Source organism: Symsagittifera roscoffensis, chromosome 4, assembly GCF_963678635.1.
Source record: "Symsagittifera roscoffensis chromosome 4, txSymRosc1.1, whole genome shotgun sequence".
NCBI lineage: Eukaryota > Metazoa > Xenacoelomorpha > Acoela > Convolutidae > Symsagittifera > Symsagittifera roscoffensis.
This window is the reverse complement of record NC_087065.1, coordinates 68,039,359-68,111,447: the sequence shown is the minus strand read 5'-3', so window position 1 is coordinate 68,111,447 and position 72,089 is coordinate 68,039,359. Positions and strand designations below refer to the sequence as shown.

The window sequence follows — 72,089 nt, the reverse complement described above, 5'->3', positions numbered from 1 at the left end:
TGTATTAAGGAAACTAATACACACAATTCCATTCAATTTATATAAAACTTTAAAAAAATTTGCGATTTGCATACCTGGTTTGGGATGGTCTGCACATTTAACTGATTTGGTTCCATTCACTGTAGCGTTGTTCTGAAACCAACAGGAATCAAACTTTGTAGTAGTTAGAACATAGTTGAAAGATGCCCGAGGGAAAAAGAGATCGACCTGATGGCACGAAGTGCCCGAGTGCGGCTCTTTTGCCCGAGGCCATATTCAACTATGTTCTAACTGTTGAAGAGCATGTTTTTGCTCTTTCTGAGGGAAAGATGCCGGAAAATTGTGAAAGAGCCCGGAAAATTGCGCGAAACTATGCAAATGATTTCTTTTTGATTCATGCGATCTTATATTTCATTTTTCATTCATGCCTTGTCGTGAAATAACATGTGTGAAAGAGCAAAAACATACTCTTCGCACCAAAAATCCACACAGAAGTGAAGCTGCAACTTCGCAAAATGAGCGAGAAAGCGGCAAAGATACGGGAGCTTTTAAATACACAAAAATTCAAACTTTCATGTAATGATACATGTAATAGTTCATGTAATAAACAAAAGGCAATCACACTAACTTTGCACTAAATTAGATTGTAATAAACCGAATTGCGTATAAATTATGCATTTTCAAAATCCCGCGAAATATAACGAGTTGGAAAATTTCTGAAATGAGATTTTAATTTATGAATCAACTGTGTTAACTTATTTCTAATCAAATGTCAAAGCACAAGTAAATATAATGCTAATGCAGCCTATGTATTCAAAAACGCCACCAATAGTAGCACTTTTATTTTCGACTTAGGTTGGAAAAAAGTTTCATCGAACAATCGCACTACACTACGCTGGCGTAAACATAATCACTTATTAATGCAACCGTTAAAAATATCTTTCGCTACGTCAGCGGAAAAACCCTTGTGAAATTACGAGTCGCTTTCAGCATCATATCATTAATTGTTTCGGATTTTTCGAATGAGCCAGAAATTGGTTTTCGTGAATTCGACTGCAACAGTCAGCGAATTGAGATCAAATCGGGACCGAAGTTTTGTTCACTTTTTTTGTAGGGAAAGGTTTATTGTCACTTACCCATGTCTGTGTTCCGTATGAGTAGTAACCGGGTGCGATGCTGAAGAAAAGGACATTGACAGCCAGGATGGAGAAGATAAGGATGTACACAAGGAACAGCAGTGCTTCCGGCTTAGTCTTTCTCGGTCTAATCTTGTACAACTAAAATGAATGCTAGAAAATTCAAAACAAGAATGACACATGATGTTTCGACTACTGTAACGTGGCTAAAACATTTAAAAATGAAAAAATATATATATTAATTTTTCGAAATATTTTGACATTTTTGGTGTAACGTTACTGAGGTATCAGTGAAATTAGTATTCAGTTTCCAAAATAAGTTAAAACTATCCTCAATAAGGTAACAACAATAACAAAATCAGAGACCAACACGGATTCTATTTTACCAAAAATCTTTAGTTCCACAGACTTTGAGAAAATCTTCAAAAGGTTTTGACTGAATTGTTCTTGCCATGTCACACAATGAGATCATATTGGCGCCATAGTTTTAGGCACCATAATGAAACGAAAAAAATATGAATAAAATTATATGGGGTACAAGTGTCATAGAGGGGTCCCAAGAAACTAACCGGGTCCCTAATGAAAATAAACCGTCTCAAAATTATTCAATTTAGCGCTTTGATGATGTCAATTAAAAAATCGAATAAGTTTGCGCGAATGAGGTGGTTTATTATGTTTGAGAAAAAGTTTTATAATGACCGACCTGTGTGTTTTGAGCTATTTATTTGCGGTATTTGCCCGAAATTAATGTAAATTGGGACCCCTCTATTACACTTGTATCTTAGATGGCTCTCCCCCCAGCAAAACAGGACGGAGTAAACGTTACTTACACTGACGCAGCAGATTCTGATTCCACTGTGGACGATGCCTGCCACCACACACATTACGATATACACCAACAGACACACCAGAACTATATAGTCAATAGGGAAAGCCTGAAACAACTTCGGGTCATTACTATGGCAATTAGTTCAGTTTATACAGGCACAAACAGGCCATAAAAAGACATAATTCCAGAAATATTTGGTTATAAGTTTTTTTAGGGGAGCGGTGGTGAAGTGGTTACGTCACCGCCTCTCAATCGAAAGGTCGGATGTTCGAGGCCCACCATGATCCGTGCTCGTTGCAGCCCAGAAAAATAACCAAAAAGATTGCATGTAGTTCTTAAAAGAGGGGCACAACAGCGGTTCGCCGTGATGAGCTGTACAGATCTTGTGTTGGTCCTTTCCGTCGTGGATAAATGGTCTTAAAAGGGTATAAATCGCACTCACGAAAAAATCGCAGATTTTTTAGCGTGCAATTTTCAACTTCAAATTCAAGTCCGCAACTTCACGAGAACTAAACTATCAACTAAACAAAAGGCGGTACCTCCGAAGTTGGAAATACTAACATCGAAAAGGGAATGGAAAAAATTGGAGGACATACGTAGCTGGCGTACAGCTGAAACAAAATTAGCAGTCGAAAACACGATTTTTTGTTGTAGCAAAAAAAGGAGACTTCAGGGCCAAAAAAAATCGACCAAAAACTTTGATAAAAAAAACCAGTTCCATTATTTTAAAGGGAGGCGAAGCAGAGCAGAAACAAATGAAAAAAAAAAAAGATGACACGTTTTTTGAATTCCAAATCACGGTAATTAAAAGATCCCCGAAAAAAAAAAACACAAATTCTAGCAAAATGAACTTTCAATGCAAACTTATAATATAGCCAACTGCCAATGAACGCAATTAACCGAAAAAAAAGTATATGCTCTTAAAGCTCTTTGAATTTGTAAAACAACTTCTGAGTGGCATTTTTTCGATAAAATTGACCAAATTTGAGAAAACTGGATCAATACGTATTTTTTTTATTTCGCTGGGAAAACTTAAAAATTAAATTCCACTTTCGAAAATAGAAGTCGATCACGTTTTTCGTAACCTTGACACTTTCGCCGTTCAATAGTGGATTTTGCCTACCTTAAGAAACGAAAAGAACTGATTTTGAAAAGAAATCGAAAGAAATCAGACCACGAAAATAAAAGTAAAACTTGAGCCTGAACAAATTTAAAAAATAATCGCCACCTATACAAGACTCTGAACTACGATCATTGACTCTTAAAAAGAAATATAAAGTAACAGCAGGACCAAAATCAATTCAGTCCAAAGTCCCAAAAAAAAGCACATCACGATTATCGCTACTGAACAGTCATTTATTCAAACTCGCTCATAATTTTTCACAAAAAGCAAGAAAGCAAATAAACAGCACGTACAATTTGAATGAGCTGAATACTTTTGTGCAATGGAAAATCTGGAAAAAAAGCGAAATTAAAAAAATACGTCTATTAATTGGACTCATCTGAAGTTCAGGAATACTTTTTGATACTATACCCTAGTCCCAACTCATCTGAAAGCGCCTCGCACTCAGAACTAGCATGCCGAACAAAAAAGTCTAAAATGGACATTTTGTTTGAAATTTGATACATTTCTCATTTGAAATTTAATTTTCCAGTCATAAGGCATGATAGCATACTGCACAATCAACAAGATGACAAAATAGTAAAACTTTTTGAGGAATTTTTGCTAAATCAAAATGATATGGAAGAGAGGCTAAGATCGCAAGAATGATACTCATGCAAGGACAGTCTCAATTTTGCTAACCCACCCTTTGATGCCAGAACAGTAAATGACGTAACCATCGAGACAGAAATTTCCAAAAACAATTTGGGAATTGAAATTTAAATAGAAGAAACAAAGGCGTGTCATATTCTGCTTGCGGATTACAATGACTTTTGCCGATTCTCATCTGCAAGTTTGTGTACTTTGATGATAAGTCGGTAATACGGAACAGCACGCGAATTTTACGCAAAAATTTAAAGCACCAAATGAACAAGGGATTTACTTAAACGAGCCGCTGCCCAAAGCAGATACAGAAATGATTGCAGCTGCAAAGCAGATGGGTCTCGAAGACCACCATGAACAACTGCGTGGTTTTGGTTTTTCGGTTGCAGTGAGGACGGGAAAAATTCAAAAAAAGATGTCAAAGTTAACGGTCGATAAACTGAAAAAGCTTGAGAAAGCTTCAAGTTGCAAGAGAGGATGCAACTGCTCACAAAAAGTCTCCACCAGTAAAAAACATAACGCTGCCCAAAATAGGCAATCAAAGCGTCTGCTACTTTACTACAAGGAGGAACTGAAGCTTAAAACTTAGAGTTATTAATGACGAGCTGTGCAAGACTCTCGTTAAAAGTTTGTTTCATGAATTAAACATTTCAAGTATATTTCCTTGTACTTGTAATTCAGAGAGAAAAGGGAGTTTTCTCATATTTTTTTCCCTTTTTTTGGGCAGTCTAAATTAGTTTTCTCTCTTCAGTTGACTTCATGAATTTTCTCGGTACTTTTTTCGATTTTTGCTAAATTGACAGTGAAATAAACTTATTTCAAATCAGTGCTCGGTTAAAGTATCGGAGAGTCCTTTGTTGGCCCTGCTTGTGATAACGCAAGCAGATCTGACTGGTTTTTGATTACGCAACCAATAAATCAGTTAAGGGGTCCTTCAGTTAAGGGGTCCTACTTTTTTTCCGGTGCAATACCAACTATAAAAATTTTAACAGCTCTGTGATTACGCGGAATTTTTTTGATCTAATCCAGTTTCTTTCCTTTTAATAGTTTAGTAGCACTCATCAAAACTCAATGTAAATCAACCGAGAGAATGCAAAAAAAGCATTTGTTTCAAGGATCAACAAAGATTCATAGGGGTCATTAAAGTATGTATTCAAGCAACTAAATTTTACTACAAACCATAAGATTGCTTCCGAAAAACCTTTCCGAATTTGAAGTTTTAGTTGCTCAACTAAATTCAAAGCCAATAATGATAGGTATAACAAAAACATGGTTGAAGGAAAATCAATTAACCAACTTAATTAAATATTTGGGGTATCAGTTTTTAATTGACTGCTCAAGAAAAAAAGAGGTGGAGTAGGTATACATGTCAGAGAAATTATCATTTTTGAGGCACTCCAAAAATTAAATGATAACAAAATCCAAATTCCGAGCATTCGAATTGTGACAAAACATTGCAATAGCATCATATTTTCGTGTATTTATATACCACCCAGCGCAAATAATTCGCAAACATTAGACAAGCTTCGTAAAATTTCAGATAGTCTTATGATTGAACCCCAGGCAAAACATGCAGTATTTAATGATTTCAACATTAATGAATTGAACGAAAACAAGAAAAAATGAATTCATAGTAGTACTAGATATTTGAGAACTGAAACTTGCCAACAGCAAGCAAGCGGCCAGAGAAAGTAGTAGGAACAAATAGTGTATCAATCTCTTTAACCAAATATGTCAAACCAAAACAATTCGAACATCAGTAAGCGATCATAACACTGTAACATTGTAACCCAAAATCAGAGAATCCCATTCAAAAACATCTAACTAGACCGTGATATAACCTGCATTCTAATAAATTAGTTGAAGATCTCAGGGCCAGTCTTAGACCTGACATCGACTAACTTAACGATCATCTCTTTAATAGATTCTAATGAATCTTTTTCAAGACTGCACAAAAATTTGATAGATAAATTAGATATGATTTTTCCCGAATAAGTATCCAAAAAGGGATAAAAAGTTTGGAATAATGATGAAATAGAAAAGGCGGCCACAAAAACATCGATTACTAAACCAGTTCTAAAAGACTCGGTGCATCACCAAATGACTCGGTGCATCAGCGTGGCGGAAAAAATATGAAATCCAATCAGCTTTTGTGAAAAAATTAATAGCGTTCTATCAAGAAAAGGAAAGCGTTCTATCAAGAAAATTTGAAGCAAATATTCACAACAAAGAATTTTTCAGAACGAATGAATTAACAGGTTGAAAACAGAAAAAATATTAAACTTGTTTAGATTAACGCTTTCCTTTTACTAGCTATTAATTTTTTCACAAAGGCTGATTGGATTTGATATTTTTTGCGCCATGCTGATGCACCGAGTCTTTTGGTGATGCACCAAGTCTTTCAGAACTGGTTTAGTAATCGATGGTTTTTGTGCCCGCCTTTTTTATTTCATGTTTAATCCAAACTTTTTATCGCTTTTTGGATACATTTTTTGGGAACAATCAAATGTAATTTATCTATCAAATTTTCGTGCAGTCTTGAAAAAGATTCATTAGAATCTATTAAAGAGAAATTTTAACACTTTCTATTTTTGGGTTTATTGGTTTCAAATAAAAAGATTTGATTGGAGCAAAAATTTCCATCGCCTGGCCGAAAAAAGTTGGGTTATGAGTAATTTTTTTACCATAGGAAAAAACCTCGCAGCAAAATTTTTTTCGGCCAGGCGACAACGTTTCGCTCCAATCGAATCTTTTTATTTGAAACTAGTAAGCAACAAAAATAGAAACTGTTTGAAAACATGAAACCGAAATACAGCCATGACCCATACAACATTAAATATTTTGTTCTAAAAAAACATCAGCCTGTACTTTTGGAGTTGCTTACAGCGCTTTTTTCAAAAATGCTTCTGCCAGATTTTTCCGAAAATCCTAAAAATTGCTGAAGTAATTTTTATACACAAAGACGGTAACAAAAAAGATCCTGCTGATTTCAGACCATTTTCTTTTATACCGGTTTTCGGCAAATTTTTCGAGAAGCTCACTTTCAATAATATTGACCAATTTTTTTGACAAAAGAAATATGTTCAATCAAAATCAGTTTTGATTTAGCTGAAAACGCGGCACTATAGTTGCTATTGTATCCCTGATTGAGAAAAACAATTTCATTGGAAACATCAAACCATCTTAGCCCAATGCTTATTCATAGACCTGAAAAACTTATGACACTGTCGAACATACTATTCTGCTGGGTAAACACGAGTCATGTGGACTTACAGGGCATGTTTTTCACTTATTGAAATCGTATTAGGCTAACAGAAAACAATCTGTGTACGTTCAATGAAAATCAGTTTCGATTTAGTTCACAACGTGGCACTGCAGATGCTATTGTATCCCTGATTGAGGAAAATAGATTTCACTGGAATGATGAAACCATCTTAGCCCAATGCTTATTCATAGACCTGAAAAAGCCTTTCACACTGTCAAACATACTATTCTGCTGGATAAACACCAGTTATGTGGACTTAGGGGCCCTATTTTTAATTTATTAAAATCGTATTTAGCAAACAGAATACAATCTGTGTACATTGAGACAAAAAACAAAAGTTCAAGGAATAAAGTTTGGTGTCCCACAACAATCCTAAATGATATAGGAAAAAAAAGCAACAACCCTCAACAAGTTAGTAACGTGTTACCCTATCCGTATGATACAGTCATACAAACAACCTCTTCATTAAATAGTCTGAAAGCAGATCCCCAAAAAGTCTTAAACGAAACTAATGTTTGGTTAGCAAGCAATAAACTAACACTTAACAGAGAAAAAAAACTATGCTTTTCGGCAAAAGTTAGCTCTGAAACATTCTACAGATACAAAAACTAATAGCGAAAATTTTTTTTAAAGCAAGTTTCAAATATCTTCGAAATACTTAAGATTATAATTTAATGTTCGAAAACCACGTTAATTAATTTAAACAAAAAGTACGCCAATACTGTGGGCTTTTTTACAGACAGAAAAATGTTGACAAAAAAGCAGCTTCTTTGAACCTATAAAACTTTTGTTGAGCCAATTTTACAATATGGTATTCTCGTTTATGCATCAACTGAAAGAATAAAATTCGAACAAAATGCTCCCGAAACGTCTGCTACAAAACCATGTTATAAAAAAAATCGAATCAATTACATACGTCAAACAATATGATAAAAAATTTTCTTCTGATAAAAAACATTCTGACGAATTGCTAAAAGTTTAGTGCAAAGTAATACGGAGTAAACGCCAATCTAAGAATTTCCAAAAAGTAATGTGAAGAAATGTGACAAATCGAAGACTGGAAAAAAGTAATGAACGCGAGTAAACATTAAAAAACAATGAATTTCTTTAAAAAATCTCATCTTTCACAATTCAAAGAAAAAAGTAGATGCCTTATAAGCATTTTGAATTTCTAGAACAATTTATGATTGGCAGTTTTTTTATAAAATTAACCCAACTTGAGAAAACTGGATCAATAGTTTAAGTTTTTATTCCGCTGAAGATCTAAAAATTAAATTCCATTTTCGAAATTAGAAATCATTCACGTTGATGAATTTAAATTGAACTCTAAAAATGCATTTATACTTAAAAGCAATCATTAATGCATCAAAATGTATGAATGCATATCTGTCGTTATTAGACTCTTAAGACGTTTCCTGAAAAAAAAAACAGGAAAAAATCAAGATCTATATAAGAATCTTTACTACGTTCATCACTCTCAAATTAGCGAGAGCTGTCGCCGCATACTCAAAGTTTGCACCAAAGCACTCGATTGCTGCCAGAACGAGCACTTTTCACGATTTTGCTCTTTTTGTTGCCTAATTTACAAAAAGGATGAAAAATTTTAATAACCAGGAACTAAACAACTTTAACCATCAATTTTGAAATAACTATATTCAAGCTAATAGTTATCTGATTAATAAGCTGTTTTGTAGTTACACTAAAACAAATCTGTATTTGCCTTCTTCCTTGTTTTTCGACATTTAAAAATTTTTTTATTATGATTATGATTCTTATGATTACGATTTTTATTATTATTATTACTATTCTGGTAAACCTGCAATTTCTATCAAACGGTAAAACTTTCATCCTTTTGTGATCAAGCTGTGCTCTCATCCCAAGATTTTCTTCCCCCTAACTTCAAGAGTACCAAGAAAAACAATTTTGATTCTCGCTCTGAGACGCCTGAAAACAAGCTTAATTTAGTCAGTCTAACCGCGCTCTCTCAAGTGATGTTTTTTTCATTTGTAATTCTGTACGTCTAATGATTTCATTCGGAATTTGTAATGATTATATATAATAAAATGCTCACAACTTGAAAGTTTAAGAACATATATCAAAATCAACTCTTAATATTCAGAGATAATTCATATTCAAACGCAGAGGCGAAGCTGCTCTTCGCAAACACTAGCGCGAACGACAAAAAAGCAGCTCTACAAAGTAAAATAAATAAAAAGTAAGAATAGCCTAAAAAATTAAATTTTTTAATATGCCGGATTCGATCCTACAACCAGTAGATATAGAACCGCCTGTCCTCGCAACTGCGTCACATACCCTAGGCAATTTACTAGCTCTACGTTCATCGACTCCTAAAAAATTCTGATGATTTATTTAGTCAACACTTACCACCTGCAGCTGAGTAAGGACATAATCAATAGGATTGACCCAGGCAGTTCCATTGATGACGTAGCCATATCTGTAGCCCTCTCCATTCAGGATTCGATCAAGACTAAAAAGATAATCATGCTAGTCTCTTTAATGTTTTTGATGCAAACACCAAGATTCGCGAACTCAATAAAGCGCGGAATTTTTCAAGCTCGAATCAAAAACAAGATCTAGTAGACCTTTGAACAAAAACAATCTGTAATTTCTGTAATTTACAAATGAAAATTACCGAATAATAAATCAAGATTAATTAGATCAGGGTGAAACAAAAAAAATAAGTTTACTTGGTGGTGACGATAACTCCGACGACAAAGAGAGAGATTGCGAAGAAGATGAGCCCTGCGAGGAACTGGAAAGGGCGACAGAGGAGGAAGCACTTGGCACAGCACCACTTCGCCTCCATCTGTTCCAGAATACCCAGCTGCCTCCTTACATCTTCTAATTCACCCTCCATCCGGGCCACTTCCTTAATTCTCCCATTCTAAAAACAGTTCAAATTCATTCGAACACATGCGAAGCACAGATGCTATTGAATTGCCAAAGCTATCCAGCAAAGGTGCAATTAAATGAAAAGCCTTCTTTGCGAGTTGGGTTAGAAAAAAGCAAATTCTTAATATAAGAAACACTTCGCTCGCTAGCTAGTTGGTGTAAAAACCAAATTTCAAAACACCGAACTCGAAACGCTGTTATTAAAGACATCTGAAAACGGATCTCTAATGCTAAGCAGCAAACATATTAGTCGAACTTTCGTTCAATTAAATTCTTGTTTTGCAGCTGCATGAAACAATTTATTGTCAATTTTATTATTTCGTCAAACTGAATCTAATTAACAAGCCATTTTTTCACTTGTGGTTGTATTTAAATGGTCAATTGACAAATACATTATTTCTACACAGAGGCGAAGCGGAGCTTCGCGCCACTTATATGCAACACAATCATGACAAAAAAACAAGTCGGAAAAAAAATGGAAAATGTTGAAAAAAAACTAGGTGAACCAAAATGAAGGGCACCTAGGGCCCCAGCTAAAGCTGGAGGTATGTGATTGCTACTTTTTGGATTTGTTATACTGATGCGGGACGAAATGCGAAGTTCAAAAATTAGACTTTGCCTAAAACCTTAGTTGTTTCCCTACTAAAATAAGAGAGAGGAGGGAAAATTTTCAGGATTTGGAATGTTTCCAAAGACATAACGTTTCTCTTACAAAACATTGCCAACCGACAGTTAGAAAAGAGTAATGAACGCAATGAAACTGAAACGAAACTGTTTTTTTTTTTCAAAAATCTTCAACTTTTGAATTTCGAAGAAAAAAATAGATGGCCTTTAAACTCTTTGAATTTGTAGAAAAATTATGATGGACACTTGTTTGTTAAAATCAAACTAATTTGAGAAAACTGGATCAATAGGTAAAACTTTTATTTCGCTGGGAAATCTGATAATTAATTTCCATTTTCGAAATTAGAAGTCGATCACGTTTTTCGTGACCTCTATAAATTTGCTGTTCCATAGTGGAATTCGCCTTCCTTTTAACAATAAAAATGCACTGAACTTGAGAGAGAGAGGGGACACTTTATTGTTTCAATATACTTATGCAGTTGCAGAACTGATTGTATAAGAATCTAGTGTACAATATTACGCAATGGTTATATAACATAACAAGAAAAAACATAATTTTCTACGAGGACGAATCAAATAATTGATTTAACAAAATAAATGTCCTTGGATGCGGAAAGACTCCTTATTGGGTAACAGGGTGTCATCTTTTCTTATGATGAAATTTTTTATCAGAGTTTTTGTCAATGTGTACGGTAGTTTTCGATTAAACAAGGTTCGGAATATTGTGTTAAGGTTTCTGATTGATGTAAATAAGAAAGACTTACGAAGGAAATCAGTTTTACATGTTAAAGGGAACAGTAATGTTCCAGTTCGATGGTTATAGCGGAATTCAGAATTTGGGAATCTTATATGCATGAAAGCTGGGGCATCGTTTCGGCATAACCTGTGAAGGTAGTGTGCTGATCGGTACTCGATTATATTCCGAGCAGTAGGAATTTTGTGCTGTTTCCTTAGAAGTGTAACGGAATCTCGTTTGCTTATATTTATTATTATCCTGATTCCCCATTTTATTTGTTTTTCGAGTTTCTCAATATTATCTTGCGTAAAACCTGTTTAAGAGCATGCATGGATAGTGCAAATGGCTCAGTACAAGAGTATTTAACAGGAGAATTCTAGTATGCAGAGGGATTTCCTCCCGGATGCATTTTATCGTTTGGATTGCTGTAGCCATTTTTTGTAAAATTTTGTTGATTTCTTTGTCGAATGTTAAGCTTATGTCAATATTGACGCCGAGAAATTTAACTGTCTCTGTTAAATTAACTTGATAGTTTCCAACTTTCAATGAAAGATTTTCAGTTAGTTTCTTTTTCGACGGTGCCGAAAATACAATGAACTGGCTTTTGTCTACATTAATCATTAATCGATTTAAATGAAAATACAAGAGAATTTTATTGAAATTGTTTTAAATGCTCTTTGTTGCTGTTTCGGGATCTGAATGAAAACTAAGCAGAGTCGTGTCGTCGGCCTATTGTACTAACGCACATGATTTGTCTATTGTTTGTGGCAAGTCATTTACATACAAGTTGAACAGCAGTGGTCCTAGTACAGTACCTTGGGGAACACCTTGCTCTAATTTAAGCCAATCGGAGTGTTCGCCGTTTACTATTGTCAATTGCTGTCTGTTTTCTAAAAATGACTTAATAAGAGTTGTTGCTGACTGTTCAAAGCCAATGTGACTTAGTTTCCTTTCAAGGACTGAATGAGAGAGTGAATCAAATGCTTTAGATAAATCAAGAAATGCAGCCGCTGCTGTTATTTTTATCGAGATGGAATCTGATTTTTTCTGTTGTGTATAAAAGAGCATCATTAGTTGAATAACCTGGACGAAAGCCAAATTGTTATGGATTTAGAATATTGGAATTTGCTAAGAATTCGTGAATTTGGGATGAAAAAATTTTTCAAACAACTTCGATAGAGTGGGTGTAATAGAAATTGGACGATAATTTACTGGATCTGTCGAGTCGCCTTTTTTGAATATGGGGAAAAACGTGTGCCTTTTTTAAGGTATATGGGAATACGGATTTCGAGATGCATTCATTGATAATCATCGTAAGAATTGGGTTTGCAGTATTAATGCTGTCTTTTAGAGCCCAAGCAGGGATTTTGCTTGGTCCTAATGGCTTGTTTAAGGGAAGTAATAAAATTGCATCTTTCATTTCTTTGTGAGTTATGAACCTGAATTGAAAGTGCCTATTTGTTTTGCTGTGTAAACTGTACTCAGTTGGTACATCTATGGGAGGATCTGCGTTTTTGTATTCTACTAATGTTGAGAACCTGTAGTTAAGGAAATTTGCTTTCTTCTTATTTTCAATTATAGTGTCGCCAAACGAATTCCGTAGATCACCTATTTGCGTTGACTGTTTCATGGTGTTCCTGATAGAGTTTATGAAATTCCATTGTTTTTTGGACAGTCAAGCATTTTGAATTGGGCTGTTTTCTCTTTCTTGTATAAATGTTTTAGATGATTGTTGTATTTATTTCTTATTCGTTTATAGTTTTCAAAATTGGCATCTGTTCTTGATAATTGATATGCCTTTAGAAGATTTTCTGTTTCCTGTTTTAAAGGTCTATTGACTGAGTTAAGTACTTTAACAGACAGCTGTAGCTGCGGTTTATTTCGGATATACTTCTGCTCTAGTGGTGCGTGAGCGTTTAGGGCATGCGAGAAATTATCTTCAAATTTTATTAACATTTTAGAGACATCGTTTTCTTGGTAGACGAGAAACCATGGACTCTGTTTAAGTTCCTCGCAGAACCTATTTTTACAATAATTGGTTTTGTTGAAGCGAAAAGTTCGAATTGAAATGGCTTTTTCGAATCGTTTTAGTTTGCTAATACACATTGTTATTAAATGGTCCGTGTTTATAGGTGGTTCTACAATAGTTTCTTTACAAAGAGATTTGGTTGTTATAATGTTATCTAAAATGGATTGGCTGTTTTTAGAGTTGTATGTCGGTATCGACTTATTGGTTATTGACAAATTGTATGGTTTAATAGAATCGCTGAGAAATTTAGCTTCATGTTTATTCAAGTAGTTAATATTGAAATCACCCAAAATCGTAACATCTCGCGCTTCAGACGCAGCGTAATCGATACCCTTTAGTGTATCTTCTATAAAAATTTCCTTGAATTGTTTGTGTGGATTGTAGGCAATAGCAATTATCTGTCTTTTTGATTTTTGTGAGATGATTGGCTATATTCCACAAAAAGTCCTTCAAAATGGGAGGGACGCAGATAATTTAAATCTTCTCGAATCTTAGGGTTAAATATTTTCGGAATAAGAAGAAGAGTACCACCACCTGCGTGTTGACCAGTGCATTTTTTGCTACGGTCGCATCTAAAAATTTCATGGGTTCTTTTGCAGAATGAATAAGTTTTATGATCGCATGTTTCGTCAAGCCAGGTTTCCGTAAGACCGATAATTGTGTTTGAGTCAACTATTTCTGACAAGAAACGTATTTCCACGTGTTTGTTCTTTATGCTTCTACAATTTAGAGTTATATATTTGAGGAAGTTGTGGTGTTCCTTTGCTTTGTTTGCCAGGATTTCATATGAAAGTGCAGGACCTGGATTGACTTCGATGTCCCCACATTGAAGAAGCAGGATTTCCAACATTCCAATCTGAAAGGTTAGTAACACAACTGCGCATTAGATGCCAGCTGTGAATCTAAAGTGGCGGTTAGACGTCATGTTTCTAGTTTTGAGTAGTGCGGTGCTGTTGGGTACATTGTAATTAATGGGAATGCTAGTTAAAAGGGAGAAAATAAGGAGAGTCTTTAAAAGCCATTGGCTAAACATAAATTTGATAGATCCAGATCATTGGGTAATAGACTACTAAAACAACATTAGTATGGATAGTATCTATTATGGCGTAAGTCATAAATACTACGATTGGTATTCATATAATTGTAGGTTTGATTGTTGCTGAAATCATGGCTCGCAAGATTCTTTGGGTGCTCGGGGCCCCACGAGACTTGGCTTGAACCAGGTTTCATACGATTCCTCTGAGGGTGCGCTGGGCCCCTAGAGTTGGAAGTATTCGGAGAAACAACTCGAGGTGATAAGCTGGATAATGGTAGCACCTTTTCCATGATTGCATTTTTTAAAGTACTAACAGAACGCATCAAATGTACTTCATCAAAGAAGATTGACTGATAGTCGTTTATGCTGAACAATTTGATACTTTTTTTTCTTAAATTTATGAGCAATAAGGCTGTTGAATTCAGTTATACGTTTACCACTTACAGAATCGTGTGAAGCCAGGAAAATGCCAGGAATAATGGTGCTGTTGGTGTCAAGGATAATATGCTGAAGTTAGTAGTCAGTGCCCAAAGAATGGCAACTAGTGTTTCATCACTCTCTGAAACTATTTAATAAGTTTATCACAACAATTAGGCTAACAATTAGAAATCACTAAAAAGAAATCACTAATCAAACCGCGAAAAATCAAAATTGAGCTTGAACAGATTAAAAGTTGAGGAGTAACCTAGAAAAAATTGAGCGTAGCAAATAGTTAAGGTACGCTACCAACAACCTGTTGTGTCGATTAAACCTATGATATCAGATTTGGCAGGTTAGTTAGAGAAAAGTCCAAAAAACGGTCAACAAATCAGAAATTCCGAGAATCATAGCTTTTCGTTTTAAAGTATTTGGAAGAAGCTGCTTATCCAGAGGAGATTAACATAACCAGCAATTCCGATTGAGTTCAAAAGCCCAGGTTTGGCAGGGTAGTTTTCGAGAATGGCCAAAAAAAGAAAATTTTGACTTTTCTGAGGGCCATAATGTTTTGTGTCAAAACAATTGATGTGTCGGGTATGCAAAGGAACTCTTCAGGTTTTTCTTTAGATTTTACCTAAAATCTAGGATATGTGAGGGAATTTTTTTGGTAAAATTCGTAAAATTTAGATAAAACACGCTAAAAAAAAAAGACTTTTCCGAGGACGATAACTTTTTGTGGAAAAATTGTGGCCACTAATACAGGGGAGCTTCAAACTACCCGTTATCTCCACTGAACCCACAAACTCTGATTTCTCTCAAAAACTAACCGGTCAAGCCTGAGGTTGTGGGTTCCGTGGATATAACGGGTAGTGTGAAGCTCCCCTGAAAAAAACGGCCAAAAAAGTCAAAAATTTTACTATTCCGAGGGCCAAAATTTTATATGTAAAAAATTTGGGTGGGGTGAAAATGAGGGAGCTTTCACCTTCGTTCTATTCACTGCAGCCAAGATTTCAGATTTGGAAGGTTAGTTTTTGAGAAACCAAAAAGATGAAAATATTCGTCAAATATTCCCCCCACAGACTTTTTCGAAGGTAGTAGATAAAGGGGTAAAGCAAAAAGAGACTAGAGGAGTATGCAGGCACAAAATAATCTAAACAATCTTTCTATGGACCCTCCTTTTTTCAAAATCGGTAGAAAGGTTTTTGAAACTTAACTTTTTGCAAAAAGTGATAAAATTTTCCAAAGCATCTCAAAAAATAAAAAAAGAAAACATTCCCGTACATTTTCATAACACCCGTTTTTATCAAACAGGAATTTTAGGCAAAAATGTCAAGCAAGGCATTTGAAATTTAAATTGGCAAATGAACAAAATTTAACAAGCGGAAACACGGCCGGGAATCTGGAGCAGACGCCAGTTGAGACGAAAAAAAATTTTGTAAAAAACTTTAAAAAGTTTCAAGTCCCCCCTGAAACTATCATGTAGTAACTAGTACCCACCCATTAGTTAAAACTGAATCCCACCCATTAGTTAAAACTGAATTTTAATGAAATGCGCATGTCAGCTGCATAGTGATTTATAAGTGCTTAATAGTGATTCAATTGATTTTTTTAAACTGGTTGTAAGACTTAATTCCGATTTGATAACGCTTGCTAATCGCTAGCGTAAAAAATATTGCAATTCTCGAGCGTGAAACTTCAAATTCAATACAGGAAATTGATTGGTTTTAGCTAAGCGCGAAATAATGGAAATACAGCAGCCAGCTATCATGCTTAAATCATATAAACCTACATTTATTTGTACTTTTATCTCAAAATTGAGCTAAGCTCAAGTTCTATGTTTTTGACTTTTTTTAAAATATTCGGTACTTACATATATTTCATAATGATAATGAAATCTTCGCCTGGCTAATTTGGTAGAGTAAAGGGAAATTTGAAAACATGCAAGATACTAGTCGGTGAGACGGCCCTAGTGTCAGATTGGTTTTCCTTGGTGTTTCAGTGTAGTTAGTATTCAATGCGAGTTGTTTATTGTTCCTACTTTCGCAAAAAGCGAAATATTTATCCTCGGTGTGGTTTTTTTATTCAGCCCTCTGATTATTTTTTGTAAAGTTCTGAGGGTTTGAAAATTGCCAAATTGGCCATTTTCTGGACTAAATTATGCGCTCTTTGAAGAATTTATTCATATTGCTGAGAGCGTAACGCGAATTATTTATGCCTAGCGAATTATCCCGCACATCAAAATCGATCCAAATTGAATTGAGGCAAGCTAATCGGATCGGTCGTATTAATTTTGTACGACTCAACATTTACACTTTGATATTGTACAAAGTTAATAGGTTTTCAAAATTTTTCTTTTCCCAAAAACTAATCGATATGAATTAAGGGACAGTCGTAACATTCAGGGCTTTGCCCTGATATACGAGCCGTCTTGTTCAAGAGTTAAAATGGGACAAGTGCAAAGCGATACTTCGCAAATAAGAAAGCAAGAGGGAGCCACAAAAACTTTTTTAAAGCAAAACTGCTTTTTGCAAACACAGCAAAAAGCGCCAAGTAACGTTACAAGGTTTAAAAAAAAATTAAAAAAAGCAGGAAAATTAAAATAGTAATGAGTTTTGAAAAGCAAATTGACCTATACAAGAGTCAAACCTCAGTCCTCTGATATCCAAGTTTTCAAGTCGACCGCCCTACTGTGCAGCTTACAGAATCCAAAAACTAGCACTGAAAAATTGCAGAATACATCCTTTTGAGCTACCAATACAATACACCAAAATGATCACTTTTCTTTACGAGTTGGGTTGGAAAAAAATGCGTAATATGACACTACTCTGGCTAGTGTAAATAAATAAGCTTTGTAAAGCAAAAAGAACTCGGCTGATACGGGATTCAAGCCGCAGAATTTCGCATAATCAAGCATTCGCCTTCCTGAGTTGGAGATTAAACATCTCTGATAGTATTTTCTAACGGCCCTTACCAATGCAGGGTAGTCGTTCCTAACTCGAAGAGGCCGATGATATTGGAAAACCGGCAACCAAGTGGGATTAAAACCGTCTACCTTCGTGTTAAGAGTTATGCGCTTTACTACTCATCCAATGCCGCTCAACGACAGCCAGACAGTGAATACCAAGCAAGCTAACAACTTGGATAAAATACTTCCAAAAACTCGCCCACCAATGAAATTGATCACAAACGTTGAGCACAATCGTGGGCGAGTTAAGATGGGAAAAAGTTAACGCATTTTATAATAAGCGTTTACTTGTGTAAAAGTCCGAAGTTCAAAACTGAAACAGAGGCAAATCTGCACCTCGCAAACACAAGTGAGAAATTGACAAAAGGAGTCTCTAAAAAGTGAAATAACAGAAGGTAAGAAACAAGCCCTAAAAAACAAAAATTTTCGGGAATATGAGACTCTCGTATTGCATCTGCTCCACGGGCCCTTGACAGTTAGCTAACACTAGCCACCAATGAAGCAGCTACAGATGCTAATCAATTGCCAATGCTATGCAGCAAAAATGACACCAAATATAAACACGGCGGCGAACTCGCAAACACTAGCCAGAACTTGACAAAAAAGTAGCTCTATAAAGTGAAATAAGAAAAAGTAGAAATAAGCAGGGAATTAGTTTCAAAAACTTTGCAGCTTAGAGGCGAAGCTGCGACCTAGAGATCAAGAATTGCACTACTTAACCTCTCAGCCACGGCAAATACTAGCAGAAAACAGTTGCTATGAAATTATCCAGTACTACATATCGTGATTATCGCAAAATTGCCACAAAACAGCACTTCTAATCGCAACTTAGGATAAAAAAAGATATTCATACTATACACTACGCTCGTTAGTGTAAACAAAAAGAAGTAACGATGATTCAATAAATGACTTACCCTTTTCTTGGCCGACTCGATGCGGACTTTAAGAGCCTGTTCTGAAGTGACCAGATCGTCACGTGTGCTCTCCAGAGACAGCCGACCGAAGATCCAACTGACGGGCATCGCAGCCATCCCATAGGCCTGCAATGGAAAACCACCAAAGAGATCAAAATTAAGCAAATTGCATAAAAATTAGCAACAATTCTATCAATGAATAATGCATCTGTACTGATTTTTTAACATGTTCGTTTGTGAATGAATTTTTTCCCATTATAGTTCCCAGCGTAGTATCAACAAAACTATGACACCCCCCACATACGCTGTGATTTTACTATCATGGTAAACAACCAATTTAAGGGGGCGGTTCTAGGATTTTCAAGGGAAGGCGGATTTCAAAAATATTTCAAAAACTTTGTCGATAGGAAAACTTTTGATGATAAACAGATCAGATATGCCGTTTGTGGGAACTTTTCGGACGTACTCCCCTTCAAAATTTGTACATATTGGCGCTAAAGGAAAAGTTTAGGGCAAAAATAGATGTCAGAAATATTACCAAAGGGGAGCCCTTTGGTTGATGAGGGGATCGAATCCACCCCTGCCAAACTTGAAAAAACCTTCAAAATTCTAAGTCTATCAGATCAAATTATGTAGCGCTAGTCTGGAAAAGCAAGGCCCAATTCTTGTTGCCTACTCAGCTTTAATACCATGAGTAAAATTTCTGTTTAATTAGAAGCAAGAGTTGATTCGTAAATAATAATTATTAAATAGACAGTACCCCGTAGAAGCAGAGGAAGAATACTCCGAGCGTGGTGAAGATGTTCACGACCAGCGCCAGACTGTTCTCGCCACCTGCTCACAAAAAATACTCACTCAAGCCATCGCAAAATCAACAACTAGGCACATATTTGACTAAATTTGAGCCACAAAAAAATGTTGAAATATTATGATCTTCACATTTTATCATCTTCAAAAATATAGTCAAAAATTCACATATCCAAAAATTGGTATTCCTTTTGCTACGGGAAAAATCTGCCAGGATTAACGTTGATTTATTTAGCTGGATAATAAATCAATTGTAGTTTTAGCTTACGGTCATTTCCCAATTTCGGAATGATCCACTCCAGATCTGAGATAGATGAATTGGATCCAGGAGTCTCACGCAACGGAATCAGAGCCCTGAAGTTGACAACGTCGATAAGTTATTTGAATCGAGGAATCATTAGTGTAGAACTCCAAACTTTTTCATGGTAGCAGGGGCGGATCTAGGATTGTTTCAAGGAGGGGGAAGAATGGTAGAATGGATTTTTAAAAAAGTGTTTTCGACGTCGAAGAAGAGAAGAATTAATTTGTCGATGTTAATTATTTTTAAATCAGACGTCTCTTATCTACCAAATTTCTTTTCCGAGCTCTTTGAAAACACTATATTATAACGTATAACTTATCACGATATTAAATTGTATTGATTTTTTGCATTGAAATGCTGGCCCGAATTCCACCTTATAACGACTCAGTGCGTTAAGTAGCAAAATCTGGATACTTTTTAAATGGAATTCGTGCAATTGAGAGACGTATATCATGCTAGAAGGACCAAAATTTGAAGTCATTAGCCAATCAGAATTCAGTTTCAGAATGAAAAAAAAATAAAAAGGGCGGCTTATTGATCAGTACGTTTCGGACAGTTCAATTAATGTTAACTGGTTAAAAATTTTCGCGCATTCCGTCCTTCTGTAATGATAATAGCCCCGCCCCCATTGTTGTACTATTTGTATAATAGAACCAAATAAGCAATCCCCCCACTAAATAAGTTTACAAAGGGTATCGCTCACTTGGCTGGTTTAGGGGGAAGGTTTTCCTATGTTTCTTTGCATAGATTTGATCTACTAACCCCAAAGTGAGGAGGAGTGCTGCAAATAAGACGAATGCGGTGGTCCACTTGAGAGCAGAGACACATCTGGAAGAGAGGTGGTTGTCCTCATCTGCCTCGTCTCTACTCTGGTTGTAGAAGAAGGCGAAGGGCAGAATTCCAAACACGAACAGCATGTCCAGTCCATAGAGACCTGAACAAAGACAGCAAAAAACTTCAAATCAGATCAGTGTCGAGATTAATATTCTTAAACTCTTACTCAGTATTTGATCTATATTCGTAGATTTAATTTGATGATTCCTAATTTATGGGTTGTTAACAGATAAACTAAGACCAGAGGAACAAAAGAAAAAACGCAATGAAACTTCAAGAAACAAATGAAACTTTCTCAAGAAAAAGTTTCAAGATGATTGCATTTGATCCATATTCGCAACTTTACTTTGATTATTCCTCATTTATAGTTTCTTACGAGATAAACAGTAACAATTATTCTCTAAATGAAAACGGATGTTCGATTTACATAAATCGTATCCTTCACAATTATTGAGGTTTAAAAAATGCCATATTTATTACCGTAATAGGCATATTGCATCAACTCGTTCATCTCATTTCGGCTCTCTTTTGAAGCAGCCCATTCCTAAAACAAATGATCGAACCTAAATCATGATCTGCATGAATTTCATACAATGCTACAGTGCTGATTTAAAGTATCCGAGCAAAAAGCAAAAAAAAACTTAAAACGCGTTTTTCTCAAATTGGGTTGACTTTAGGTAAAAAATGATGGCATCAAATGTTTTGGCAGTAATTGACCCGGTAGTAGTAGCGTAACTTGTGATTGACAAAAAAAGCCAAAAATGATCCATTTTTGATATATAATATTGGGCCCGAATTTCGCAACAAACTACACGATATTATTGCTGCTGAAATTTTACGCAAGGTCTGTTTTCATCATTTTTCACCTAATGTTAACCCAACTTGATAAAAAACGCTTTAAATTGCAAGTTCTATACGTTTCGTGCGGATAATTCAAAACAGCATGAAATTCTTCATTAAAAAATAAAGTTAAAATATAGCCAAAAGTCAATTGTAAATAGTCAATGAACGCATGGAAACAGAAAAAAACTAATTTATTTCTGAAAAACTTCGGCTTTCGAATGTACATATAAAAGAAATTCGGCTTTAACTCTCTTTGAATTTCAATACAAATTAAGGATTGACATTTGTTTCATACAATTAACTCAATTTGAGAAAACTTTTTGGGACCAGAAGGTGAAGTTTTTATTCCGCTGGGAATCTAACATTAAGTTTCACTTTCGAAATCTAAAACTTAATTTCACTTTTGAAAAGTAAATTTGTTGATCACATTGTCCGATTGTTTTGAAAATTGACATGCAGACTAATTAGGTCATGACAAACATATATGTAGTCAACCAACCTTGTAAAACCACTCATTACTAAAAACTGATGCTCGTGTGAGATTGTAGCGAGGAAAAAGAGCCGTAACCAAAGCTTAATTTTTCAAGGCTGATTCTATAAAAAGTTTGCATTTAGTTGTACCTTGAATTGTCCATTTTCCTTTGCGAATGAGACTAGGAATATGTCAACAGGAAGGAGAGATGAGCTCAAAAGGGCCACTAGCAGTCCCAAGATACACACTAAAAATGAGCCACACTCCCTTCGCTTACGACTGGCGAAGTACTGCACAAACACCACGCACAGAACTAGCTCAACCTGAACAATAGAAAGGCTAAAAGCTTATCATTCAACTAATTTTTTCACACCAAATTAACATCCGCCCCATTTTAGGGGGAAGAATGTTAACTTGATTGTAAGTTAAAAATAAAGCAATTTGAAACTAATTTCAAAAAATGGTCGAGTCTTCTTTTGAACCTTTTCAGCGAAAACCTTTTAACTAAGGATTCAGCTGCTTAAACCGCAGAAACAGTGTTCAGCCCGAAAATCGAGACCATTAATCCAAAAGGCTTTAACCCTACCCTTAAAGCCTTAGGTAAATATTTTTAGGCAAATGATGAAACATTAGTTAATTGTGTAACGAGACTTACCAAAAGGACAACCGAGAAAGGTATCCATGTTGCTGCCAACACACTACTGGGAATAATCATTTCATTTAATCTGAAGCACCAGATAGAAACTTTAGTTAACTATGATCATTATCCACAATCAGTTGATTTGTCTTTGAAGACAGCAAAGCAAAAATGAGGCTTCTAAAAACTGCTCAACAAAAATATCTGTGTACTGCTAATTCATAAATCCCACCTGAAAAATAACCAGACTGCTGTTACTCATACAAAGTATAAAACTAACATTAAAACTGTTTTAATTCAAATTCTATAGGACAATTTAAATGCATGCATGCTATCCGCTTTATTGATGGCTGGTTTGTGGTGGACAGATATTGCACATGTGCAAAGACATGAAAGTCCAACTCTGGAATCCGGCGCTTTGAAACTCATTGGTAAAAATTCGTTTGCTTATTTTTTGGAAAACTTATTTACTTATTATCGATTTTCTAGAAAAATTCAAATTAATTTTCTCCATTTTTATATTAGGAGCAGATCCGGAACTTTTCGAAGTGTCTGATTTTTGGCTGCCCATATTGACTTTAAAAATACCAAGCTTTGTCTACAGCTTGTAATCAATACATAGTCTTTTAACTATTTTAATAGAGCTTAGAACTTCAATTTGTTCGGCCTAAACTCAGAATCTTCAAAAAATTTGAGATTTGCCTGTACTATGAAAATGGAACCTTAAAATTGCTAGAAACACAACAATAAGTTAACAATCTTCGAAAAAAAATCAATCTTTCTCCGCGGGATTTGAACCCCCGACCTCTTGAATTAAAGTTTTATGTTTTTACTACTCTGCCATACCGGTTTTCAAAAAACAAGCCACCCATAAAGCGGATAACACACGCGGTTACGTAGCAGTATTCATAGTCGTCAGTAAGCAGACAAATACTGTATTAACCAATCAGAATCGAGACAAGGAAGAAAAGAAAAATTAATTATTATTTATTTCGTAAATTTGCTTTCTCCTCTCAACTCTGATTGGTTAATATGGTATTTGTCTGCTTACTGACGAGTATCAATACGCGGTTGTCTAAATACAGACCGCACTGCCACAAACGCATAGCAATAAATTGTCGTATAGAATTTGCATTAAAGCAGTACACAGATATTGAAGTTGAAAACTTTGTTGAGCACTAATTTATGCGAGTTAGGGGTGGCGTCCCTCATGCTTGAAGGACCGAATGCTTGCAATTAATTTAGCTTACTTTCAGCCAATCAGAATTAGGTATTCAAAATCTCAAAGTAAATCGCAAAAATCTCAAAGTAATAAAATAAATCCAGGCCATTAGTGTTAATATTGACCGATTAGATTATGAGCAGATGAGTTTTCAAGAGTGAAAAATTTGCTCATTTTACCTCATTAATTTTGATGATTATTTGAATAGTATTGCGGCTGTAACCCGCAATTTGTAATATTTTTGATTATTTTCCACTGATTTAACACATTTTCTGTTAATATTGACTTAGATTTTGTGAGAAAGGCATTTAGCCAATGGAAACGCTTCGCAATTTTGATGGGTTGAAATTTTTCAAGCATTCGGTTCCTCAAGCATGAGAACCCTCCCCCGAGTTAGGTAGGAAAAGTTAACTCGAAGGTTTACAATAACACAAAGGTTTGTTTGTGTCAACAAAAGAAAACGATGTGAGCTCCATTATTTTTCGCTTCTGATAAGGTTCTTTCAAAAAAGAACTGATAAAAAAGTATAAGATCCCTAATCAAATTAACAAGTTTTATATAACTTGAATATTTTTGAATTAAATAGCTCTTCAACCGAAGGTTGGTTTTTGTTCGATCTAAGAAATGGCTTGAGAGGTTTTAGATTGTTTGAAAACAGACATGGAACAATTTTTGAGACATCACGAGGCATAATTGAAAATGCGTTTGAAAGATTAAGAACCTGTTTTTATTGGTGAAATAAGAAACTACCTTTTTTGAGGTAGTTTTTGGGAAAAATCAAAGTTTCCAACAAACTGTCAGGAACAAAAACAAATTTGATTTTTTTCAAAAACTATAATCGTTAAATACAAAATTAAGTCTTAACCGTTTAGGATGGTAAAAGCTTCACATCATGTTATTTCGATTGAATCATTAACCTCAGAATTGACAGAGAAGTTTTTGAGAAAAGTCAAAATTCCAAAAAAAACGGTCAAAATTCAAAAAATTGATTTTTACGAAAAACAAAACCTTTTGTTCGAAAAGTGTTCGGGCATAGCCACTTATTCACCGAGGATACCCGCAACAGGGTTTCCCAATTGAAAGCTCAATCTATAAATTTACCGGTTAATTTTCGAGAAAAGTCGAAAAGTGTACAAAAACGGTGAAAATTTCAAAAATCGGACAACTTCTGAAGCTTAGTTTTGTCTTAAAAAAAGTAGGACAGTGTACAAAAACGGTGAAAAATTCAAAAATCGGACAACTTCTGAAGCTTAGTTTTGTCTTAAAAAAGTAGGACACCTGAAAATTTTTATAACTTGTTCCTTCGATAGAATACTTAATCTTAAATTTGGCTAGGGAAATTTAAGATGTCAAAATAATTCCAAAAAACACGCTCACAAAAATCGAAAAATTTGATTTTTCCAATAATAATGGAACGTTATTTGACTTTTTCTACAAAAGTTAGGTCGCACCCGTGTAGACAGCGAAAAAATTCATAGCTTGTTATAGACCTTCAAAGCCTAGGTCAAAGCGATACAAAGAAAGAACAACTTGAAAGAACAGAAATCATCTTTTTTCCAATTTTAGTTTTAAAAAACAACAAAATTGCCAGAAAAACTAAGCTTCTAACGAAAAAACACTTTGCCAAATCATACAAACACATATAAAGTATTGGCAAGTCAAAAACTAAATCGAACAACTTTTATATCAAACCATTAACAATCGTCGCTTTACAGTTACTATCTTCGAAATAACCCCGCGCTTCTTCAAGAATCACAAAAACCACAATTGTTCAGTTCACAGCGTCAAAAAACGCCATTCAGTTGGACTAATATGTATCTTTGACCATACTTAATTCATAGGTCGTGTCTTGGATTATCCAAATATAGTGACCAAAGTAATATTAGGGAATACAAGCTTCACTGAGAACTAAGAGTAACGAAATTACCTCGATTTTTCCAGAATTATTTTTGTTATAACCGTTCTTATTTTCATCCTCACAAATTATACTTAGCCATTCATAAACAATGAGGGGGTGCTTCATACTCAACAAGATGCCACATATGTGAATTTTTTGCTGAACATGTACGCAACTTAAAAGAAATAAAAGAACAAAGTATTTAAAAAAAAATCAACTCAGAAACCTTTTCATATTCAAATACTTAAAAAAAAACTCAAAATTCTTCCTTAACCGTTAGTGGCTTATTTTGATTCTAAAAAAACATACTGATAACTGCATAAAAAAATAACTTGGGAAAAATACTGACATTCAGGTTAAAAATTGAAAAAACACTGGTTTTGATTTGTATCTAACTTCATTACATTTTGAAACCTCGCAGACATCATAAAAAGTGTTAATGTTGTTCATAAAGAAAAATAAATTAGGCTAAAACAAGATCTAAGAAATCAAATTAAGAAACAAACATTGAACTATTTTAAGGCGAAGTTGATGACGAAAAGAACTTTCAATAACAGATAGACTAAAATATTCATAAATCAGTTATTTTCAACTGAATATACTCATAAGGCTCTTTTTAAAACACCGCACTTTAAAAAAGGCACCATTAAAAGTTTTTACAGAGCAGCTAAAAGTATTCCATTGAGCTTTACACTATTATGTTAGTTCACAACTATGGAAATAAAACCATGAATTGAAACATAACAACATCGGAAAACGACACACGGCAACGAAGCACACAGATCTTCACCATTGGCAAGTCGAAAAATAAAAACTTGATCCCAAAAAGATAAAAAGTTTGATCCCAAAAAGTAAACGGGGACAACTTTCAATAAAAAATTCCTAGCTCCTATTTATGTCATAGCATAAGCAACGCAGACTTTTTCTCATTTCTTTCACCTCACAGGATAACGAGTGACTTTAGACGGTTGAGAATGAAAACTAAATATGTTTGCCATGGCATAGTTAGTCCACATGCCAATATTCATACACAGAGGTGAAGCTGTGCTTCGCAAACACTTGCGAGAACGCGATCAAAAAGCAGCTCTATCAAGTGAAATAAAAAAAAACTAGAAATAAGTCTCGAATTTGCAAAAACTCGAGGCTTAGCAAAAACTCGAATGAGCAAAAATTTGCGACCTAGCACATTTGAGCCTCACGCACTAACCATTCAGCCACGGATGCTTAAAATCCCCAAAAACTAGCCACCAATAATGCAACTACATATGCTAATAAGTTGCCAATTCGATGCAGCAAAAGTAGCATCAAAAACAAAAAGATACAACTTTGCATGTAAAAAACTCCATAAAACCACATTATGTAATAGTTATGCATTTCAAAAATTTACTGCATTTCAGAGATATATTGAGTTAGAAAATTTCTGAAATCAAGATTTTATTATTGTTGATGTTTGAAACAAATAGCTTTCTTCGGTTCACTTGATGAAATTAAAATGCATCAACTGAGTAAACTTATAACAATTGGAATATCAAAACACATGTTATCAATAAGCTGTTAAGAGCAACTAAATATCAAAGGTGCAACAAAAAATCAAAATATTTTATTGCCTATTCGATACAGCAAATTCGACACAGCAAATATTGTTGTTTAAGTTGCTATTTGCAACTTAGGTTGGAAAAAAATAAAGTTCGAACTATAACACATTGCTTCGCAAGTTTAAATAATAGCGTTTACTTGTGTAAAAGTCCAAAGTTCAAAATTGAAACAGAGGCAAATCTGCACGTTGCAAAACGACAAAAGGAAGCTTGAACTGAGAGGCGAAGCGATACAAAACAACCCAACTAAATCGAAAAAAAATTCACACCAAGACAATAGAAGGTAAAAATAGAATCAGAAGCAAACTTGCAGGTAGGGAACACCCACACGAACTCAAATAAATAAGTTTAAATCAATCATAAAAAGTTTGCCATCTGCCAGAATGACCCACCGACCTATAGATTATAAGTCTAGCGTAGTCCCACCTCCCTCGTGTAAGCTTCAAATAGGTAAACACTAGCCACCAATAAAGCATATCGAACACATGTTGTAAAACAGCCAATGCTATGCTGCAAAAGTGCCACTAAAATGAGAAGTACTAAAGCGTGAGTTGGGTCAGAAGAAAATATGGATATGTTATGTAGCATTAACCTCGCTTGTAAAAAAAAATTAAAGAATTTAAAATATGAATTTAGGATACTTATAATATTTACAATTCGTATTTTCATGAATATAATTCTCTTCTTAACTTGTTAAATAGTCTAACACGAGAAAAGCATCAAAGTGTGAGGTGGTAGAGGCACTATATACTTTTGGAATGAGGAAGATCCCCGAGCTCATGGATTCGATAACTGGCCCTGAAGTCAAATCAACCTTCTCTCTGACGACCCACCTCCCTCTTCCATCCTGGTTAAGAATAACAGAGAGATTCGACTCCTTGCTCCAGAGCAGCATGCATAAATGGCCTGATAAAGAATATGCGTACGATATACAATCCACTGCGTTCAATCCGTGGACAGAAAAGGGTATAAATTCTACATCAAGACTTCTGCTCCTTCTTAAGATGGCTATTATTTTCTTCGTATCGAGATCAAAGTACCCAAAACTCACCGAAAAAAAACTACGAAGAAGGTTATTCGGTTTTGTTTGGCATTTAACTTGTGATATATCACAAGTAGATAACAAAGCTTTGGGTGAAGCGTCCCAAAAAATCCACTCAACTTTTCCTCCACTATGAAATGGTGTAAGAAACTCAGACATCGCAGGATAGGGAACATCAATTCCTTTCACTTTTTTCCCATCAGAACACGAAAAAAGAAGAGTTGACTTGTCCTCGAATAGAAGTAAAATATAAACTTCGTCAATATAATAGACGAAATTGACTTTAGAATCCAATTCAAATCCGCGAACAATGTTCCGCTGATTACAAAGATGAGCGTTGGCGTCCACAGAAAACTCACAAATGCTTAAATTTGGATGCGTTTTTACCTCGATGACACTCTGTCTGTGGCAAGAATAAAAATATGATGGATCTTGATTTTCAACTATGCCTGAATCTGGAACGCCAAGCAGACCAACATCCAAGCGAACTTCTTTCCCCTCAGATGCCTTATCGAGTTGTTGTTTGATCTGAAAAACAGCTGTTTCAAAAAAATCATCCAAACACCCAACTTCTGCTATTTTGTTTTTGTCATCAAAGCTCATGTTTTCAATTTTTTTCTGCAGTTCCAGCTGATTTTTCACAGCTATCGAAATTTGGGGAAATTTTTCCACCATTGCTCCTTCTGAGAGTTGAAGCAAACTTCTGAAGTCTTGCTGGACATTCCCAACCTTCACAATGTGATCTTCAATTTCCTTCTCGGAAAACTCTAACCCAGTCAAATAGCTTCGGATTTCGCGAACAACATTTACTTTCAATTCGTCAACTTTCTTTTCGACATAGTCAATCAACTTTTCAACTCCCTCTTTTTGATTTCTCATCATTTCAGACACCAACTCTTTTTTCGCACGCGCCGGTTTTTCATACAATTCCCACTCTGTGACAGCTTCAAACACTTTCGATCTTATTTCCGACGCCTTTTCCTTCAAAGGCTCAAATTTATGCTCGCTGTGGTTTCGGAGACACTTTGTGCAGCAAACTTTTTCACATGATTTACAGAATTCACTACACAGATGCTTGTGTTCTTTGCAGACTGAGGGTTCGAACCCCCTGTTATCGTCAACTTTGTGATTTTTCTTGATATGGGATATAACACAGCCATCGCAGAGAGTTACCAGTGGTTGGTCCGGATCATCGTGTAATTTATCTGAACAAGTGACACATTTGAAGATGTTCTCGAAAGGAATGCCATCTTCGCAATTCGTACACGTTGACTCTGCGACTTTACTGGCCATTTTGCTGAACAATTTTCATAAACATCTGAAATCACAATCATTTCAGTAATTAAACTTCTATTCAATTACTGAGTTAAGCAAATTACTATCAGGTTCTGTTTCATCTTGCCAAAAACAAAACTAAGTTAAAGTTGCGCTTCGCTTTGCTGAACTTTGAAAAACAAAACTTTGTAGATGCTCGGACCAGAACCCTGCAACTTGGCTCCAAAACCTCAAGTTTTCTTGGATAGCTACTGGTAATAGCTATTTTTGATATCTAAACTGGTAAATGAATTTTAATCCGAAAAGATGATACGACATTTTCTCTGCTATCCATAACTTCAACAATAGCTCACAGAATATATTTTTGTTTCAAATCAATCACACAGGCGAAGTTTATCTACGCAAAACTTGCAATACAGAAAAACAACAATAATCAGTAAAAAAAATTGGAAGCAGATTTTAAGTTTTTTTTTAATTCGATTTAAAAACCGAAACAAAAAGGTATCCAGAATAGTACGCTTCTTAAAAAATGAATTCTTCGCTTTTGAAAAACAATAATTAATGGCAAGACAAAAATCGGCTCATTCAAAGCTCACTTGTAAAATAATCAAGCCATAAACTATCGAACTGCTGAACGGTCACTGTCTTCAAAGTCGCCCGCGTTACTTCAAGAAAAACAAAGACAACAAATGTATCTATCGTAAACAAAAACTCACACACGGTATGAAAAATCAAAAGATGAACGGAAAAAAAATAAGCGAAATCAAGAAATATATTTGAATAGCGATTTTAATAAAAATGAGAAAAAAAATCTGAAACGAAAAATATGTCAAGTAGTTGAAATCATCTGAAATTCATCTGAGTTACATAAATGATCGCCCCTTAGATTCTCGAAGCCTAGCGACACGAGTGGTATTTCAATGAACAAATTCACCGACAACAATTCAAATGAAGAAAATCGATTCGAGAAAATGATTTTCCATTTGCGGTTCGATTACTTTTGTTAAGAAAAACTGTGAACATCTCTAACCCGGCAAATTAGACTTAGCGAAGTTACATAGACTTAGCGAGTCACATAGCAAACTTTTTGCAGAAGATGTAGGTAGCTCCAACAAACAATTTAAAGAAAATTGAAGCAACAAAGACAGCCGGTTACTGTGGAAATAGCACAGAAAGTTCCGATTAAAGTCTTAACAAAACGTTTCCAAATTAGAGTCGTTTTTAGTGGGTGGTATGATTCGAGAACTATACAATCGCGTAGAGAATTAGTGAATTAGGCTGGATCGACAAAATTTGTTTTCAAAAATCGAACTACCAAACGCAAAAATGAAAAAAAAATTAGAAAAAAAATTGTTTTAAACTATGTATTATTTTTGCAATAATTTTGATTTTTTTGGCAAAATTTATTGTCAAATAAGCGCTCAAAGAAGAAACATCCAAAACTAGTTTTCTTGATGTTAAACTAAGTTTTTGAGCCTAAATTTAAAAAAATAGTTAATTTCCATATAACGAACATTACTCGATCGCGTTTTTCGCTCGGAATTGACCTAAAATCAAAATTGTTAAACAGGTTTTTCTCGACAATGGGAAAAAAATTTGGACACTTTTAAATGTCGTTCGAATCACGATTGTAAGGGCTTTAATATGCTATACCACTCAACCATATCATATCATGTCGAAACTTAGTTCGATCGTATTATAGATAATAGGAAGAAACCTAGATATCACATTCAGAAGAATTAAATCGATGAGCATACATCAAGCAAAATTAAAACATAGCCAACAGACAGTTGGAAAAGAGTCAAGGAACGCAAGTAAACAAAAAACTAGCTTTTGGATTGAGACAAAGGCATATTTTTTAAGGGCATCTTTTTTCTCTTTCAAGCAAAAAAAGATGCCCTTAAAGCTCTGGAATTTCTAGAACAATTTACAAGTGGCATTTCTTCTAGAAAACCAGATCAATAAGTATAATTTTTATTTAGCTGGGAAATCTGAAAATTAAATCATTCCACTTTTGAAACTAGAGGTCGACCACGCATTTAGTGATCTTTATATTTTGCTATTAGATAGTAGACTTTGCGTTCCTTTAAACAAACGAAATGAACTTAACTTTAAAACAAATCAAAATTCAAACCGCCAAAAAATAATTTGAGCCTGAACAAATTTAGAAGACTTCCTGAGAAAAAGAATCGTCATGACCTTCATAAGAGTCTGAACTACGTTCATTAAATCTTAAACAAAGCTTGTGAGCCGTAACCAAATATATATGTCGTTCGAATCATGATATATGTCGTTCGAATCATGACTGAATGGGATTTAATATAATTTATCACTTAATCCAGTCCAATGATTTTTTGTATCTGATTTCAGCATGAAAAAAAAACACGTTGGACGCCAAATTTTATACTTAATTTGAATGTTCGTAACAAAAACAAAGATATTATTCTAAGCAATTTAAAACAACCATGATTAATACAAATTTCGATACAAGCAAAAAATCAGAAAAAATTTCCCTTCTCGAGATTCGATTATCCACTCTTGGCGTTAGATTCTTATGTTCTGCCAACAGCGTAATATTGCATTGCTTTTTCCACACAATAGCTATGAAAAAACTGCTGCAAGTGTGAAGAGACTTTTTCAAAAACAAACCGTGCAAGTCTCCTGTATACATCATTTATAACGCACACTCACCCACATAACCCATACATAACATTCGGAAACCAAATTTCCATAAAATAATCGTCCAAAAAGGGAAAGTGTATAACTAAACTGATGGTTCCCGTGACCATTCTACCAATTGGAACACTGCACCAAGGTAATAAATAATGTTTCATAATAAATCGGAGCCAATTATTTTACCCATTTCACGGAATGTTGTCAAAGGGAAAAAAAGGTCGAGTGAATGACACTAGCTCCTGCAAGTATTAAGCCGAATGATTTATCTTGTTTTTTCGAGTATAAAAAAAACAAATTGAATTAGCCCATTTTTTTTCACAAAAAAATTAATTCAAAATAACCGCTTGGTTAAACATGCTGCTTCAAAATGGAATTATCATAATAAGTTAAAAATCAACAACTACACCGGCGTGTAAATATACAAAAATACAACTTGTATAAATGAAAATGAATAAAACAATGCTAATATTAGATATGAAAATAATCTCGAAAAGAACTAATGGATCTGTCAATAGGAATTTTTCGTGTATTTATATTTTAAAAAACTTAAATTCGAATTTAAATTTTTGTTTAGCTTTAACTTTTCGCACCATACGTTTAAATTGTTCCACTAATTAAAATTATTTTTTACTACAGATTTCTTTCCCCAATTTGTTTTTAGGAATCTGTTTTGTTTTATTTGTTTTTTTGTGCGCTCGTTTGGTTTCACAGGTACTCTGTTATAGATGAACTGCCTACCAATTTCATTTTTCATAAAAATTTTCACGCCATCGAACATTCTAGCCAAGCTATGCTGGGTAATGAAAAGTTCGGCTGCTAAGACCTTAGGCTTGAGAAGTAGATCTCGTGCATGATTACAAGATAGCACACTTTGATTCCCGATTAGTTTGTCTGTTAATTCTGTTAATCTGAGACATGGGTAGAGTTTGAAAAAATGCTGAGCTGAAAAAAAAATGTGAAAAAACTGATGATCTAAAATGCGTAATTCTTGTTTCTAATGGTACCATGTGTCGAACGCAGTATATTGACTTAATTGCAAACAGCCATTTTGCTTAAACATTTATTCAATTCAGCTGAAAAAGTAAGATTGTTGTCCACTAAAACCGCAAGATACCTGGCATGTTCTTTTGCGGGTATTGTTTCTTCTCTTTAAATAGTTTCCTGAAATTATTATCTTCCCAAAGACAATGAGTGCCGTTTTATCAACATTGAGGACAAGTTTATTTTCATTCAAACATTCATGTACTTTTTCTACTGTTTCCAGCATTGAGGTTCTTGGATACTTAATTGAGTTTCCTGTACATAAGATAATTGTATCATCTGCAAATTGACCCAAATTCATGTTCCTGTTGATTTGGTTTTTAAAATCAATTACGTAAAGAATGAAAACTAATGGTCCCAAAACATTACCTTGTGCAACGCCATGATTAAGTGTTATCCAGTCAGAATAGTGATTTTGAAGATTTAAACATTGTTGACGGTCTCTTAAAAAATCCTTTAGATTTGATGCATTTTTGGAAAAAAACCATACATTTCAAATTTTTTCACGAAAATTTCATGAGAAATGGAATTGAAAGCTTTAGCAAGATCTAGAAAAATGCACTTGTTTTTCTTGATTGATCCATGTTTTCACAAATCATTTCGGTTAAAGTGATAACTGCATCAGTGGCAGATTTGTTTTCCTGAAATCCGAATTGGTAAACAATTAATAACGAATTCTGTTTGAGATATTCCATAATTTGGTTCAAAGGCAAGCGTTATTTGTTCAAAAGCAAGCAACGCTTCAAAAATTTTATAAAATTTTGGCAAATCAAATTCTTAAGCTACAATTTTGCGAAATTTGGTCTGTTGTTATTCAGAGCAATATTTGCTCTTAGAAAGCGTAAAGCGCATTTGAAAACCGTGCTCAAACCAAATCAAACAATCCTATAGAAACATGGTCCATAGAGTTATGAAGAATCAGAATTCATGCAAACCGGGAAAATAAACAATTTTTTCAAATAATTTTTACAACGGATGTTTCAAAAAACAAATTGTAAACCGAGGAGGAAAGCACCATAAATTATAGACAAATAAATTGACCAAGCCGACAAAACAAGCCAAAAATTTATAATAAAAAAACGTATAAAAAGATTTAGAACAACAAACCTACCTGTGCAAAGGCAAAATCGTGTTGTGTTATCTATAGACCAAAACAAGGATCCTGGAATTTGTTCAGAGTCAATACCAAAACACAGTTCAATTTCTTGTAGATAGCAATTAATTAAAAAAACGGAAAACGAGCCCAAAAAAAGAACGAAAGCAAAACAAAACTGGGTTATTTTTAATCTGTTTCATTCAAAAAAGTTTTATTAAGAATAACTTACAAAATGCAGTAAGAATATTGTTAAAAGAACTGTTTATAACATTACTTATACCTTTTGGAAACATCACGTTTCTTACAGATTTGTAAGAAAGTATTATGAAAAAATTGTCTAGTTCCCGATTACAAGACATTAGCTCTCGAAATTGTAATTATCCCCTCAAAGCTCTTTCCATTTGCAAAGAACAAGCATAAAAACCTTGTTAAAAAAATTGGATATAGTTTCTGTGTAAAACAGCTGAATCATCAAGAAAAATGCCTGCTGAGGAAACTTAGCCGAACAAAAGCAGCTCGATAAAGAGCAATAAAAAAAGTAGAAATAAGCCTCGAATTAGTAAAAATTCGGCTACCTCTAGGATTCGATCTGTAACCCAGAGATTATGAGACTCACGCACCAACGGTAGCCGTGAATCTCATAATAACTCATAATACTATGAATTTCAATTGAACTAAAAAAATGCATCATTCCTACGTGCATCAAGATTTTAAGACTTATATAAGAGTATTAAGACCTATATAAGAGTATTCACAACATTCATTACTCTCAATAACCTTCGAATTTTAAAACGATAAATTCCCAAAGTTATGAGCAGATATCTTTTTTTCGAGAACTTCCTGATTTGATGGCATTTAGGCTTCCTAATCTTAACTGCATTTTATAAAAACGGTTATTGTTGAACGGTATATAGACTACAAAGCCCTTGAACCAATATAATACACCAGTTGACAAAAAAAAACATACTGGGAAAATTGCGCATATCCTCATGATTTCAACTATTTTCGCCAAAAACAATTAGCTTAAGACAGCAATTCACTCATAAATTAGCCAGTGAAATTTCGAAAAATCTAACCCTATGAAAAAAAAATGAAAAGCTCACTTTTTTAAAACTGTTTTTTTTTAAACACTTTTTCAGTATGTTATAATAACGAACTTGCCATTAGAATACTGTAAGAATTTTCATTCTTTCAAAAGACTGTCCGAGTTGATTTTGAGCTTTCGACACAACAAGGAAGCTGCACTTCGCAAACGCAAGTGGGAAACGGCAAAAAGAAGATCTGGAAAGGCAAAAAGGAAGGAACTAAAAGAAAATGCATAGGGTAAATAAGCCGAAAGAATTAAGGCCGACGACCAATAAGCTGAAAATTATCCAAAACTATTCAGAAAAAAAATCACCTTACAAGAAATCACCACATACAAAACAATCACGAACCCTATATAAGCGGCGCATGTTAGATGTAGGCGGTACGGTACATTCAGGGGGCGGATCTAGGATTTTCTCGAGGGGGGGGGGGGGCGGATTTTCAAAAAATCTTTCGAAAATTTTGGCGACCTTCCCAGCTCTCCTAAAGCACTAAAAAGACGCTGTTTTGGCCCAATTTTCGCGCCGGAGGCAAAGTTTTGAAAAACAGGTCAAAAAAGCCGTTAATGGGCAGTTTTTAGAAAATTTTAAGAGAAAAATTGCGTTTTTTTTGGCGCGCGCTTCTTCTCAAACTGAGTATATATTGGCGCCCAAGGCGCCTTTAGAAAAATTTTAGGGTCGATCTGCCAAAAATGGATTTCTTAAAAAGTACCAAGAGGGTCGAATCCCTGAGGGGGGGGGGGGGGGGGGGGGGCGTTTTCACTGACCATTCTGTGAACGAAGTTATTTACGGAAAAGTCTAGTACCCCGTTGCAACCTTGCTTATCGCAAGGGCAAAAATCTTTAGAATTGAAACTTAAGTCAAAACTTAATCCAAAATAAGAAAATGTTTCGATAGTTTATTTTTTCATTCCCTGGTAATTTATACACTCGTTTTTCTAATTAAAATTTTAATCAGTTTTGTTTTGAAGAGAGCAACCTTGGAATAATGAGAAAGAAAAAATTCTCCAACGAAACCATTTGACACATGATTTAAAATTCGCAAAGTTCGGTAACTATTAAAAATAAGCGCAAAAAATTCAAACAAAACTCACTCACGAAAAAAACACGAACTTAGTAAGCTAGCACTCTCACTTTTCATTGACATTTAAAAATAAAGACCACTACCATTCAAACGTATATTTATGAAAACGCATCAAGTTATTTAGATTGTTCATTATGCAACAAGCATGAGTAAAATTAACATCAGAGCAAACGAAAAGTTTTCAAAGTAGAAGGATGATGTCACCGTTCATGTTTCGGAGATTTCTTCGTAGCGGGAGAACTGCTTCTGGATCTTCTGGTCTTCAAAGGTTTGCTTACATTAGCTGACTGCGGAAAGACACTGTGATAATTTGTGAACTGAATGAAAGCGGCATCTATCTCACGCCCTGAAAAAACGAAGGTTTTGACAGAACTCATACATACCTAATACACAAGTGTTATCAGAAAATGTCTTGTTATCACTTCAGATGTGGCTTGTAGTCAAAAGTAATAGAAGAAATAGTCCAAAAACTATAACTGTTTCCTATATAATCAAAAGGAAGTAAATAATACCGAAAGCAATACTCATGCACAGAAAAAAAAACAAAGAAAGAACATTTGAGAATAATATAAAAAATGGTTACCTGAAAATTCTTTCTTGTGCAGTGCGTTCACTGCTGCTTCTCCTTGAGCTATGGAAACACTCTTGACGAAAATATTTCCTTGAGGTGAGTCTTTGTCCACATGTACATGCAGTGCACCTCCGTATGGCTTCAAAATCACCAAAACTTCCTCCGTTATGTCATCAATGACCTCTGGTGACATCACTCTACAATACAGCGGGTTGTAAAAAAATCGAACTGACAAAAATATACATGGCCAACAGACAGTTTCTAAAGCGTTAAGGAAAAAGGAAATCCGAAAAAAAAATAATTGGAAAGTTTTGAAAATTTTTCAATTTTCGAATAAAAAACATTTCACGAGAAGCTCTTTGATTTTCAAATAATGTTTTTCATTGGCAGTTTTTTCATAAAATTATCTTATTTAAAGAAAACTGTATCAAAAGCTTTTTAATCCGCTGGGAATTAAGAAATTTAAAATCCACTTTCGAAACTAGAAGTCGATCACGTTTTTCGTGACCTTCTAACTTTTACTAATCGATAGACGAGTTTACCTTCCTTTCAACAAAAGAGATAAAGTGAACTTATATCAAAATCATGAGTCAAACCGCGAAACATCAAACTTTCGTGCGAACAAATTTTAAGATTTTTTTGCTGAATCATGACCTTTAAAAATCATCATTTACGTTTAATTTAATAGAGCAAACGACCTATTATGAGAGAATTAATGTATCGGGGTCAACTAAAAATTTCAGTTGATCAGCAGAAATGGCTCAAAATTGGCAGATTGCTCTTTTTAATGTTATATTTCTGCTCTTAGTTTTGGTACATATTTAAAGCTTAAACAGCTTCAAATAGCAAAGCACGGTCTTACGTATCTAAAAACGGTCTTAAGTTTCAAAAAAAAGCTTCACTCAACAAAATAACTATTTGGAATGTGGGGGAAAATACAACAATTGACTATCCTTATGCACATTTAACAGTTTTTGAAAGAGCAAGATTCAAAAATCCTTCGTGTGGACAAAATTAAACGCAAATTTACGTTTTTACTATAAAAAATGCCTTTTTTCAAGGTCCAGATTGGACAAAATTTATTGGGAATTTCACCAAAACTTTTAGATCAATCTACTGCAAATAAAATACACTACAATCTCTGAAGTTTCATTTTTTGATTTGAATCACTTACCACTTATTTCCAGGTCAGAAAATGCCAGTTTTCACCTTTTGTAATAAATTTTCCAACGGTGTAAATTCTAAGAAACAAGAGAGTTTAGGAAAAATATCACACTGAACAACGAAGTTGAACTCAAAAAGTGCATGAATAACTAAGTGCATTCAATATGTATGAATGCACATCTTTAGTTATTAGATTTTCATGCACATTTTAAACTTTTTCCTGAGAAAAAAAAACAAAAAAATCAGAGAGACCTATAAAAGAGCCTTCACTACTCTTAATATTAACAAAGTCGAAGTACTCACAGGTCAGATCCGAACATGTTGCTCAACACGAGACACTGCGAAGGAATCACTCCCGGTCCAGGTGACCTCGGGGCTAGAAATGCCAGGTTGATGTTGGTAGGCACTGTGGGCATGGCCAGGGCGGGGTCCACAGCTCCACCGGCTACCACGTGACTTGCTCCAGAGAGGATGTTTTTGGCCGAATCAGGGATGTCCATGCCACAGCCTGGAATGAATAACATAAATAAACCACAGAAAGGCACATAAAATGGCGTTTGTTGAAAAAAAATTGATTATTTCTCAAATGACCAAACCGTTCACTTTCAAGTTCAAGTTGCCATTTCAAAAGTTCATTTTCATTTTCAAGTTGTCATTTCAAAAGTTCAATGACATTTTTTCTTGAAAAATTTTAATAACTTTTTTTATCAAAAGCGAAAAGCATAAGCTTGCGGTTATTGATAAGCTTCTTCTGGTCAACTTTTCCGACAAATTTGTCACTTAAGATTTGTTTGCCAGCAATTAATTCCAACTCTTGTTCACATGTTTTCATTCCTGACAAAATGTTAGCATTAGAGAAGTTGATACAAAACGTTTGAATTGCAATAAAATTTCATATTTATGCCATTTGGGAATTATGTCAGTTGGAAAGTTACAAAAAAATTAATAGGCGCATTTTGGAGGAGCAAGATTTTCCATCAATTTCTTGATTTAAATTTTTCCGGCCAAAACGTTCCACTTAATATAATTGAATTTTTAAAGCATTCTTGATTTTAATTTTTTCAGCTTATATATTTTAGTTATAATATCATTTTAGAGCAATTTGAGTAACTTAATGATCAATGTGAGTCAATATCGATTGACAATTTATGAAAAAAAAATCATTGGAAAAAATTTTTTAAAAAAGATCATTCGGAAAAACCTAGCTTCCGAAATCTTGATTTCAGCTGAAAGAAAAAACATTTTTTATTTACTCAAATTCAACTTTTTGTTCAAAATCGATAATTTTTTTTAACGTACAGAATAAAATTCTATCATTTAATTTGCTGTTAGCATTACTGTGAGCCATATCATTCACACCCACTTTTAGCTAATTTGGCCATGAGCGATATTCTGCCAGTGGGTCCCAGTTCTATGCCTCTTCTGTCCATGTCTTCATTGTCCAGAGAGGGCGTGCCCAGCAGGTTGGGGTCATTCACCAGGGACACCCTCAGTTTGCGACCCACAAGGGTGAAGCCATTCAGCTGACTAATCGCTTTTTCACTCGACTCTTTCTCGTTGAACTGAAAATGAAACGATCATGATGCGATTCAGAAGCGACGAGAAAGTAAAATAAAACAATTCAAGGAAGCAAACAATCAAGTTTTATCTCGAGGAAAGGGATCAGCCATACAATATCGTGGCCAATTATGATTACTACACAGAAAAAACGTGGCTAATTATAATTATTACACAGTGTCGAAGCTGAGCTTCGCACCACTTGCGATACAGAAATTCACTAGATCCACTAGGTTTTTATCAAAACAGCTAAATTTTGGTAGGTAAAAACTAAACACCCAATTTACATCAACCTGCTTACACTTGAATCATCGCAAATTTAAAAAAAAAACAATACAGAATGAGAGAAAAGCATTCAGTGTAATAGGAACAAATAGCGAAAAAATACTAAACGGCGGGGGGGGGGGGGTAAATCTAATACCCGGTTGCAATACCCTTTATTATGGCAACGGTAAAAATTGATTAATTATCCAAGTTCTGCGATTCGCAGAGGCTCTAGGAAAGGCTATCCAGCCTGTCTGAGCATAGCCCGTTTCTCTTAATTGCCCAAATTCCAGACTCAGGTAACTTGTTGAGCAATGCTTTGTTTGCAACTAAAGGCCGTTTTTTGCGTTCAGAACTTCAAGTTGTATCACAACTGCAGCCGAAAACGGTCAGGATGTGGTCAAACTGAAGCTGGAGGCCAAGTGAGAGCTCGCCTTCACACATTTTCATTGCCATGGCAGAGGATCGAATACACGATCTGACCATCTTAAAGTGAAATCGAGAGGGTGTGAGTAGTATGCATATAGTGCACTAGGATCGGGGGGGGTTGTCATACATGGATGACCATTAGGTATAAATCATAATGGTCACCATGTATTAAATGATCAGCAATGGTCACCATGTAATAATCCTAATTGTCACCATGTATAATTTTATACCTAATGGTCACTATGTAAAAATCCTAATTGTCACCATGTATAATTTTATACCTAATAGTCCTCATGTAAAACTTCGGTATATTATTGAGTATTCCCACTGAACGTTGTGGAAACGGGAATGGAATTAGGTTTTGGTCGGTGCATGTTTTCCCTTCGAAAGTTTGGGGGTATTGGTTTGTTTACATGTAAAATGACGTTATATACCTATTATATGCGACCAAACTATCTGGTATATAGGAAAGCACAAGATTTTGGCAGCGTAGCTTAACTGTTGTCTGCGGTGACCGATTTCCTTCAAAAATGCATGTTTTATTACTGAATCTCGAAGAAAGCAAAATTCGTCAAGTGCGGCGGCCGCCACCTCTATTTAGGCAAAAATCAATTTGACCAAAATAAGAATGAAAAATTACTTTAAGCCAAATGAAGCTAAAAAATAAGGAAAAATTACGAAACACTGAAAACTCTAAAATAATGAAATTGGCTTGAAAATTTCGACATTTCCATTTTCCGTGTCTACAGGAGACTGAAAAATAAACGTCTGAAATCTATGACAAAAGCTTTGATTTTATAGAAAGATTGATAGAGCTAAAAGGTTGAAGTGTCTAAAGATCTTGAAAAACGAGAACACTGATGAAAGCCAAAAGTGCCCATTAATTTTGCTGCAATCATTTCTAAGACTTGTACCTAACTTGTTACTATAAAATTGAAGTGGAACAAAATTTCTTGGGGTCCGAGTAGAGGAAAACGCATGGCGCTCGACTCTCAGCCGAAAGGCGGCGTTTCGAAACCCGTCCGGAAATTGTACTGAAAGGAGGCAACAGTTGCTGGTATGGTGATATCCCCCCATAGATCGATTTTGTACTTTTTTTCTCACTTTGATAAAAAGCTTAACTTCTCGAATTACTGCTATTCAGTTAACAATTGGGTAAAATTTCAACTACTAAAAGAATGTATTGTTCAAAATTAAATTGTAAAATGTATAAATCAACCATATTAAATGGTTAGTTAATGGGTAAGCATGTGAGTTAGGAAACGTTTCAAAACATGATCAGTTATGTAAACAAAATCAGAAGCATCACCATTAAAGTTTTTATCAAAAATCAAATGTGCAATATAAATACAAAAAGAACCGCACATGGTAGAGTTTGAGTCTTGCATGGGAAAGTTTGTCATCAATTCAGTCACTTGATGAAAATTCTCGTTCAATCGTTTATACAGATTGGTGTACTGCCAGAGAGGAAGACCGAGAGGATCAGCGAAGTATAAAACATTTCTTCTGTTGCATATCACAATCCAATGTGTCCCCGGAGAATCTGATTTTGAAGTGTTCACAATCATAAAGATGTTGTTTGGGATGTGAGGTGGAAAATTGTCGGCTGCAAATACTCCAAAAAACTTATATTTCAGATGTTTACAATTCTGAATGAGGTCCTGCAACTGGATTTCATCCATTTTCAGACTGTCGAAATGGGAAGGACGTTCTTTGTAACTTTGCGGTCGGAGGTAATAAATACATTGGATGAGCGTATACCCCAAACAAAAATTTCCAGGTTTGCTGTCAAAGCGTTTGAGAATTGAAGATCGAGTGAAACTGAGCAGTTAGTAAGTTCTGGATGCAAGAAGTCATGAGCTGCCTGCTGTGTGCTAGTGAGATCAAAACACATAATAAAGTGCTGTTGGTAGTTATCCAGAGTGATTCCCAGCCCGCAGTGCAACAAACCCAGCGCTGATAGTGTGTTGAAGAAGAGACGTTTATGATCTTGTGTACTGATTGGTGTACTTGCTATTGGTAAACCATTTCGTCTCAAAGTAACTTGCTCCAATCCAAATTTTTGATAATGAAAAGGATTCGTTCGGTTTGTTCCTAGAAATGCATTATTTGTGTTCAATGCTATGATAATTTGTCTCACCGGTTCACGAGCAAAAATATCTTCCTGTTGCCAGCTGCGCTGACCAGCTGTTGCAAGAAATGTTTTTGTAATTTCTTCTTGATATGGGTAGTTCGCAGGAGTTTTGAGCAAAGTTGATTCAATGGCAGAGAGCACATGGTCAGTCACAGTCATTTTTCTAACATATAGGTTCGCTTCGAGTATTTGCAGCTTGTAATGCTTGGCAGCATCTTCCGATATAATGAGAAAGTCTTCATGAGAACGTCTGTAGGAAAGTCTGAGGGTAACACCGCTCAACAAATGCTTGTCACATGTGAAAAAATCAACTCCAGCGGGTCCATAGAACCAAATTTCCCTCGATTCACGGACCAGTTCTCGTTGAGATGTGAAATCAGCTGCATCGATTGCAGCGGGATTGTTTTCAAAACGATATCCCTGACACTTAAGCCATGAGTCCTTGGCTCCTTTGCTGTTAGAAACTTCTGTTCCAATAAAGCTTTTATGCGCAAAATTACTATTGGCATTTGAGATTTTGAGTCCATTAGCAGAGAGGGTACAGTCAGAGAAAAGGGAATACAGGGAGTTGTTTACGAGGAACGGTGAATCAGACACAGTAGGATCAGTGTTGTCGTATCGCAGATCAGCTCCACTTGATTGCGTTACTTTGCATCGTATTTCCAAATAAATTTTTTGCAGGTCAACAAAATTATTACGGTCACCGGTGATTTCAAATTCAAGCATTGGCCCATTAGGTGAATAAACAGGTCCAATTTTTTGATCAAAAGCGTTTTCAAAAGTAATCAAAAGAGGTTGTTTTTCAAACAAATCTAGAGAGCTATGGGTAGCTTCATTGGGTAACAAATTAGCGATCATTTTTTATGTTTGAGAAAAAATCTGCTCGACTTCTCACTGGTCTGGTTTTTCTTCGAATGGTTGTTTTTCTTTTTCGAGCCCCTACTGACCTTCTTCTTCGTAATCCATTCATTGGTGTCTTTCGACGACGTCGTCTACCACCACCGAGTTGTTTTCTTGCAGTTTTTGTGACAGTGTTTTTCAATGCTTGTTTAGGAGACTTCTTTTTCATAGCGACATCAATTAGTTCTGGCGCTGCACTCATCAAAAGTTCTCTGCCCAGTTTTTTCGCTGCCGGTAGAATAACCCGTCGTGCAAACGGTATAGCAACACGACCAATACCAGCAGCCAAAGCGCCAAATCCACTGCCGCGTTGTCGGTAGTGTCCAGAGAAATGAGGAAGTGAAGCTTGCTTTGCATAATATTGTTCCATTGGTTTTCAATCAAAACGCTTGAATTTTAGAGTCAACACAACTTTACCAGTTCCTGCAAAGGGCACTAGTCTTCCAGTTTCTGTGCGCAACTGTACCGATATTGATTGTACAGATGAAGTGAATAATTTTTTGTAGTCTAAATTAGTGAAGTTTTTTCGATGATTAGGTTCAATGCTGCAGGCACTACCGTTTTTGATGCGTCTATTTGAATCAATGACGCGTAGCAATGGGGCCTTTGCATCACCAACAGTTTGGTATTGAATAATGTCAATATAGACAAAAATTAGACTTGTCCCACTTGATAAGTCATATGGGAAATGAGATTCGTACAGTTCGTTTCCCTCATAAGATGCATCGAAGGAGGGTATCATTTTGTAACCAATGTGATATTCACCGTTCTCATCAAGCTTTGCATTGTAGCCTAACAGACTGGGTATTTGGGGACTTGGGAATGAGATTCCTTCATTTGCGTTCATCCAAATGCTCATGCTATTCGTGATTTCTTGAGGACTCGCATCAAAATGAATTTTGTCTTTGAGTTTTGTTTTTATCTCATTAATCAATTGTTCTATAAAAGTGTACTCTCCTGATTTGATAAAAACTTTTTCGCCATAGTAGGGTCTGGAAATTGTATTCCGATTGCCAGCGTTGGATTTACTGGCTACTACTTCGGATGCTCTGAAGTACGTAAATTCCTCATCAGTAACATTGTTTAATTTTGTGGGGAAAATTATTTCTGAGAGAGCAACTCTCCAATCTCCGTCTAAAGCTATTTCTTCTTTACAAAAATTTCTAAAACTGGCCAAAGTGTTGCCTGGGAAATAATCCATTGATGCTGTTGAAATCAAATGTACAGTAAACTCATCACTGCCCATTTTCGTTATAATCAGCTTCGTTTCCAATTAAACTAAGTTCTTTTTCATAAAATTTTCCGCTGATTTCTTCCTTTTCCGCATCAATGAGACTGTATGTTGGAGGGTTTACAGTAGGAATGGCAACTATTTCAAAAACTTCGTCTGTAAAAATCTGCTTGTAACCTTTTCTAAAAGGCAAGTCAGTCTTCGCTATTCGAACATAGTCACCAACATAAAATTTTGGTTTCTGTACCAACTTCGATGAACTGTTTGCAATTAATGAAACTAAAGCAGGTACATGTTTTCTTGTGACCTTGTTTGGAGCCAATTTTGTTACTCTATTAACGCGTGAGTTAATCGTTTGAACAAAACTTTGTAATTTTTCAATATAACTGTAAGTCCATTCAAACTCCAAGTATTTGTACATAATACTTTTCAGCGATCGAATGTTTCTTTCGGCAAACGCTGATTTTTTTTTCACTGTGAGTATTGTATTTGATGATTTCTCGTTTAGTACATAACTTTTCGAACTCTCCTTTAAACTCGGTGCCTTTGTCAACCCAAACTTTTTTTGGTTGTTTTGTTTTGATCATTTTTTTGAAAGCTTCGGTTGTTTCCTTAGCATATTTGGTCTTCAGGGGTTCCACTCGTAAGTAGCGAGAGAGGCAATCGACAGCAACTAACAAATATCGTACCCCTCGGTTATATTTAGCCAATTTATCAACATAAGCCAAGTCAAGAGACCAAATTTCGTTGATATCGTTAACAATCACTTTTAGCCGAGGATATGTTTTACGAAACAATCCATACTTTGTATGTGATGATTGAGATCTCAGAAAATTTCTAACTTTTTTTGGTGAGAGTTGACTAGCATTTGTTAAATTTTTAACGCTACCAAATGCAGCTGGACCTTTCGTGTAGAGTAATTTGAGTTTCTTTTCTTCACTGATAGTAGGATTTCCATTCTTTTGTTGACGTCGTCGCAAACGATTCTTTACTGCTTTCATAGTTTTTATCATCGTCGTCATCGTCGTCGTTGGTGTTGGGGAAAAATTCTTTTTTCTGGGTTTTTCTTTTGTCTGATTGCTTGGTTCTGGGTTTGAGAGTTGTCGATCGAGTCTTCGAAGAGGAGGGTTTTGATCTCTTCGAGTACTCAGTTGTCGGGTTGTCGTCGGAGACGAAGGAGGAAGAAGTTGAGAAGGGCTTAGCTGCTTCGCTCTTAAGCGAGCGGAGAATCTGTTTGGCATAAGTGTTGGACACTAAGCTAGGATCAAGATTCAGTTCTTTCAAAATTTGTGGATAAAAAACACCCTCAAGTTTTTTTGTGTTTTGCTGTGTATCGTACAAAAAAGATTCAATTTTAACGAGTGTTGGTTTTCCTTGAATTAAAACATATCCGTCAACGTCTAAAGTCAAGGATTCAACTTTGAACAACTGCTTTAGCACGATGTTTGCCCTTTCCAATTTATTAGCTTCCAATAGCTCTTGAATGGATTCCATAACCTTTCGAAACACTTCAGCGGTTTTTCCATTAATTTTTTTCTGCTTCATCATCACCGTCATCACTGAAATTAGTAAGTGCAGATAAATTTCTTTTTCGGTGCAGATTTGGTACTACATTATTAGGGGTTAAAGGAATAGGAGATGTTGGGTTTAATGGTGGTGGAGAGTCACGGCTGATATTTCGTTCTCGAAATCGTTGTATGTAATTGAGTTGAGATGATTTGTCGTTAATTAATGGATTATGAAGGATTTGAGATTGTGGTGCAGTTTTTTCATCTGGAGCATATGTTTTTCGAGGAATGAGGATGAATTCTTCAGCATACATGCCTGAGATTCTAGTTTTTCAAGTAAATGTAACACGATTCTCCGATTGATTTAACCAGTGAAATATTGTTTGCCAAAACTTTTCGTTTTTCTCGGATACTAAACTTAGGGTCAACAATTTTTCCAAATGGTATTTTCTTACTCTCGATGAAACTCTTGTTAGCTGGAACATGTCCCAGAAAAACATTTACAAAACAATCGCAAAGAAATCTAATAAAATTTGAATCAGCTTCTGTCAAAATTGATCTACAATGGCGACTATTGAGCATTTGCTTCAATATACATAATTCTTTCTCTTTCATTTTCAAGAGATGTGATAACTGCTTTCGAGGATGGTAAATAGAAAATGGTTGGTGATGGTGGAACTATGTTTGACGAATAACGAAGACATTCTGAAGTTTTGGGATCCAAGTCTATCAACAGATGACCAAAATCTTCCTTCGTTGCCAACTGATACGCATGACGGAGGAATTTTGCATTATTCAACTGTCTGCCTAAATAATCAATTTGTTGAATGTCTCGAGGTGATTTGAACAAAATTAAGTGAGTTGTATTCAAATCTATTGTACGTGATTGCTTACTTTGCTGAAATAAATTGTGCTTGACATAAATAACATGAACATTTTTATGTCGGCCTGCTGTAGCTAATTTAACAAAATCTTTTTCATTAAAAATTTCTTCACAGGTATCATCAAAGACAATCATACAATCCCGTAAGTTATTAACAATTTCAAAGCTGGATAATTTTATAAATTCAATATCAAATTTGTTGTGAGAAACAAAGGAACGGTATTTGGGTTGATCGTGAAGATAAAAATAAAATATCTTGTTATACGATGGATAGAATGTACCTTTGAGAAGCATTTGAAAAATTAAATCAGTTTTGCCAGATCCTGAGGGACCTGAAACGGACATAAACAGACGATCTTTTGTTGAAATGATCTTATTCATTATTATAACTTGGGATTGGGTAACATGTAACCAACTGTACTGGATAGTATTGAAAGCCAAATGGCAGTCTCATCACAACTAAGGTTGTAAAAAGATAATTTTGAAATAGATAAAGAGAGCAAAATGAAAATGAAACAGACTTGCGTGAAAAGACAACTTCTGCAGACGGAAGAGAAACAGAATTACAAAATTTCCAAGATCTGTTTTCGTGAGATAAAGACTTTTCGGCAACACCAATGTCAACAAAGTCGCAATCATTGTTCTCGACAGTGGTGGTTTCTTCAATTTCCATGTTTACCCGAAGACTTTTTTTGCTTATTTCTATCAAGGTTGATAGTTACAACTGCATACCAATCGCCTTTTTTTCTCTCTGATCTATTGCCGTTTGGTTTGTATTTTATTATATATCTTGCTATGTTTTTGTCTGTCAGAAGTATCCGAACAATTTTTTCTACGTTTCCGGTACTGATTTCGTCTAATAACTCTTTTGGTAAATTCTCACCTGTTAAACTCACATTTTGTGTGTTTTCTTTTGGCAAAAATATTTTTTTGAAATTTTGAATTTTCAAACACGACATGTTAGCAACTAGTAATCACACAAGATCAAAAGAAAATGAAGACAATCAATAAATATATTTATTATGATTCACAAAATTTGGCATATATATATATGTGATTCGTCATTTCGGTTCAACAGGCAAATCAACTCCTCGTTCAATGAAGAAAAACTCATATTTTGTGAATTTGTCATGGTTACAATTAGATTTGAACTTTACAACAAAATGAGCAGCAACTCTGATAGTGGCTTGAATTAAATGTATTTCCTCAACGTTATCAGTTTTGACTAATTCTTTCAGTTCAGCTGGAAGCTGATGGTCATGCAAATGAATTTGTCTTCTCTCTCCCAGCTGAGGTTGCAGCCCTTCCAGGTTGAGATTGAACAACGGAATTGACTGGCGAAATTCCTGGAGTCTGGACATTGTACAGGTGAAAGTAGTCAAGAACTGTAAAAAACTTCCGTAAATTATCGATTTCGATATCGTTCAGTGTAATTTGTTCGAGTTTTTGCAGGAGAGGTTTTCCTCGACAATCTAATATGCCTGTCCGCGTAAGAGTAACTTTAATTCTTGGTGTTAAATTGTTTTCAGGACTCTGATTAGTCATTGAAGCGTAAACCACCAAATTTGGAGATAAGGTTGTTTGCATCATTGGACAGTTCATTTTGTAACCAATCGAAAAAAACTTTGGATTTTCTACGGGTACAATGCTTTAATAATTGATGTGAGGGAAGTAAATGAGAATGTCGTTTGCAAATATGTTTTTCTTGACCCAATAACTGTTCAATCTTTGGGCAGCCAAAATCTTCCAAATTTGTCACGGGTAATTTCAAGTATTCAGCTAATAAAACAGATTTTTGTGTACCTTTAGCAAAAAAATGGGAATTTGGGTTCCTCAAACGAATGCTGTCAAAAATTTGATCCAAGTATGAGTAAGGGTATTCACCTTCGTCCCAACGAAGCCCGTGTAGAAATTTAGATACCCAATTGTACGCTTTTTTTTCTTCTTTTGATAAATTGTTGAATTGAACTGGTGGCAGAAAATGAATTGTATCAATTGTATTAGCAGAGCAAACGGAAAGTTCCTTTATGATCAAAGGTTTCTTGCCACATTTAAATCCTTCAATATCTAAAATAATGAGATGGTTGAAAAACAATTTTTTAGTTTTCTTTCTTTGGGTTAACATGACTTTCACTCAACATTCCAACAAACGAAATAACTTTGGTTTGAATGCTTTAAGAAATAAGCAAAACGCAATACCTGTCACGTGACCCAGGTAACAGTTTTTTATTGGACAAGGCAAAACATATGTGTACCCAGGACCGGTATGATTTTTTTCTTGCAAATATCCCGCTGCGTCATGCAATATAGCATGTATTCTAAGAAACTTGAAATGTTTCAAGTGTTTGTCGAGCGACGAATTGTCTATTCCAATTAAACCACCATATGGTCTGTTTTTCAAAACAAAATCCAAATTAATATCAGCATCCAAATACAAACAAGTGGCTAAAAAATACTGAAATCTGACTGATTTGTCTGGATATTGTGATTTTAAGTCTATAAAAATTTCATGAATGAGTTTTAAATCGAAAGTTGAAATCATGTTTACTGAACTCAATATAATAAAAAGGGAATAATGAAAAGTATGTATCAATTAAAACTTAACTTTCTCTTCAACAATAAATTTCACAAATAGCACATCAGTATCTACATCAAGTTTTCCATATCCACTTGTCAAAATATCCATTATTTTGCAAAAAGCGGCAGAATGGGGTCCATTAATTAAACTTTCAAATCTTTTCAAAGTTTCTGTATTCATCTCATCTGTTTGAACATGTCTGCTTTCTGTATGTTTCTTTGAAAATGAAGTCGAAACTCTTACGGATTTGTTTGACGTCGACGATGCAGCAGGCGTAACTGTATTATCAATTCGTTTCTGTCCCCCAACGGCCGGAGATTTCTTGCAAACGTTTTGATTTGGTGAAGTTTGTTTCTTAGATGATGTTGCAGAAAGCAATAAATTGGGTAAACGTTTTTGATTGCAGTGAAATCTAACAAATCGAGATTGGCTGCAACAGGTTTTGCTGAATAAGTGAGAGCTAGTTTAAGCTTGTCAAATAACTCACCGTTTCCTTTGACATCTTTAGCAGGAGAAACTAAGTATTTGAAGCAAGTGAAAATACAAGGAACACTGAAACATTTTTGGGAAGGAAAAAATTGGTTTAATTGTTCCTCTGAATCTACTTGAATCAATATATGGTAATGAATTTTTTTTTCATTCTCGACTGAAAAAGGGCAATATTCAGATTTGAAGTGGCTTCCAAAAACATAATTTTTAAAAGTAGATAAATTAGGAATTTTTTCAGTGATAACAAATTTGAAATTTGGTTGAAATTTTTTGAAATAATCAGGTAACACAACTTCGAACATAGCTTCTGCCATTTTGTAAAGGAAAATTAATTCGGGTCGTGCTTGAAATCCTTTGTGTTTGAGGAAAGTTGAGATTTCCTGGCTCGTTTACAGTTAGATTGTGGTTTGTCTTTGTTTTCAACAGTATCAGAAATTTCACTTGTTTGCGCTCGGATTGACTTTCCCGACTTTAGTAATTTTGAAAATTCTTCGCTGCTTAAGGAAAGTCTTTGTACACATTCAAATTCAGCGCCTTCAGCTGCTTTTTTGAAAACTTTCAGGAATACATAAGTTCCAGTTTGGTCATATGTTTTCAATGTAGCACGCACTAGTCTTTTACTGTTTTCCGAAATATCGAAATAGCAATCGCCAAAATCTTTATCTGCATCTGCTGTGGTGCTTGTTTTGGTTTTATTCATTGTAACGAGTAAATTTTCAAAGTAACTTGATTCAAAACTGAATAGAAAGAAATGAATGGTTCCGATTGATTGTATATGTCTGCAAAAGAAAGCGGCGTTGTATCTATTTTAATTTATATACACATGTAATTTATATCGCAAAGATATTGGATTGCAATTTAGTTCACATGGATAAGTATTTTGTGCATGTACAACTGATAAGAATTTTAATGGGTGTTAAAGGTCACAATGTTTAAACGTTATTTTTGATACAAGCTATTTGTTTGAATGCAATTTAGATAAACATAGAATACCACCCAAGGTAACATAAGTATTTTACACGCCCTCCCTTATTAAACCGATTAAAAACTACATAGGAGGTCTTGAAATTTCTAATTTTAGAAGAACCAATCCCTATTTTAATCTCTTGAGGCGTTTTCACAATTCATTTCAGTTTCATTTCTCTCCGCGTTACGTTTGTCATTTTCTTCCAACTTTTCTTCAAAAATGCCTTGTCATATTATTGCCGGATATTCCAATTACGAAAGAACCATTTTTTATGAAACCGTTCACGGTAATTTTGTAGCAATAATTAACGAAGAAAAAAGTTTCAATTCTGATGAGTGGACTTGTACTCATCACGTTATGATTCCCAAAAATTTTTTACATTTATTCAGTAAACTTTCCTTAAAAAATTCAAAGAAAGACGAAGAACTGAATATAAAGTATTTGAGTTACCTTACAAATTCTGGTAAATATACGGATCCTGACGAGCCTCTTGCTCTTCAGGTTGATATTTCAACTTTATCAAAACCAGTAAAAAAAATTTTGTATAAATACGATTGTGATGTTACTCCGATGTGTGAAAACCAATTAGAATACTTTGAAGAAATTGAATTTTTTGATCGTTTATGGGGAATGGAACAAATTGAGTCACCATCAGTAGTTACCCCGAAAGCTGATCCTTCCCCTGTAGTTTCACCATGGCTTGACGAACCGGGTTGCTCAACTCCAAAGCGTACCCCTGTGGCTACTGTGAGCAACCACATGGAAAACTTAACCCCTTCTCTCTGTCTAGCGCCAAAGAAAAAAAGGAAGTTAACAACACTAGAGAAAGCGCAGGAGTATTTGGACCTTATATAACTTTGAAACTGAGGTTGAGTTTTTTTGATTTTTGTTTGTATTTATTGTGTATAATAATTTAACTTTAAAATTGAGTTTGAGTTTGTATCTTGTATTTGTTCATTAATTATCACACGATTGGGTTCTGATTAAAAATTTATTTCAAAAGCCTTTAAAAATTGAAGTTACAAAATCATTTATTTTTATTAAATTGACTATTTTTTTTTCAATTAAAAACAAAAAAAAAATCCGTAAAATTTTCATTTTTTCCACAAATAGGATTTAACATATTAACATTGAAGTTCTTATTTACATTAGTGATCTTGACAAAAAACTGAAAAGCATCCATATATATATGCTAATTTTTAGAAAACAAGATTAAAAAAATCAAATTCGTTTTTTGAAAAAAGATAATTAACGTCAAAAAAAAAACTGTAAAAAAATAATTTTGGATGAAAACTTATGTTGTCATATGTTTATTCAAATAGTTATCATACAAATTAAACATAATGAAAAATAGTATAAAAGATGTTTAAAACCAACTTTTTGATAAAAATAATTATTTTTTTTAAGGTTTTTTAGTTAAAAATTTGATTTTTTAATTACAAAAAGGAAAAAAAAGCATTAATTTTTTTCTTTTTTTACAAATTGGAGTTACCATTTGATCATTGATACTGTTGTCTCCAAAAATGGTCATATTGAAAAAATACAAGTATTCATCATCATGCAAAATATTTGAGAAAAATAATAAAAATCAAACTTTTTAATTGATGACTCATCGTTTTTTCATTTTTCCGAAAAAATGCGATTTTCAACCAGAAGACGCAATTTTTTATTATGAGCAAGTGGTGTTATTATGAAAGTGCATTGAGGGGCACGACTAATGAGATTGTGGGAGTAGATGTTTTTTCATTAGTCTTCGAGAAAAACGCTAATCCCCTTAATCCCCCCTAAAACAACGAACTCATTTCTCTTTACAGAAAAGTATTTTTTCGGACTTTTTTTTCAACTCGAAAGACAACTGAGACAAATTCATGGTGATATGGACCGTGCGACCGCTCCGTGATTGACATCATTGATAACAATGCGCCTGGAAAGTTAAAAAACTGTCATTTTTTAGATTTTGCTTTACTTATTCATCATTTCAACTGTTTTTGATACTAATTTTGACGTTTTTATAGGATATTCTGTCCCCATGACAACTGGGATATTTAGGATCTATCATGTGTTGTGACATGCTCAACTTTTATTTGCAATTTCGAAAATTTCATCAATTTATAATTTGAATTGATAAAATATAAAATTAAAACTTTTCTATCTTGGCTCTAAAATCATTTTGGATTAAAATTTAGCCCAAACTTGGTTGGCTTAGATTAATTTCTATCGTTTGTAATAATTATTAACGTTTCAAACAACAATTTATCTGTTTCGTCCAATCGAATTTGAGTTTGCCAGTTATGGCGGGAAATTCAAATCTAATTCAAATTTTGGCGGGAACTTTAATTCAAATTCAAAATTACGCGCGCAAAACACAAACCGTTTTCTCTACAATTGGTAGACGAACAGTTATGCTTCTCATTTACTGTTGTTTCTGAGTGTAATTTGAGATCACTTGATTCTTTTTCTTTCTTAAAATCAATAGCTTAACTTATTTCAAAAAATGTTCAAATGCAATTTTTGTCCACTGAAATATGCAAATAAGAGCAATAGAAGTCGCCATGAGCGTGACAAACATTTTGTTGAAAAAGGAATTATTGTTTATCGATGCAATGAGTGTTCATTCACGGCTCAAATGCTTTCAAATTTACAAAAACATATTCTTCACACTCATGGTCAACTTGGAGGTGTTTGTGATTATTGTCATTTGGGATTTCATTCGCCCAAAAACTTATCAGCTCATTTACTAGCAACCCATGGTCTACCTGTTATGAGAGCTGCCTCTGCTGATTTAGCCACTACAAGTGCCGCTGCTAATGCTGCTCTCGGTGATGTGCATGCTGTCGATGAAGACGAAATCAACGGCACCAATCTTCAAAAAAGTGAGTCTGCTTTTTTCGGTGTTCTTGAAACGTATGTGATCGGCGGAAACCAACCCATGGATGAAACTCAGCCGATTGACCTTTTGCAGTTTATGCAAGAGAAAAAAGATGAAATTCAAAGTCTCATAATCGATCGAGTTGCAGAAGGACCTAGAAAAGTTCAGTTCAGCGCTAATTTAGGTTTGGTAAAACCTAAAGTAATAAATGACTCTAGTAAAACTGAGCACGACGAGCGGATTGACATTTATGCAAACTCTGATATGAAACCTGTGATGAGCTTAGGATTAGAAGATGATGAGTTTTTTGAAATGGTCGAAAAAATGCAAGCAGTTTTGGAGACTTTTGCATCTTATGGAAGCGGTTGGGTTTTGCAACATGTAATTCAAGTTTTTGTTAAACTTGCAAAGTTTTCACCAATCCGTGGGTCATCTTATATTGACTTGCCTTTTCGAATTCGAATGTCCCAGAATTTGATAAACATTAGAAATCACGAAGATAATAATTGCTTCGAACTTTGCTTTACCGCTGCTTATAGTCTGAAGCATGGTGTTGACCTACTTCTAACTGATCAACAAAAAGCGAACCCAGCAGCTGCGCGGACACAACCTGATACATACACTGCAGAAAGTGCACACAAAGCCCAAGGTAATTTTGATTCACCCATGAGTTTCGCTTCAATTGGAAAATTTGAACAACTTAACGACGTGCGGGTAAATGTGTTCCAGTACCACAAGGGAGATTTGTTGCCTATGTATATATCAAAACGACCAAACCAAGATAACAGCACCCAAACTGAAATATTTGACATGGACCTGCTTCTCTTGTATGAGCCTGCAAAGCATCACTATGTACTTATAATCGATTTGTTAAAGTTCATCTGCGAAATCAAAGGGTGTAAGTATCGCCCAATTGCACGTTTATGTAGAAACTGCTTTCACATTAGTTGGAGTGATGAAACTCACGAGCAACACATCCAGTGTTGTAAGGATCATGAACCTGCTCTAGTAGTCATGCCTTCAGCAGAAAAAGGTACCAACAGATACGAGTTCAAAAACCTCCAGGCCTTGTGGTTTGTACCACTTGTGATTTATTTTGATTTTGAATCATTTCTGAAACCTGTAGATTCTTGTCCTGATAATCCATCGCGATCATCTACCCGAGTTGTACAAAAACACGAAGCTTGTGGGTATTCATTGGCTGTAATTGAGCACGGAAATTCACAGCCCTACTTCTTTGACTATGACAGCTCTGATCAATGCATGAAAAAGTTTCTCAATCAGTTGCATCAATTAGCGAGAGAGATATATGATCAAAAGCGACGGTTTCCTCAATTTCTAGAAAGCCAAGAATCGTTGAACAAAGAAAACACATCAACATGTTGGATTTGCTGTATACATTTTACCAATGAGCACGAAAAATGTCTTGACCATTGCCATTTTTCTGGAAAATTTTTGGGATGGGCACATGAAAAATGCAACCTCGCAAGACGAACTGTAAATTTCACCCCAGTCATTGGACATAACATCCAGAACTATGACCTTCACCACATTTGTCTCGCATTGCATGAATGCGAGCCAACAAGTACAATGAGTGTTATACCTAGCACCGACGAAAAATATATATCGTTAAGCATTGGAGTCCTAATTAAAACTATAAAAAGGAAAAACGGATCCGAGCAAAAAGTTTTTGAATACCTCAGATTTATTGACTCATGCAAGTTTTTGAATTCTTCCTTGCAAAAATTGGTTGATAATCTACCAGCGGAAAAAATGTCAGTTTTGAACAAGTATTTTGCAAACGAGACGGAGGAGCAACGGTGTCTGATACGACAAAAAGGTTTCTACCCTTATTCGTACATGACCAAAAGAGAAAAATTTGCAGAAAAAGAATTGCCTCCTTTGCAAAATTGGTCCGATGTTTTGAATGGAGGAAAAGTTGCAGTTTCACAAGCGGATCTGGAGCATGCAAGGAAAGTTTTTAGAATGTTCAAATGTCAAAACTTGGAGGATTATCACAACTTGTATCTCAAGTGTGATACACTCCTTCTTGCTTGCGTCTTTGAAGAATTTCGACAAATTAGTCACCAAACTTATGGTCTGGACTGCGCGCACCATTTTAGTGCTTCAAACTTAGCTGGAGACGCCTTCAAACGTATCTGCAAAGACTCGAATGTTCAGCTTTTATCAGACCGCAGGCATCTCGAAATGGTCGAGAATATGATGCGAGGTGGCACTGCATCCGTGTTCCATAGTCGCTTTTTCAAAGCCAACAACAAAGAATGCCCCGACTTCAACCCAGATCAACCTAGCACCTACGGGTTTATGATCGATGCAAATAACCTCTATGGCGGCGTCATGCAAACGGAGAAATTACCGGTGCGTAACTTTGAGTTAATAGAGCATATAGAAGACGAGGTGATTGTGAACCAAATCCTCAACATGACTGAAGACTCTTTGATTGGATTTATATTGGAAGTTGATCTCGAGTACCCAGAAGAACTGCATGAGGATCATCAAGATTACCCTTTAGCTCCTACTAAAGAAAGTGTACCCCAGGATTGGTTGAGTCCCTACCAAACGAATTTACTCGAGCAGATGAAAAATCAAGACATTGCAAGACGTTCAATTGGAAAGACCAAAAAGTTACTGCAGACGCTGCATGACAAGTCAAACTATACAATTCATTACAAACTATTGCAATTGTTTGTTAGGTTGGGACTTAAAGTTAAAAAAGTGCACCGTGTGCTGAAGTTTGAACAAGAAGCATGGTTAGAACCATACATCACATTGAACACGACTAAACGACAACAAGCTAGAAATAAATTTGAGGAGGATTTGTACAAACTACTGAACAATTGTGCTTATGGGAAAACATGCGAGTCGAAGCGCAAACGGATGCTTGTTCGAATAGTTAGAGATTATCATGCCGCTTTGCGAGAAATTAGTGCATTCGAATTTAAATCCTACAAAATTTTTGGAGAAAACTTGGCAGCGTTCACTTCGAACCCAACAAAAATCTATTGGGATGTTCCAACAATTGTGGGAGCTAGTGTTCTTGAGTTAGCAAAGTTTCACATGTATAAATTTCATTACGATATAATGAAACCAAATTTTGAATGTCAACTACTGTATTCTGATACAGACAGTCTCCTGTACCAAGTCAAAAGTGAAGATTTATACCGAGAAATTTCCGAAAAAAGGAATATTTTGAATGAACTTGACTTGTCAAATTACCCGAAGAACCACCATCTCTACGACCCAAAAAACAAAATGGTTGTTTTAAAATTCAAGGATGAGTTTCCAGGAGACATTATAACCGAGTTTATATCCCTCAAACCCAAGCTTTATTCCATTTTGTCCAGAGGTAATTAATTAATTTCTATTTGCCTTATTTGTGAGCACGAATTTCAAAAAATTTTGATTTTTTGTGGAATTTTTTTTGGAAAGCAATTTCTATTTGTGGGCGAAAAAATTTTTTTTTTGTGGGCGAAAAAAATTTTTTTTGTGGGCGATTTTTTTTTGTGGGCGAAATTTTTTTTTTTTTTTTTGTGGGCGAAAAAAATTTTTTTTTGTGGGCGATTTTTTTTTTGTGGGCGAAATTTTTTTTTTTTTTTTTGTGGGCGATTTTTTTTTTTGCGGACGATTTTTTTTTTGTGGACAATTTTTTTTTTTTGGAAAAAAAAAATTTTTTTTTTCGAAAAATTTTTCGGGCGAAAAAGTGTTTTTTTTTTTTTTGCAAAAAAATTTTTTAATTTTTTTTGGGATTTTTTTTTTTGTGTTGGTCGATTTTTTTAATGATGACTAATTTTTAAGGTCACACCTGGCCTTCATGTCATTTTTTTTTGTTGCACCTGACCTTCAAGTTAACATGATGTAGCTCCTAAAAAACACAAAACCACAGATTGCATTTGGTTCTTTTTTTACCACCACACATTAGTGATCATCAAAAAATTGATTAGAAATCATATAATTATATTTATAGATTGCAGAAAATTATCGGCGAAGGGTGTATCGAAAGCTGCTCAGAAGATGTTGAGCCATCAGCGATATCGAGACACCTTGACCTCTGGCTCGTTATTCAAAACTGAAAACAGTCGAATCGCATCCGAGTCACACAATCTGCAAACAGTGACTTCGACGAAAACATCGTTATCAGCTTTTGATGACAAACGCTACATCCTCGATGATGGTCAGCAGACTCTTCCCTACGGTCACAAAAACATCTTGGGTCAAACTGTGATTGGCATTGATGATAGTGATGACAACACAGCCGCTGTTAATTCTGACCCAACCGATGATGACGATTTGGAAAAATGGATGCCATTTTTTGAAGATCGTCAACAGCCAGTGTCGTGGGATTGTGACGATTTCCTAGATGGGGTGTCTGAAGAATTCGCTAACACTCAAAACATTAATTGGGACCATCCGGAAATTGATGATGAATACTCTGAGGATAGTTTTGCTGTTGAGAACACACAACCACATCGCTCGCTTCGACAACTGATGGACCAGGTCAATAGCAGTTGGCAAACTCCAGACCCCGGTCTGATTCGGGCAGCAGAAACCAACGACAGTGATATTGATAGCGGGGATATCGCGGATCTGGAGGCCAATACTTCCGATGAGGACGAGTCGTCATTCTTCAACGATTCGTTTTTCGATTATGAAGCAGTTGAAGTAGAAGAACCACGGTCAAAAAATCGACGAATAGATTAAAACACAAAAAACACCACATTAACTTTTGAATAGTAAATAAAATTCAGTTATTTAATATGAGAATTGTCTGTACATAAAATTTGACCTACCGTTTATTCCGCGTTTAGTGTGTATTTAAGTGCGAGATTTTGTTCAGCTTTGGAACTCAGTTAATCTGGGATATAAACATTTTCATTTAAGCGATAGTGTCTTAAGCATACTTTTGTATGTATTTGTATGTAATTTGAGTTTGAATCAAAGTTTTAAGAAGAATTGAGCAAACAGTCTATAGCGCAGTTAAACACTCCGGCTGGTTTCAGAACAAAGATTTGGCAAATCCTTTCCCGCTCCAAACATGTAACCACAACGTTCAGTGGGAATACTCAATAATATACCGAAGTTTTACATGAGGACTATTGGGTATAAAATTATATGTGGTGACAATTAGGATTATTACATGGTGACCATTGCTGATCATTTAATACATGGTGACCATTATGATTTATACCTAATGGTCATCCATGTATGACAACCCCCCCCCCCGATCCTAACGCACTATATGCATACTACTGGTGTGGATTGTACGGTTGATTCGAGGAAATAATACCTGACATATAAACGACCTTCTCACAAAAGATACAACATTCTTTCTTTTTCAAAACAGATTCCAAAAGGAACCACGATCTTAAATTCATTTTCTTTCTAAACATCAATTGAAACCAGAAAAAATTTTAAAAGAGAAAAAACCCGATGTATTCTATGGAATCAAATAAAGCTTCGTCTGCAGTAAATAAGTACTCGACTTATAAAACTATCAACTCACAAAAACGAATCCGTACTCTTTGCTGTCACCCGAAACATCTTTCATCAGCTCGACGTGATCCAAACTGCCGTAAGGTTTGAACACTTTCCCCAGCATCTCCTGAGTAATCTGGGGGTGCAGATTGCTCACCATCACTTTAGTAGGTCCGTGAGTATAGCCCCCGTGAAAAGTCTGACTCGTGTTACAGTAAATTCTATTCTTTTCTGCTTGGCTCTGCTGAACTACAATTGGGATTCCCAAGATTTTCCGTCCGCTCAGATTTACAGCCTAAACATGAAAAAAATAATTATTAATGACAATTAGGACTGAACTAATTACGAGAGTCGTTTGAGTTCTTCGCCCGGTGATATTGCGAGAAGCTCCCGGCAACTGCGTTAACTTCACGAATCAGTTTCCCTGCTGACCTGAAAGAGCAACGCTTGATACTTTTGAGTTGCGATTTGAGAAATGTTTCAGATTTAAACCTATCATGCTTGAAACACTGCCGTCAATCAGACCTTTGCATTACCGTTTAATTTCGAAAGTCTCCGATTTCAGCCTTGAGATGAGAGATTAGTGGGTCCTAAACGAAAAACAATATCAGCACAGAACTCACAATAAGTCAACCTCTCAAAACCATAAGTTCGCTATGAGCATAAGTATCATTTTTAACTTCCTAAGTGTAAGCGCGTCTCCCCAGTTTAACTTACTCTTTTCCAGGGAACTCGACTAAACTCCGTTGAAATTGAAGCAATCAAGGCCAGCGATGTAGAAACAACAGTTGATTCACTAAAACTTTCTCGATTCATTATATGTCCACTTATTTTAGGCCGTTACCTAACACTCCTCACAGTCTTTATAATGTATCTTTCAAAACTCAAGGTATGTTATCCATAGCTTCCTTAGAATCTATAGGTTCCCAAAATGATATCGTTCATTAAGCGGTTTCACGCCCCTCTTACAGAGACCTAATATTTATCATTTTAAGCTTACGTAACAGTGCTGATTTAAATTATACGGACTAAACGAAAAAAAATTGAAACTTACGGCTTCTCTGAAATTGGGTTAAGATTAGACAAAAAGTGAAGAGAACAAAAGTTTCTTAGAATTTCACCAGAATTATTATGGTGAAATTTTTTTTCGAAATTCGCAGCCAACATTTTCCCCCAAAAATGGATCATTTTGAGTTTTTTAGTTAATCAAGAATTACGCAATTACATTGAAATTACCGAGTTAATTGATGAGAGAGTTGCAACAAAAGAAGCCTCTTACACAGCCCAACAAAGTTTTACAAGGTAAAAATTTCAAAATTTTGCGCAAAACGTTTGATATTTGTTTTAAGCAAAGACTTTTATGACCTTTTATGGCTATCAAACAAAAACATATTCTCTTATAAAGATATTTTGAAAATTTATCGTTCTAAAACTTTGTCGAACTGAGTAAGAGGCTTCTTTTGTTATAACTTTCTCATCAATTAACTTGGAAGTTTCAAGGTAACTCGCGATTAACTTAATCAAAATGACCAAATTTTGGGGAATATTTTGGCTGCGAATTTCGAAAATATAGTCCAGCTGCGAATTATACTGGACTATATTAATTCTGGTGAAGCTCTAAGCAATTTTTGTTCTCTTCATTTTTTGTGTTATCTTAACCCAAATTGAAAATAAAGCCGTTAAATTTTTGTTCGTGTCCAGTTAATTTATATCAGCGCTGCATAGCACTGAAGCAAGTACACTAAACTGAGAACTCCATTACGGTTCGAGAACAATTATAGTGACAATGGTATCTCACGTATAAATACATACTAGAGGATCCCTGTAATACCTTTGGAACTGCGTTGATGTTGTCGAACTCTATGTATGCGACACCTTTCGAAGACCTCGACTTGTGGCGACTTCGCTCTCCAATGATACGGACGTCCACTATCTAAATGAAAAATTAAGTGTCACTAAACTACAATAACAACCTACTAAGAATTGAACCGCTCCAAAAACAGTCGACAGAGATTCAATGGGCAAAAATAAAAGGATATATTAATTTCATAACTTTGCAGACGCGGCGAAGCTGAGCTTGGCACCACTTGCGATTAAAAAGTATAGGATTACAACGACCAAACACTATAAAACTATCGAAGAGGACTTCGAACAATGTTACGTTGAAGAAATAACTAGAAAATACTAAAACATAGCCAACTGACAGTTGGAAAAGAGTAATGAACGCAAGGAAACAGAAAAAACTGACGAATTTTAAGGAAAAAATATATGCCCTTAAAGCTCTTTGAATTTCACAAACAAATTATGTTTGATCTTTTTTTGACAAAATTTCCAAACATTTTTGACAAAACTTCCAAAAATTGAGAAAACTGGATCATAATTTTTTTTAGCTTGGTAATCTGATCATTAAATTTCATTTTCGAAATTAGAAGTCGATCAATTTTTCGTGACCTTTACATTTGCGCTGTTCAATAGGGAAGTTTGCCCTCTTTTTAACAAACGAAATGAAGTGAACTTAAAAAATCAAAAGTCAAACTGCGAAAAATCAAAATTGAGCGAGAACAAATTCCATGACTTTTTCCTCACAAAACAAAAACATATCACTGAGACCTATACTTCGCTCATTTTTCTTAAAATCGAAAGTTATGAATGTTTAAATTTCGCTCTTTTCCCTTGTCCCCCTCGCAAAGCAAATTTCCGTTTTTTTAATCCAATTAACATCAAACTTTTCACAAGGATGTCTAAGTGACCGGAAGTTGCATTTTTTTCTAACTTTCTGCTTAAAAAAATTGAAAAAGCTCCAAAATGAACTTCATAGAGTTGAACAACGTGCTCTTTTCCAGTTCCCCCCTTTAATTTTTTCTGAAATTCATTACATGAAAGTCTAATTAAAATGGCTTTTCATGTTATAAACTGCAATAAAACGTGTCAGCGTGAACAGGTGAACAAATTTCTACAACATTTCTAACATGCAAATTGCCATATGAACAATTTATGAACATCTTTGTTTTGTAATTTAACAAGGGGGTGGGAAACTGGAAGAGAGCCGAACAACGTTATACAAGATAAAACTGACTTTATCAATTTAAAAGTTAAAAAGGATTGTTACATGCAGAGAGATGCTGTAATAAATGTGGTCTATGATGAAATTACACTGAACTGAAATGGATGACAATGTAATACAAAAAAGTGCAGACATCTATCCCAACTAAAAAGCGGAACTTGGTTTCATGGGGCACATCTATCATCTATCATAAAGCAAATTCATTTTACTGATTTACTGTTGAGCAAATGAACACACAAATGTTGCGTTTTGCCAAAAAAGGTATGAGATATCTTTTACAAACTAATCCTTTGAAAATTGGGGAGTTGACAAATTGTAAAGCAAGACGAGCGTCTTTTTACAAACAGAAAGTATAATTGTGGCCATGCTGTCAAAGAGCAATGGGTTTTTGGCGGAACTTGAAGGGAAACCGCTGAACCCTTTCTGTATGCTGTATAACAAAATGGAAAAAAAAATGATTCCAAGTAATGAATCATCACTCGACGACAAAAGAACAAACATTTCTGACGAACAGAAAAGTTATTCAAAAATTGAACAAAAACCGGAGAAGGAAACTAGTCATTCTAAGCTTCAAAGATCCAAAAACTGGAGCATGTAAAAACAAAGTTGAACGCATGTGGAATGTAGCAAAATCAAGAAACAGAAAAAGGTGGGGAACTCATCGTTCAATGCTAGACAGCTAGTTATCTGTTTGAATTTATGTGGGAGACAAAAAAAAAAACGGTAAGACTTATTTGAATAACCCTATCGTAAAAAGCAACTTTAGAAGGTGGAGGAAACGGGAAAAAAAGCCTTAAACTTGTTTAAGGTTTTCATAGACCTCCAAGTGGGGTTCATTTTGAGCTTTTAATAATTTGTCGACTGAAACTTATCGATCTCATAAATTATATCTCCATTAAAATGCGGGGTGGTATACACAAAAACCGAGAACTTAATCGGCAAGCATAAAGCCGAAAACCATCAGCAAAAAAGTAATACCAATTTTTTACGATTCAACACCAAAAAAAAACAAATGTCGAAAGATTTTTAAATGTTTAAAAACTAGGTGAACCAATATTTTTGTATCTCTAGATACAAAATAACTAGCAGGTCCAGCTAAAACTGGTGATATTTAATTGATATTAAACAAATTTGTTTGTTGTTTCTCTACTAAAATAAGTGAGAAAATTAAAAAAAATTGAGATAATCAATTATTCCAGGGTGATTGCAATTCTCCTACAAAATTAGGGAGCCGCCGCTTCTGCAAGAACCATTATCGCAACCAGTTTTTTCATTTGAACTTAGCATCTCAGATTTGATTGTTTGGAATTTAAAACATTAAAGCAGTTTATAAAAAAATGGTCGAAACGGATAAAAAAATTTCTAAATCCATAATCTTTCCTGCGAAAAAGTAGGGCAAAGCCGCTAGTGCAGAAGGGATTCTTTCAACCTGTAATTTCAATTGAACACAATCTCTAATGAGGCTGGGTAGTTTTCGAGAATATTAAGAAAGTTTGAAAAACTGTCGAAAATCAAAAATTTGAGTATTCCGAGGGCCATAACTTAATGTGTTAAAAAAATTTCGGTGCAGCCGCTCATCCAGAGAGCTTTTCGAAAAGCTCATGCAGAACGCTTTTCGTTTAAAACAAATTTCATTTAAGAGGGGTATTCTTTGAGAAAACGTTAAAAAATCTGGGGTAAAAACTCCCCCACAGGCTTTTCCGAAGGCTGTAGATAGAGGGGTCAAGTAAAAAGAGACTAGGGGAATAAACAGGCACACAGGGGAGTATGCGGTCTTTCAATTGATACCCATTTTTGAAAATCAGTAAAAGCTTTTGAGAAAAACTGATATTTTTCCAAAGAATTTGAAATTAGTTTTAAGTGCGGAGGGGAGTGTTCAAAATTAGATCATCGGGCCGATAAAAAATAAACAAACACGCGCAGCAAAAACAAATGATTTCAAGATGTATCCGGGCCAACTTAGCCTGGAGGTAACGAATTTGCCGGTGACGGCAGAAATTGTTGGTTCGAATCTGACCATTGCCCAGATGAACCTTTTTTTTCGGGAAGGAAAAGAAAAAAAGAGAAGAAATAAACGAGAGTATTGCTGAAATGAGTCAAACAGTGGTTGATCTGAAAAGAGCGTTTGTCGAGACACACCTGGAGTAGAAACTAGCTGGAAAGCAGACATCGTAGACGGAATTAAAGAATCAATGAGAGAACTTACTGTTGGGACGAGTGCAACGAACATCGCAGAAGCAGCTGATAGCGCTCGTGCACGAGTGTCTCCGGCACAAGAAAGCAGACCAGCAGATGATGGAGTAGTGCGTTTACGAGGCTTGCCTGAGCCCTGCAGGCTTATGAATGAAATGATGAAAAATGACTAGGAAGAGGCACAAAAATTGCTTGATCATATGGAAGTTGAGGGAAAGATACTTGATGTTCGTAGATTGGGACTTCCAGCTGAGGGAAGAACAAGAACAATTTTGGTTACCCTAGACTCTTCCTTCACCAAGCGGATGGTTTTGGCATCTCTGGCCAAACTGAGAAACTATGAAAAAAAGATTTTTCTTTCGCCTGATCTTTCTGATAAAGAAGTTGAACTCGAGCAAGCTGCTCTAAAGAAAAGAAAAGAGTTAATCCTGAATGGAGAAAGCAGGAATAATTTAAGAATCAGAAAGCTGCAATTGGAAGTCAAGAGTGACGGGCAATGGACTCCGGCACAATGACTAACAAGTAGTACCTCTCAAAAGTCATTCAAATGCAAGATAATGCTGATAAATACAAGATCCCTCAAAAAACCTGGAGCTTCAACAAGTTTAAGTCTTGATCTGTACCAGAAGTCTGTAGATATCTGTCTAGTGACAGAAATTTGGCTGAACAAAAGTATCGACTCAGCTTGTGTGTATCTCAAAGTACACACTTGTTCGGAAAGACAGAAACACTGACAGTTCTGAAAAAAGTCACGGCGGAGGCGTAGCAGCATATGTGAAAACTCCAATTGAGCTTACGCTACTGGAGTACGAGAGTCAAGGCACCGAAATGCTATGGTTCTCAACAGTCCTGCAGCGGAACAAGTTTGTGTTTGGAGCTGCATACTACCCCTATCCGTCAACAAAGTCGATCTCTATACAGAACACATTCTTTCAGTGTATGATCAGCATCTATCTGAAGACGTGGAGACAGTTATTACTCTGGCTGGTGATTTCAATGATTTTGACGTCAAGCTGATCACAGAGGCAACAGCTCTAGACAGTCTCTACCATGGCAAGACCCACAAAAACTCGCAATTAGATTTCATATTCACAACTCACCCAGCTTACTACAAATCGACTTACACCTTTGATGTCTCTTTTTACCAACCGACCACGCGGGTATAATTAGCGAACCAGCGACCAATTATAAACCGAAGAAAAAAATTTTGTTTTGTCAGAGACCAGCGGGCGCACAAAATCCAAGCTTTGAATCTAGCGATGGATAGATTCGATTTTTCCGTGGTCTCGAAAATTGATGATCCCAATGAAGCAACCAGAGCACTGCTCGAAGCACTTAGTACCCTGCTCAACGAGAACTGCCCCGTGAAGAAAATCAAGATGACTGACAAAGACCCACCCATGTGTCCCCAATGATCAAGCTGCTCCTCAAAAAGAAATCGAAGCTCTTGAAATCTAAGAAGTTCACTGATACGGAGGAGATGAACTCTAAGATAAAGCAACTGATGTATGAGAATATTAAGGATCGTAAAGCAAACTTGGTCTCGGGTTAATGGTGCAACCTCGTCAAATATTACACCGGTAAACAGCAAGCAAATGCTCCTGTCATTAATTTTTCTTGCGATAAAATTAAGAAGCTTTTCACAAAAGTTTCGACCTCTTTAAACTATGAAGAGCCACTTCCTTTGGATACTTCCTCAATCACTCCTCCGGAACTTACGCTGCATCAAGTTTACTATTCACTGCTGAGAATCAAAAAGACTGTTACTGGTCATGATGGCATACCTTACTACCTGCTTAAAGATAACGCACACAACTTAGCAGAACCTTTACTGAAGATATACAACAACTGCATAAGGACATCAGTGTTCCCATCAATTTTCAAAATAGCGAAAATCTGCCTGAAACCGAAAGTTGGTAAAGTAACATCGCTGGACGATCTGAGGACCGTAGCCATCACTCCCGTGCTCGCACGGCACTTTGAAAGACTTATTTATGACAACTTCATTTTCAGAAAGTAGAACTCATGGCTGCCCCCGGACCAATACGGATTAAGAAAAAACTCTTCAACACAAGACGTACTGATACGTTTACAACACACTTGCAAAGCTTTTGACGAAGTTGGTTGTGACTACGTTCGCATTATTTCTTTAGACCTGAGCAAAATCTTTGATAGAGCTCCGCATAAACTCAAAATCAAGAAAGTATCTGAAATTCCTAGCATGGATCCCTTCATTGTCAATCTATTAACGAATTATCTCACAGGAATGCAACAGTATGTGACAAAAGACAATGAAGGTTCACAAATGAGAACAACCAACAGGGGTGTGCCTCAAGGAACGGTGCTAGGGCCCCCATGCTTTAACGCTGCCTACATTGATCAAGTAGTGGAAGCTGAGCGGTAGGTCCCAGTCAAGTTCGCTGATGACAGCAACCAATGCGTGGGAGGCAAAACAACTCAGATGATGCCCAAGCAGTTATTCGACAAATATCTACGTGGTGCAGTATAAACAACTTTGTTTTGAACACGTCGAAGTCGAAAGAAGTTCAAGTCCTATTCTCTCGCTCAGCATCAGTGGCTGCCATTCCTGGTGTCAAAGTCGAAAAAGAGTTGAAAATACTTGGGCTACACATTTATAAAAGTTTCTTTCAAACCCCACATTGAAAAAGTTGTCAAAAAAATGTCAACGAATGTGTATTTGCTTTTGAAACTCAAACAGTTGGGGTACGACAAGAGTGAGCTGGAACTTTTATACGAAGCATTGGTGAAACCGCATATTTTTTACGGAGCGTCAGCTTGGGGAGGCTCACCTGCCTATCTTCTGAATAAAATAATTGCAGTACAGCGCCTGATTGTTGAATAAGAAGCATCAAGAAGAAAGTTCATTAATCGGATACTGGGAAGACAAAATTTGGGTAGACGACTGTTGAGCCGAAAAAAAAATCAAATTTGAGCTATAAAACGTTTTAAGCTAAAGAAAACCTAAATTCCCCCCAATTTAACCTTCTGTAGCACAAAAGCAATCTAAAAAACTTGGTACTCCAGACAACGAACTAACAGGCACTTACACAGATATGCATCAGCCGAAACCATTTAAGCCGGAAAAAAAACCTTAAATCAAAAAAAAACAAAAAAAAGGAAACTCAAAACAAAGAGTTGATTTACAACCAACGATTAAATTTCGAATGGAACGGCCATTTAAAAATCAGACATGCTCAGAAAAAATCTGTTGACAGGCACTCTGTTCTATTTCTATCAGCTACCTTTCGCTGTGGCTAACAGCCGAGCTAACTGATTTTGTTAAACTAGAAAAAGGTCTATAATTCAGTTTGATAACGCTTGCTAATGGAAAGCGTACAAAAAAGCCTCAACACCAGTCAAATAAAGATAAAAACATAATAAAGAAAAAGTCAAATAGAGATGAAGTAACTAAGAAACCTCTACATTTGCTTTTAAAAAAAACACTTCGTTCATCGACACCAATAGTTAACGATTCTTACCCGTCCACAATGTCTGAAAAAATCTCGTAGATCCCGAGCTGTGATGTCTGGCGAAAGCTGCATGCAAAAGACAGTACGTGAATCTTTGTCTTCTTGAGAGAGCAGTTCGGCAAATTCAGGGTCCCTGGAGTAAATAAAATTCATTTATACGCAACGAGCTATGTATTTACTGTAATACTTAGTTTATTAACACCAAAATTTACTCACTCTCCTGAATCATGTAGAGCCTTTACGCGAGCAGGTAAATCTTTCTGAGGAGGTGCAGCCCCATGTTTCCGTTCTCTAAAAATGAACATAGATCATTTTTTTCGTCACCGAAACCTGAAAAGCTATTCACGATTTATTTAAATCTCGTCACAAACCCCGATCTTGAGCGTAAATCTTTCTGAGGAGGTGCAGCCCCATGTTTCCGTTCTCTAAAAATGAACATAGATCATTTTTTTCGTCACCGAAACCTGAAAAGCTATTCACGATTTATTTAAATCTCGTCACAAACCCCGATCTTGAGCGTCTGCGTCTTTCGTGGTCTTTTTCCTTCCGAATTCGATCTCTGCTAGTACTTCTCTCTTTTCTCTGGCTTCTAAAACAAATTTCGATCCATCGCATTCTAGATACCAATTTCATCAAAAAAGTATAAAATCTATACGAACTTATCGTCACGAGGGGGTGGGGAATATTTGGATGACGATGGTGTTATTCCATAATTACGATGAGACCGTTCTCGGTTGCCATCGCGCTCACGAGCATGGATGCGATCCTTGGGACTTCTTTCACGCGATCTCCGACGCGAATTATTTCTCTCATAACGTGAACCCCTAAAGAAATCAAATCTGAGCAACTGTATGTTTCAAAAATAATATCAGTATCGACGAGAAAAAATAGCAGAAAAATACCTTGGAGACTTTGATCGTGATCGTTTGCGAGGCTTCTAAAACATGAGAAAAAACTTTAGATTTGCTTTTTGACGCATATGAAATCCTGAAATCTTTACCTCGGCGAACGCACTTTCCAAAAGACTTTCCACCATATCATCCATGATGAACAGCAAACGATTTCTGAAACTTGACTTGACCTGCTGTTCAATTGTAAAGATACAATTTGGATACCCGGTTGAATCGCTATTGCTGTTTACGAAGTTTTCAGATAACCAATATAAATACTATTTTTCTAATTGCAGTGAGCACTTTAAGTGCCATTCTGCCAGATTGGCACAGCGCGACCTTCCGGCGGGAAAGAAAAAAACGAATAAAGGCCTTAGTAACGAAAAAGTATTGCGAAGGAGGGTAGGAATATTCTAGAATTTTTATTTTTAAAATTTCGATCGAAGAGTGAATATTTCTGAGAAATAGAAAAAGACGGCCATTTTGATTGAAAAGGACGAAAACAGAATAACGACAAAAATTGTGGAAAACGGTCGCACAAGAGACGAGAAATAAATGAATTTTGATTGAAAAGGACGAAAAAACAGAACAACGACAAATATTGTGGAAAACTGTCGCACAAGAGACGAGAAATACGAAGCCTCTTATCGTGGCAACAACACACGATAAGATCCTTAGCAGTGGAAATTAGTGGAAAAGGAAGCTTCAGTGAGGAAGGAATATTCCACGGAACCCTCCCGTGCCACAAATTGGGAGAGATAACAACGTTATCTCGGGAAGATTACGGGAGCGGAGGCTTGGTCCCCCAGAGACTGTCGTATGTGAAGGGACTATATAAAACTGACTTTGTAGCTACTTGGATATCGTGAAACTTTGAATTAACACCGGTATTATTTGATATTTTAGAATTTGAGTAGCTAGAAAGAGGAAAGGGTCAATCCATCTCCAATGGATTCAATATAGAACTGTCACACAAAAACATATTAAAAAAGGGTATTCGAGCGGTGTTTTTAATAGCAATCACGTAGTCTGAGGATCCGAGACTCAGTTATGTGGTTGTGTTCGCATGTAAACGAAAGCTGATCAAAAGTCGTTTGACTGATGCCCTAAAAATAGTATCTTTATACTTAGCCCTAAACAGACCAGAAAATCAACTGGCAAGGTCGAGACGGTGACAAACGAGTAGGATTAAGGCAACTGACGCCTGCCAGTCGTTAATAGGTACTTTTTCTACGCTCCGTCGCTGTGTAGTATTTGGGCGAATGTTACATAGACGTTTTTAGGGCGCTCCTGGGTGGGCCTGTCAAAGGCATAAGACCATCATGATCAGCAAGCGTTTCAGCGACGAACCCTCCGCTCCGGGCGTAAGCCCGAGTTAGAGGTCCTAATGACCGTTATTGTACTAGGGGGAAGGTGCGTACCCTCCGTCTAGTACTATTTAGCTTTTTAACTTAGTTAACACCAAAAATTCCGGGGGCCGGAGGGTTAGGTGGGAAATCTAGAGCCCGCTTGTCCCAAGGTCCCGGGACCAAAAACAATTAATGAGAAAGCGTAAAACCAAACAAAAATAGTGTATAACCAAGAAAAAGCCAAAAATAAATTTATTTGAAAACAAAAAACTACAAAAAACAGTAAAAAAAATCCAAAAAAGACCAAAAACAGTAAAAAACATAGAGTAACAGTTTTTGTGTTGTTTCCGGGCAAGATGTGATCTGACCTTCCTTTTTGTTGTTGTTTCAGATTGATTTATATCATTTCTGATAGAAAGATTGTGTGTTTTGGTGAAGGGTTGCATACCCTCCCTTGAGTGTAATTTGAGTATTTAAGCACGTTAATGGTGATTTTGCCGGTGGCCGGAGGGTAGAGTGTCACGCTGACCGACGTGTTCCACACTCAACAAGAACATCGGGGACAACATCCACAATGACTGTTGGCGCTGGGTATCGTTGAAACAATTTTGGTATCATTCGGGTACTATTTCATCAAAACTTAAGTGGTGGGGAGCACGATTGGCGCGGTCCGATTGTACCCTCCATCGTTTACAAATTTCTGAGTTAAGGGTCTTAATTTGGGTATTTTGGTCCAAAGGAGGGTATAGTACTATTCATTAACGACTACTAATAGGTTATTATCCTTATTACATATTACTTATCTCCTAACTAGACCCAGGAAACACCCAAATTTTGTCGAAAATTATCGATTTTCGACCAATCTGTAGACCCCCAAATTTTTGGATATCCGAGCTTTTCCGAACAGCAAAAAGCTCTTATATAGGGAGTAGCTACGTAGTTCAATCCCCTAACTAAAGAAACCGGGTGAGAAAAGACTCAGTAAAAGTTGGAAAAAACCAAAATTTTTTGATCAAAATTTCGATAATTTTCTGAAATTTGTCAATCTGTTTTGGGGATCGAGTTTTTGAGTTTTTAGAGTTAGAGCACTAAAATTTTTTGTATTAGGAGCGTGCTAGCATAACGTGCTCGGCTTCCAGAAAAATTCTTGAGTAACATTCTGATTAGCTCCGTAGATAGAGCTAACGACTTAAGAATTGGAAAAGGAAGGAATCTGAGGGTCCACATTTGATAGTTATTGGCCAAATTTTTGTCTCCAAACCAATTTTGGTCCGGTTTTTTGCATAATTACAGTGCCGTACAGGGCTACTACGCTCGTTTCAATTACTTTTAGGCACTTTCAATAGGAATTGCGGAAAAAGTTTCTCAGAACCTATATAGGTGGTGAAAAAAGGCCATTTGGACAAACACGTTTTTGGCAATTTCTCAAAGACTAGCCAACCGATCGGGATAATTTTGGTACCATAAGTCGACGTTTTGGACCATTTTTTTGGAAAGCAACCGTTTTTGGGTTAATTTTGGAGTGACTTATGCCCTTTAGCAACCCTCCT

The 72,089-nt window shown here is 35.5% G+C and overlaps 3 protein-coding genes across 4 annotated transcripts in view; all 3 read right to left on the bottom strand.

Annotated features, from left to right (window-relative positions):
- Window positions 1–14,900, bottom strand: part of LOC134843968 (CLIP-associating protein 1-like) — a 205,742-nt gene extending 190,842 nt beyond the window's left edge. The window contains exon 1 of the mRNA XM_063860353.1: window positions 14,880–14,900. The gene's annotated coding sequence lies outside the window, so the exon portion shown is untranslated. The remainder of the gene's footprint in view (window positions 1–14,879) is intronic.
- LOC134843969 (probable lysosomal cobalamin transporter) overlaps window positions 1–22,730 on the bottom strand; it is a 25,724-nt gene extending 2,994 nt beyond the window's left edge. Inside the window, exons 1-12 of the mRNA XM_063860361.1 lie at window positions 22,521–22,730; window positions 22,015–22,188; window positions 21,031–21,094; window positions 20,479–20,650; window positions 19,684–19,769; window positions 19,369–19,442; window positions 18,609–18,734; window positions 9,683–9,879; window positions 9,360–9,462; window positions 1,946–2,050; window positions 1,116–1,256; window positions 75–132 (exon numbers count right to left, since the gene is read on the bottom strand). Coding sequence (XP_063716431.1) covers window positions 75–132; window positions 1,116–1,256; window positions 1,946–2,050; window positions 9,360–9,462; window positions 9,683–9,879; window positions 18,609–18,734; window positions 19,369–19,442; window positions 19,684–19,769; window positions 20,479–20,650; window positions 21,031–21,094; window positions 22,015–22,188; window positions 22,521–22,580 — 1,360 coding nt within the window. The 5' untranslated portion in view covers window positions 22,581–22,730. The remainder of the gene's footprint in view (window positions 1–74; window positions 133–1,115; window positions 1,257–1,945; window positions 2,051–9,359; window positions 9,463–9,682; window positions 9,880–18,608; window positions 18,735–19,368; window positions 19,443–19,683; window positions 19,770–20,478; window positions 20,651–21,030; window positions 21,095–22,014; window positions 22,189–22,520) is intronic.
- Window positions 22,731–36,605: 13,875 nt separating this feature from the next.
- On the bottom strand, window positions 36,606–69,366 carry LOC134843985 (RNA-binding protein 39-like). 2 transcript variants are annotated; one of them, XM_063860409.1, is made up of 13 exons: window positions 69,301–69,366; window positions 69,203–69,237; window positions 68,960–69,124; window positions 68,806–68,889; window positions 68,672–68,725; window positions 68,517–68,591; window positions 68,310–68,433; window positions 61,384–61,485; window positions 59,581–59,847; window positions 39,614–39,812; window positions 38,554–38,758; window positions 37,099–37,283; window positions 36,606–36,861 (listed from the first exon to the last, which is right to left on the bottom strand). In XM_063860409.1, exons 1-13 carry the CDS (start codon window positions 69,343–69,345, stop codon window positions 36,716–36,718), a joined length of 1,686 nt encoding a protein of 561 aa, XP_063716479.1. In that variant the 5' UTR covers window positions 69,346–69,366; the 3' UTR covers window positions 36,606–36,715. The 2 variants fall into 2 exon arrangements, with proteins under 2 accessions (XP_063716479.1, XP_063716480.1); XM_063860410.1 differs by lacking the exon at window positions 68,672–68,725.
- Window positions 69,367–72,089: the final 2,723 nt, after the last annotated feature.

What these genes read in the sequence shown, in the direction of transcription:
- LOC134843985 (XM_063860409.1), bottom strand. Translation starts at nt 69,345, where the DNA reads ATGGATGATATGGTGGAAAGTCTTTTGGAAAGTGCGTTCGCCGAG. An exon ending in GATTTACGCTCAAGATCGGG is followed by an intron (nt 68,592 to 68,671) that starts GTTTGTGACGAG and finishes GTTCATTTTTAG; the next exon opens with AGAACGGAAACATGGGGCTG. An exon ending in AAGAGTACGGATTCGTTTTT is followed by an intron (nt 39,813 to 59,580) that starts GTGAGTTGATAG and finishes TTTCATTTTCAG; the next exon opens with TTCAACGAGAAAGAGTCGAG.